The 72,089-nt window shown below is 38.9% G+C and overlaps 2 protein-coding genes across 5 annotated transcripts; one reads left to right on the top strand and one right to left on the bottom strand.

The window, feature by feature from the left end:
* The first annotated feature begins 39,069 nt into the window (after nucleotides 1-39,069).
* Nucleotides 39,070-47,611, top strand: LOC145807913 (tRNA (guanine(37)-N(1))-methyltransferase 1-like). Of its 4 annotated transcripts, XM_082906924.1 has the most exons (12): nucleotides 39,070-39,145; nucleotides 41,020-41,104; nucleotides 41,751-41,877; nucleotides 43,193-43,224; nucleotides 43,325-43,511; nucleotides 43,602-43,648; nucleotides 43,993-44,037; nucleotides 44,850-44,948; nucleotides 45,672-45,791; nucleotides 45,906-46,072; nucleotides 47,251-47,321; nucleotides 47,429-47,611. In XM_082906924.1, the coding sequence occupies exons 7-12, from the start codon at nucleotides 44,014-44,016 to the stop codon at nucleotides 47,575-47,577; spliced, it is 630 nt and encodes a 209-aa protein (XP_082763050.1). In that variant the 5' UTR covers nucleotides 39,070-39,145; nucleotides 41,020-41,104; nucleotides 41,751-41,877; nucleotides 43,193-43,224; nucleotides 43,325-43,511; nucleotides 43,602-43,648; nucleotides 43,993-44,013; the 3' UTR covers nucleotides 47,578-47,611. The 4 variants fall into 4 exon arrangements, with proteins under 4 accessions (XP_082763050.1, XP_082763051.1, XP_082763052.1 ...); XM_082906925.1 differs by lacking the exon at nucleotides 43,193-43,224; XM_082906926.1 differs by lacking the exons at nucleotides 39,070-39,145; nucleotides 41,020-41,104; nucleotides 41,751-41,877; nucleotides 43,193-43,224; nucleotides 43,993-44,037 and having other exon boundaries at nucleotides 47,429-47,606.
* Nucleotides 47,612-63,721: 16,110 nt separating this feature from the next.
* Nucleotides 63,722-64,267, bottom strand: LOC145807222 (uncharacterized). The gene has a single exon (XM_082905167.1). It carries the CDS (start codon nucleotides 64,265-64,267, stop codon nucleotides 63,722-63,724), a length of 546 nt encoding a protein of 181 aa, XP_082761293.1.
* Nucleotides 64,268-72,089: the final 7,822 nt, after the last annotated feature.

The raw sequence follows: 72,089 nt of genomic DNA, 5'->3' as shown, positions 1-72,089 counted from the left end.
GGCCATGTCAGTGTATTTGCAAGATATGTGTGCACAACCACTCTCCCTATCATTTCTTAGGCTCAAAGGAGTGTAGTTCTCGACTCTCAGGCCACCAACTGGGCATCACAATGCACGATGGCCGGGGAGCCAAGATTGCACATTTCAATGTAAATGAATGTACAAATAACACATAAGGCCTTAACCTCTATCATGCATGATCAAGAGGGTCGACGACCGAGAATTGAGGCACATTTCATCACTTCAAGTATGAAACGCCCCTCGTTTCTCGTGTTTGGATCAACGCCCTATCCAAACACAATGCAATGCATGCACATGGAAATACAATGCAATGCAACATGAGCATGGCAAGTATAATGTATAATGTAAACAACATGAGCATGCAACCACATAATGCAATGCAACAAGCATACAACAACATAACGCAATGCAACAAGCATACAACATGCTATTCTACGAATGCTTGGATGGCATGCACAAAATTCCAAACACAATGCAAGGCATGCACACACTATGCAATGCATGCACAGGCAAACAACATGGAATGTAACAACATGCGAACAACATGCAAACAAACATGCTCAATGGACTTAAACCAAATATGGACAGACCTTAATCATGCCCAAAACAGTGGCCAAAATACAGAAATGATGGCATGAAATGCAAAACAAAGCATGCACATGCTCTAGCCCACCAACTAAGCATAAAAGCATAACTCTCAAAAGTGCTCAAGGAGTGACAAATGTGGAAGTGTGACAACACTAAATGCACTGAAATCATGTATGAAATGGTGCCAAACCACTCAAACAACACAAGTATGGCATGCAAGAGTCCTTAAGCGTAAAAACTAGTGAATTGGACTACACAAGAGGCATGCAATAGATGGCACAAGTGGATGAACCAGCCATAAACAGAGCTCAAATAGGTCAAAACCAAGACCAAAACATGCTGAGACGGGAGCTCAAAAGGCAAGGCATGCATGCATACAAGCTAGGCCACAAACAGGGCAATAATGCACAACCTTTAAAGGCACTCAAAGAGTGAAAGAAGTGGGAGCATGACAATACAATATGCTCTGAAACAACATGGTAAATATGCCAAATCATGTACATGCCACAAATGAAGCATGCTAGGAGGCTCAAAGCTTGAAACTAACATAGGCACTTGCACTGTAGCTATGCAATACATGAAGCATATGGCCAAGGTAACCCAAAATAGTCCTAGAGCATGCCAAAATGATGCTAAAACATGTATGGACCAGAGTCAAAACAAGCTAGCATGAAGGCATGAAGCATGGATTATGCAAGGCCAGTATGGAGGATTACACTACACCTACCAAAACCAAGCATGAGGTGACTCCACCAACAAAAATTAGAGTTGTATCATGGAAAAATAGGACCAAATACACACTGAAATAGTGGTCCAAAAGGCTAGGCAAGATGGCATGCACAATGGCTCAAGTTTAAAGCATAAAGCATGAACCCTCCAATGCATTGAAAGAGTGACATATGTGAGTGTATGGCCACACTACATGTACTGAAATCACATAACAAATGATGCCAAATCATGCAAATGGCCCAAGCAAAGCATGCTAGTGACTTGGAAGCTCAAAGCTAGTGAGCTAGAATGCACTATGGCTATACAAAGCATGGTATGCATGACCAAAACAACATAAATCAGAGCTTAAGCATGCTAAAACATGGACAAAAGCTTCTTGGAGTTGAGCCAAAAACATTCTAGAATGATGGCCAAAAGTATGATGAATGTTAGGCTAGTGAATGGAAATGCACTACAAGTGCATGGAGCATGCAAGTTGCTACCAAACCAAACCAAACCAAACTAAAACAGAGCTAAGGCATGGCAACAACACCAAAAACATGCTAAGATATGGCCAAAACATGCTAGAAAGACATGCTCAAACATAAGGCATACAAGCCAAGGAACCAAGATACAAGGAGAGGGGATGACCCCCTCCTATTTGGGACTTCAAACACCCTTTCCACAACTGAAATTCCTCTTAGTTTCAGTGGTGAGAAGGCCCAAAAGAGGTGGTCCCAATAGCTTAAAAGGATAGCACAAAAACATGGCCAAACAAGGCACAAAGAGGGGGTAGACCACCCCCAATACCAACAAGGCCTTAACCAAACATACTAAGCACCAAAAATCATAACTTTTTGTAGCAGAAATTCAAGCCAAAATAAGCATGAAAGTAGGTCGAAAAGCTTGATCAAAGTAAAGCTTTAAATGGCTAGTTGACTCACCCTTGAAGAACAACTTCAAAGCTGCAACTCCAACAGCCTTTTTGGATTAAAAGCAGTTCAAAAACTCCAAAAACAACCTCAAGGTGCCTCAGCAACAATAGTATGGTGTTTCACTATGTGTTTGTGCCAAAAAGTGTGAAGAAACTACACTTTTGAGCACAAATATGAAGGGAAAGAGCAATATAGAGATAGATGGTATATGTATTTCTCAAGCAAGTTTTTTTTGACCCTGGAGAAGGGAGAGAGGGCCTCCCTTATATAGAAAAACAACATACAAGCTTGTTAAGGAAGCTAAGAGCTCCAAGTCATCCCTCCATACACGTGTATGGAGGATGGTTTCTGTGCTCACCAGTTGTCACAGCTGGCAAGAAAAGATATTCAGAAAGGTACAGGAAAGCTGCCGACCACTTGAAGTGGTCGGCCAGCAACTTACACTGGTCGGTCAACCAATGAAAGTGGTCTCCCAGAAAGAAAAGTGGTCGGCCAGGGGGGAGAGGTGGTCTACACACAAAAAGCAAGGTGGTGGCATGGTGGCCTACCACTTTTGGTGGTCCAAAGACCACCAAGACCAGTTGGCCGACCAGAAAATTGGTTGACGGGGAAGAAAAGTGGTTTTCAGGGAGAGAAACTGATCTCCCACCCTTATTCCACCCTCTAAGCAAGGAAAACAAGGTTTGTGCCAAAAAAAAACCAAAAAAGGATGCAAGACAAGAGTCCAGGGGTCAAGGCGCACAGCTGGAAGACTCGAAAACTTGTCTACGGGCACCAAAAGTGGTCTACGACCACGAAAAGTGGTCTATGAGACCTTTGTATCCCTCTAGACCAAGGCAACAAGGCATGGTCCGAAAACCAGGCCAAAAGGAGAACATTAAGCGGTCTCGAGACAAGGAGCGCGACCGAAGGCTCTGGAAATCGGAAACTAGTCTCAAAGAGAGAAAAGTGGTCTACGACCATAAAAAGTGGTGTACAACCACAAAAAGTGGTCTACGGACCTCTCTCTCCCTCCAGGGAAGGTCAACAAAGCTTGGTACACAAACCGAGCCAAAACACAAAGAGTTCAGAGGCCCGGAGGCAAGGCACTCAGCCGAAAATCCCCAGAAACTCGAAACGAGCACAAACATGCACAATCATCGAGTGCTCAAACGACCACGTCTGAGTCTTAAGGTCGGTCAAAAATGGGGTGTCTATAGAGCGTAAAATGCAAAGCTTTAGAAATTTCACGGACGCACACGCTCGCTCGAGCACAAAAAGCCTCGCTCGAGCGAAGCACTTTACCTTCCTAGAAATTTTGCATCTGGGAAAAAAACCTGAGGACTCTCAATTCTTGCTCGAGCACAAGAAACCTTGCCCGAGCGAAGAAGAAAATTACACAAGTCTCGCTCGAGCGAAGAAGCCAAAATCTGGGCAACAACAATCTTGTCACGACCCCATTCCGGCCTTAGTAGAATGGTGTCGTGATGGCCAGTAATCCGAGATTACCAAAGGCCAACTTACAAAAATTCACACAATCAGAGTATAAATATGTGGGGCCTACATATGTTGAAGCAAATTCAAATCTAAGTAGTCCATAAGAGCTGTGCATAGATCAAATGAAATGTTATACATCTTACCAGGGTTTTACATCTTGCATACAAATGAATTAAAACTAAGTATTACATCTTGATCAAAAGGCTTCTCAAGTCAAAATATACAAAAGAAATGGGTTACAAACAAAGAAGCATAATCTTCAAGATGATACAAAACATGAGTCAAAACATCTTGCACATGACATCTTAGGCGTCACCGCCTTCTTGCTCGTCACCTACATATATATAAAGGGGAGGGTGAGCTTGGAAAGTCAGTGAATGATATTAGTAATAAAGGCTTGAATGAATGATATCCGAGATCTTTATCAAAATAATACATAGCATAATTTGTACAAAACAAATGATGAATCAAGTTCATCAATTAAGTTCTTTCAAAGCTTCATGGGATGCTTACTAGCACCAAAATAATACAGGGGATGACATTCCTGACAAAACAAGGGAATAATCGACCCAGAATCGATTAGACAAACCCACCCATACAAGACCGTCAGTGGCAAGGGAGATATCTCAAACAAGGGTACTAATTGCATTATAGTCCTCTAGCACTAAGGACTTTCCAAGAATGTCATCAAAACAAGATAATAGTTGATTCAAAACTAGGGATAATCATTCATACATGAACAAATACTTTTCTCAAAACAAAGCAAAGCAAGGCTTTCATCAAAACATTATAACACAGCTTCATTAGAAATACCACTCACATAGCTCGTCGGTTGTAAGGATTAAGGCAAGAGTCCAAAACCTGCAAATACATGGCAAAGTCTGTTGAATGCATTTCAAGAAGACAAGAAGGAATACTCAAAGATGGTCATGAAATGAACTTTTCAAAACAAGCTTTACATGAGGGAAAAGATCCCGACATTTCTTTCCAAAACCAAGTCAAGGCAAAGCAAAACACGTACTGGGAGTTAAAACACTATTTTTCATCTAGGGAAAACATGCTGAATACCAACCGGGTCTTGGCCGAGGTCCCACACCTCTTGGCCGAGGTGTGGTCTCCTAGGCCTACATGTGCATGCAAGATAGACTAAGGTGCAAGTGATCATGCAAGGTAGGCCAAGGTGAGATATGATGCTTGGCCTAGGTGTCAGATTTAGGAAAGAGTGGTCTCGGTGACCACACTTAGGCAAATGAAGCCTGGGAATCTGGGTTTCCTTCTGAAGAACATGGACATGAAGAACATGAATGCTAAAATCATAACTTGTTTTTCAAAATCTGAGATTTCATGAGATGAGTTCAAAAACATGGACCTGGGTACCTATACTTGAAGATTTCATGAAAACAAACACAAAAACATGGAACTTGTTACAAACTTTCGGATCAAAACAAGGCTTTTCATGAAGAACACAAGAACATCATTTTCTCTTTCTAAAACCAAACTTTAAATCAATGCATGGCTCATGAATCGTGCTAGATCGTGCAATGTGATCAGATCAATATAAAGAACAACAAGAGTAGATCAAGATGCTAACCTCAAGACACGAATCTAACGGTTCAAGGTATGAAGATCAAGCTTGGAAATCTAGTTCTCACTCTAAAAACTCCTTCTTCCTCTTTCCTAGAGCTTCTCTCACTTCTAGGGCAAGGATATAGAAAATGATATGTTTTCTCTACTGCTAGCTGATTTAACTCTCTGTTGGGACACGTGGCAACGTCTGGTTGGATCTCCTCAAAAAGGTGCCAGAATGACAAGGCAAGAGTATGACAAAGTGTATACAACAAGTAAGGTGGTATGAGCACTCTGAGAAAGGTAATGATCTCGAGTTAGGACATAGGCTCCGACAAGCAAGGTCTTACTGATCTCGGCCAGGAAGGATGACACTTGGCCTAGCTGATACACATCTCAGCCTAGATGATACACATCTCAGCCTAGGTGATGCACGCCTCGCCTAGATGATGACATCTCGGCCAATATGCCAGGGTGAAGGTGGAGGTCAACCAAAGTGGTTCTGAGATGGTTCTAAGTATAAGAGGTTCAAGGGTGACCTAGGCTTAACACACCAAGCAAGGAACAAAGCATACAAGCGATACTCAGGCAAGTCACATAAGCACAAAACAAGACAGGGACCTTTACGTATGCAAAACAAGTCAAAGTCTACAAATACAAGCTTAACAAGACAAAATCATGCAAATGCACATGAACGTTACTAAGACAAGAACGAGGGTCGTTATAGCCTACCCCCTTAAAGAAGTTTGGTCCCCAAACTTAAGTTACCTTGCCCTAAAAACAACTCCAGATAACGGATTTCCATTTCCTCTTCCATTTCCCATGTGGCATCCTTACCGTAATGCTCTTTCCATTCAATTTTCACCATTAGTATCGACTTATTCCTCAACTGTTTCACTTACCTATCAATAATTCTTATTGGCTTCTCCTCGTAGCCTAAATCTTCATTAACTACCATTCCGGAATAATCAATCACATGCAGTGGGTCCTGAATACACTTCCTCAACATCGAAACATGAAACACATTGTGGACTTGACTTAATTCTAGCGGCAAGACAAGCCTGTAGGCAACGGGGTTAACCCTCTCAAGAATTTTGAATGGCCTAATGTATCGGGGTGCTAGCTTACCTTTCTTTCCAAATCTTGAAACTCCTTTCATCGGCGAAATCTTCAGGAATACATGATCGCCAACTTCAAATTCTAACTCCCTTTTTCTCTAGTCGGCATAACTCTTTTGTCAACTCTGAGCGGTTTTGAATCTTTGCTGAATGAGCTTAATCTTCTCAGTTGTCACTTGAACTAGCTCGGGACCAATCAAAGCTTTGTCTCCTACCTCGGTCCAACATATTGGTGATCTGCACTTCCATCCATACAAAGGTTCATACGGCGCCATGCCAATGCCAGCTTGATAACCGTTGTTGTAAGCAAATTCCACTAATGGAAAATGCACTTCCCAACTTCCCTTGAAGTCCAATACACATAGTCTAAGCATATCTTCAAGTGTTTGAATTGTGCTTTCTGTTTGCCCATCGGTCTGGGGATGAAAAGTTGCGCTAAACCTCAACTCGGCTCCCAAAGCTCTTTGCAAACCTTGCCAAAATCTAGAAACAAATTTCGGATCTCGGTCTGACACAATAGACATCAGTACTCCTTGAAGCCTAACAATCTCATTCATATACAACAAAGCAAGTCGATCGGCATTAAACATAGTCTTAACAGGCAATAAGTGTGCTGACTTAGTTAATCTGTCAACTATAACCCAAATCAAATCCATACCTCTTTGTGTCTGGGGCAAACCAACCACGAAATCCATGGAGATGTGCTCCCATTTCCACTAAGGAATTGGAAAAGGTCGAAGAAGTCCTGCTGGCCTCTGGTGTTCTACTTTCACTTGTTGACAATACAGACACTGGGATACAAACTCGGCTATTTCTCTTTTCATATTTGGCCACCAAAAAGTTTGCTTCACATCTTGGTACATCTTGGTATTTCCTGGATGAACGGCGAATCTGGAACTATGGGCTTCCTGCACAATTCTCCTTTTCAACTCTGGGACGTCGACCACACACAATCTTCCTTCAAACTTAAGTGTCAGACTTTCAAAGGTGTACCTCGGCCTTGGCTTAGTGATAAACTCATCAACTACCTTCTTGAAGAATTCATCTTCCATCTGTCTTGTCTTTACTTCCTCAATAATAGTCGACTCTACTAAAATTATTGCTAAACATGCCAAATTCTCAACTGTTTTCCTGCTCAACGCGTCGGCCACCAAGTTAGCTTTACATGGGTGGTACTGAATCTGCACGTCGTAGTCTTTCAATAACTCCAGCCATCTCCTCTGACTCATATTCAATTCTTTCTGAGTGAATAAGTACTTCAGACTCTTATGGTCCGTGAAAACTTGATAAGAAGTTCCATACAAGTAATGACGCCAAATTTTCAAAGCAAATACCACGACTGCTAATTCTAGATCATGGGTAGGATAATTCTTTTCATGGGGTTTCAATTGGCGAGATGCATATGCTATCACTTTACCCCCTTGCATTAATACACAGCCCAAACCCTTATGCGAAGCATCACTATAAATCTGTAATTCCTCGTTACCTAATGGTAGTACAAGAACTGGTGTTGTGACTAACCTCGTCTTCAGCTCCTGGAAAGCTGACTCTCTATCCTCGGTCCATTCATAGGCCACTCCCTTCTGAGTCAATTGTGTCAATGGTACTGCAATCCTTGAGAAGTCCTTTATAAACCTTTTGTAATAACCTGCCAAACCCAGAAAACAACGAACCTCAGACACATTAGTCGGCCTCGGCCAATTCACATGGCTTCAATTTTGCTAGGATCAACCGAAATACTCCCTTTATCAATCACGTGGCCCAAAAATGAAATGCTAGATAGCCAAAACTTGCACTTGCTGAACTTAGCATACAATTTCTTATCCCTTAAAATTTGTAAGGCAAGTCTCAAATGCCTCTCATGCTCATCACTACTCTTGGAATAGACCAATATGTCATCAATGAAAACAACAACAAACTCATCTAAGTACGGCTTAAAGACTCTGTTCATCAAATCCATAAATGCACCAGGGGCGTTGGTCACTCCAAAAGGCATTACTAAAAAACTCGTAGTGGCCATACCTTGTCTGAAAAGCAGTTTTCTCAATATCCTCGGCTTTGACCTTGAGTTGATGATAGCCCGACTTGAGATCAATTTTAGAAAAGACTCGTGCTCCCTGTAACTGATCAAACAAATCATCGATCCTCGACAACGGGTACTTATTCTTAATAATTACTTTATTCAGTTCTCGGTAATCAATGCAAAGACGAAGTGCACCATCCTTCTTCTTAACAAATAGAACTGGTGCTCCCCAGGGGTGAAGTGCACGGCCTAATAAAGCCCTTATCCAACAACTCTTGTAGTCGCACTTTCAATTCCTTAAGCTCGGCTGGGGCCATCCTATAAGGTGTTTTGGAGATAGGCTTGGTTCCAGGTATAACATCAATCGTGAATTCTATCTCCCTACCGACTAGGTGGCCATGTAAATCATTTGGAAAGACGTCGGGGAATTCATTAACAACTGGGATGTCAGCCAACTCAACGTTTCCATTCAAATTACTTAGTGCACTACACAAATAACCTTGACACCCTTTTTGGATCAACTTATAAGCCTTCATGGATGAGATCAAGTAAGGTGGAGATACTACCCCTTTACCCTGAAATGTAACCTCGGCTTGGTTTGGGGGTTTCAATGTGACACTTTTGGCAACGCAATTAATGGATGTGTGATTTACTACTAACCAATCCATTCCTAATATAACATCAAAATGAGCCATGTTCAACGGCATAAAATCAACTAATAATTCAACATCCTTAATTATAACAACACACGCCCTATAAATGGATGCAACAATCATGGTTCTCCCAGACGGAGTAGACACAGATAACACATAACCAAGGGGTTCTAGTTCCCTATTTAACTTAGATACAAAGGAATGTGTAGAACCCGAATCAATCAGCATGCATGCATCTTGAGAGGAAATTGGAAGGGTACCTGACACTACTGCCTCGGTACTCTGGGTGTCTCATGGCACTAATGCAAAAACTTTGCCCTGTCTCATCTGTCCTTTCCCAACATTGCCTTTCTGTGCAGAACCCGAGGTACTCCCGTTTTTCTTACCATCATTAGCCTTTGTCTTGGGACAGTCTTTAACACGATGACCCATCTCACCGCATTCAAAACAAGCTCTAGACGCCCAACGACAAACTCCAAAATGTGGCTTCCCATAACTTGAACATGTTGGCCTAGTACCGTCTTCCTGATTTGAGTGGCTTGAACGGTCCGTATTTGCCTTCCTCTTGGCACCAAACGATCCTCGGCGATTGTCATAATTTTGCCTCTTCTTTTGGCTCTCTCCTGAACCCTGATATCTGTTCAAGTTAGCTTCTGCCAGGATGGCCTTGTCTAGAACTTCGGCGTAGGTCAGCATATTGAGCATATTAACTCGGTCCTGTATTGGCCCTCGAAGACCACTCTCAAACTTTCTAGCTTTTCTATATTTGTCATTAACCATGTGAGGTGCATATCTTGCCAACTCGGTGAAAGCGCGATCGTATTTAGCCACGGTTCTGTTGCCCTGTGTCAGAGTCTGGAATTCGGAGGTCTTGCGATCTCGGACACTAAGAGGGAAATGCTTGTCATAGAATAACTCCAAAAATTTGTCCCAAGTCAAGTCTGGGTTACCTTCTCGGATCATCATCCACCACCTACGAGCATCGTCGTCCAATGTGAATGCTGCCAATGACACCTTTTGAGCATCGGTGCTGGGAAAGATCTCAAACAATTTCTCCATTTCAAGAACCCATGCTTCTGCCTTCATTGGCTCTAACATCCATAGAATTTCGACGGATTCATCTTCTTGAATTCTTTGATCAAGGTCAACGTTCCATTCCCATACAAAGCTGGTTGTGGAGGCACTTGTGGTGCTGGGGGAGGTGGAGGTGGAACTTCATGTCGGCCATTTGTTTGCTCAACCTGAGTAGATGTACTAGTGTTCTGTCGCCTTGCTTGCCTCAACTCATGGGCCAAACCATCTACCATCGTTTCTAATCTGTCCAATCTGTCCTCAGAATGATCTCGGCTAACTGGAGGTCTCCCCCTTCTCATGATGCTAGGAGTATGCAAAATGTGGCTTTAAAACAAAACGAACAAATAGACATGCATGCAAGTACCAAATAATCATGCCGAGATGATGCATATCTTGTCAAGTAGCAAGAAATATGGTGCAATCCTAACACCATTCCAAGGGAAATCCTACACTCTTTAGGACTCAAAGTGTGTGATTAACGTACTATAAGGAACTCGTGCTCTAATACCAATCTGTCACGACTCCATTCTGGCCCTAGTAGAATGGTGCCGTGATGGCCAGTAATCCGAGATTACCAAAGGCCAACTTACAAAAATTCACACTATCAGAGTATAAATATGTGGGGCCTACATATGGGGAAGCAAATTCAAATCCAAGTAGTCCATAAAAGCTGTGAATAGATCAAATGAAATGTCATACATCTTAACAGGGTTTTACGTCTTGGATACAAATGAATTAAAACTAAGTATTACATATTGATCAAAAGGCTTCTCAAGCCAAAATATACAAAAGAAATGGGTTACAAACTAAGAAGCATAATCTTCAAGATGATACAAAACATGAGTCAAAACATCTTGCACATAACATCTTAGGCGTCACTGCCTTTTTGCTCGACACCTACATATATATAAAGGGGAGGGTGAGCTTGGCTACTCCGTGAATGATATTAGTAATAAAGGTTTGAATGAATGATATCCCACATCTTTATCAAAACAATACATAGCATAATTTGTACAAAACGAATGATGAATCAAGTTCATCAATTAAGTTCTTTCAAAGCTTCAAGGGATGCTTACTAGCACCAAAATAATACAGGGGATGACATTCCTGACAAAACAAGGGAATAATCGACCCAGAATCGATTAGACAAACCCACCCGTACAAAACCGTCGGTGGCAAGGGAGATATCTCAAACAAGGGTACTAGTTGCATTATAGTCCCCTAGCACTAAGGACTTTCCAAGAATGTCATCAAAACAAGATAATACTTGATTCAAAACTAGGGATAATCATTCATACTTGAACAAGTATTTTTCTCAAAACCAAGCAAAGCAAGGCTTTCATCAAAACATTATAACATAGCTTTATTAGAAATACCACTCACATAGCTCTTCGGTTGTAGGGATTAAGGCAAGAGTCCAAAACCTACAAATACGTGGCAAAGTCCATTGAATGCATTTCAAGAAGACAAGAAGGAATGCTCAAAGATGGTCATGAAATGCACTTTTCAAACCAAGCTTTACATGAGGGAAAAGATCCCGACATTTCTTTCTGAAACTATGTCAAGACAAATCAAAACATGTGATGGGAGTTAAAACACTATTTTTCATCTTGGGAAAACATGCTGAATACCAACCGGGTCTTGGCCGAGGTCCCACACCTCTTGGCCGAGGTGTGGTCTCCTAGGTCTACATGTGCATGCAAGATAGACTAAGGTGCAAGTGATCATGCAAGGTAGGCCAAGGTGAGATACGATGCTTGGCCTAGGTGTGAGATTTAGGATAGAGTGGTCTCGGTGACCACACTTAGGCAAATGAAGCCTGGGAATCTGGGTTTCCTCCCGAAGAACATGAAGAATATGGACATGAAGAACATGAATGCTAAAATCATAACTTGTTTTTCAAAATCTGAGATTTCATGAGATGAGTTCAAAAACATGGACCTGGGTACCTATACTTGAAGATTTCATGAAAACAAACACAAAAACATGGAACTTGTTACAAACTTTCGGATCAAAACAAGGCTTTTCTTGAAGAACACAAGAACATCATTTTCTCTTTCTAAAACCAAACTTTAAATCAATGCATGGCTCATGAATCGTGCTAGATCGTGCAATGTGATCAGATCAATATAAAGAACAACAAGAGTAGATCAAGATTCTAACCTCATGACATGAATCTAACGGTTCAAGGTATGAAGATCAAGCTTGGAAATCTAGTTCTCACTCTAGAAACTACTTCTTCCTCCTTCCTAGAGCTTCTCTCTCTTCTAGGGCAAGGATATAGCAAATGATATGTTTTCTCTACTGCCAGCTGATTTAACCCTCTGCTGGGACACGTGGCAACGTCTGGCTGGACATAGGCTCCGGCAAGCAAGGTCTCAATGATCTCGGCCAAAAAAGGTGCCAGAATGACACGACAAGAGTATGACAAAGTGTATGCAACAAGTAAGGTGGTATGTGCACTCTGAGAAAGGTAATGATCTCGGGTTAAGACATAGGCTCCGGCAAGCAAGGTCTCACTGATCTCGGCCAGGAAGGATGAAACTCGGCCTAGTTGTGCCACACCTCGGTCTAGGTCATACCAGTCCAGGAACAGAATCACTGGGTGCAAGGATTAAGGACCTAGGACGCCTAGATGATAACATCTCGACCTAGATGATACACATCTTGGCCTAGGTGATGCATACCTCACCTAGATGATGACATCTCGACCAATATGCCAGGGTGAAGATGGAGGTGAACCAAAGTGGTTCTGAGATGGTCCTAAGTATAAGAGGTTCAAGGGTGACCTAGGCTTAACACACCAAGCAAGGAACAAAGCATACAAGCGATACTCAGGCAAGTCACATAAGCACAAAACAAGGCAGGGACCTTTACTTAGGCAAAACAAGTCAAAGTCTACAAATACATGCTTAACAAGACAAAATCATGCAAATGCACATGAACGTGTCTAAGACAAGAATGAGGGTCGTTATAGCTAGACCAACTAACAACCAACCTATTCCAAAACACGCCCAACAAGTTCCAAAACTCAAATACAAAGAGTTAAAGGGGAAAACAAGACATGGATACAATATTCCACCACGGAACCCGAGTTTGGGACACAATGAAGGTCGGGGTAAAACTGGGATCGCTATAACCTCCCCCTTTAAAGAATTTCATCCCCGAAATTTTAGTACAAGTTTCAAAACCATGATTATCCGATTTTCAAAGTGATTACAATTCTACTCTCATCACCACGATCCACCCACTGGTCATTCCAGCTCCTCACAAGAGAACAAATTGCCAATATATATAGCTCAACGTATTTTACCAATATGCATTTCCCAAAATTTAACTAATTTCAATACATATATTCCATATCTCCAAAACATATTCAATGTTTATGATATATTTGCATTTTCAAACCGAAACAATATATACGATGCCTAAATCAACTTGCATTTCCAAAACATATTCAACATATACAATGCTTTCATAATTCAAAACATATACAATGTTCTCATAGTTCATAAGTAAAACTAAAATCTCAACATACACTCAAACATCAACAAATAAGTCTAGATATTTGTCTCAGACTTCCAAGTCACGCTCCCAAGTTGCTTCCTCAACGCCGTGACGTTTCCACAATACCTTGACCAAGGGAATTATCTTGCCTCGCAAAACTTGGTTCCGTCTATCCAAGACTCTCACTGGTCTCTCCTCATACGAGGCACACTCATCTACCTCTAAGTCAGTCCAATCCAACACATGCAATGGATCCGACTCATACTTCCGAAGCATACTAATACGAAAGACCTCATGCACTTCGAAAAGTTGTGGTGGTAACACTAAACGATAGGCAACCTCCTCAATCCGCTCAAGGATCTCAAAAGTGCCAATAAATCGAGAGGATAGCTTCCCACTCTTCCCAAATCTCATCAAACCCCGTCTAGGTGATATTTTCAAAAAAACATGATCACCCACATTGAATGACAAAGGTCTCCTACAGTCGGCATAACTCTTTTGGCGACTCTAGGCTATAACCAACCTCTTATGGATAAGTGCCACTTTCTCCGTCGTTTCCCGAACCAACTCTGGGCCCAACAAAGGTGCATCACCCACCTTGGCCCAACACACAGGCGATCTACACGGTCAGCCATACAAGGCCTCAAACGGTGCCATGCCAATACTAGATTGGAAACTGTTATTGTAGGCAAACTCCACTAAGAGTAAATATCTCTCTCATGACCTCTTAAAGTCAAGGACACAGCCTCGAAACATATCCTCAAGGATTTGAATAGTACGCTCGGACTGCCAGTCACCCCTTCCTCGGATACCACATGGCCTAAAAACTTAACTTCTCTTAGCCTCAACTCACACTTCCCAAACTTAGCATACAACTTATGGGCTCTAAGCAACTCAAGCACTACTCGCAAGTGTTCCTCATGCTCCTCCTCAGAGGGTGAGTAAATCAAAATGTCATCCACAAAGACGACTACAAAGCGGTTTACGAACTCTAGGAAAATTTGGTTCGTTAGGTCCATAAACACAGCTGGTGCATTGGTTAGCCCAAAAGGCATCACTAGAAACTCATAATGGCCATACTGTGTACGAAAAGCTGTCTTCGGGATATCCTCCTCCTTGACCCTCAAGTAATGGTAGCCCAATCTCAAGTTTACCTTAGAGAAACAATGGGATCCTTTCAACTGATCAAACAGGTCATCTATACATGGCATTGGATACTTGTTCTTAACCGTAACCATGTTCAACTTTCAATAGTCAATACAAAGTCTCAAGGCCCCATCTTTCTTTTTAGCAAAAGGGTCGATGCTCCCCAAGGCGAAGTACTAGAGCAAATAAAACCCTTATCAAGTAATTCTTGGAGTTGGATCTTCAACTCATTGAACTCAGCTGGCGCAAACCGATATAGTGCCATGGAAATCGATGTCGTGCCAGGCACTAGATCAATAGAGAACTTGACCTCTCGGTGAGGTGGTAAACTAATAAGATCCTCGAGAAAGACATCCGAGTACTCACAAACCACTCTTGGCAACTCAACTCGAACTTTATTACACTCACTACTCATACAGCTAGCAAGAAAACAACTAAGCTCGCTCTGCCCACGCGGATCATATACCGGTGATAAAACTCTATCCACCCGGTCTCCCAAGAAATGAAAATAATCACCACTCGAGGTACATATAGTAACCCTCTGACGGTAGCAATCTATAAAAGCTCGGTAGGATGATAACCAGTCCATACCCAAAATAACATCAAAGCTAGTCATATCAAGCAAACACAAATGCAAAGGGTAATCGACGACCTGCAACCTTGATGTCATAATCCCGACATCCCTGTTTCAGAATAACCTCACTACCAATAGGTGACTCTACACAAATAGGAGACGCTAACTGCAGTAACTCCAAACCTAAAACCAATGCAAATGCAAAAGAAATAAAGGAATGGGATGCACTTGTATCAATCAACACATTAGCGATCGAATTGCAAAACAGAAAGGTACCTCTCACTACTAATGGAGCCGTACAAGATCTGGCGTGATAACAACATATACATGTCCTGTAGGTCTTTGATCTACCTGCTCACCCCTTGGAGCATAAGACTACTGCACTGACTGAGCCGAAGAGGCTCCCTGATTAGCCCTCGAGGCCTGTGTTGACTACGCTGGCTGGTGACTCTTTGTCTGCCTCGAACCAGACGCACCTAGTATGCCACTCAATTGTGGACAAAACCTCTTCAAGTGTCCCCACCTGCCTACACTAATAACAAGTGAGCAGCTGGCCTCTGCCCTGACTCTGGCCCTGAGAATGAGCCGAAGATGAAGCTACTCGCTGCCTTCCTCCTCTCTACGGACAAGCTGGAGACTTGTGGCCCAACTAACCGCATTTGAAACAGGTAATGCCTCTCTGACCACCTCTCCCAGAACCCCAACTTGGTACTAGAAAGGTAGACCTCGAGTGCGCTTCCTAGGACTACTGTGGGTTAGAACCCCTTTGCCTCTTACTGTTCCCCTGTCCATCCTGACTCCTCTTGTAGCCCCTCATCCTCTCCTCCTTCGCATGCATGATAGTCTCAAGATGGGCTGCAGCCTCCACAAGGCACCCATAATCCCCAATCATAGATTTGGCCACTCGAAACATGAGCCCGATCTGTAATTTCTTCTCGAACTCCAAACAACGGTGCTCCTCAGTCGCCACTAATTCTGGTGCAAACCTCGACAAACTAGTGAACGTGGCTTCAAGCTCAGCCACTGGCGTGTTCAACTGTTTGAGCTGAGAAAACTAGTCCCTCAACTTCTCCCTCACTGTGGTCGGTAAGTACTTATCCTGGAAGGCATCAACAAAAGCTTCCCAAGTCCCTCCAATGCGCCCCCGCACATACTTCCACCACTGACCCGCGTCTCCCTTCAGCAGGAAGGACGCCAAGGTCATCTACAAGCCCCCGTCCTCGATGCCAAGCATCTTAAACATCTTTACCATCGGTTCTAACCACTCATCAGCCTTCAGTGGCTCCTTAGGATCACCCAAAATCTCGTCCAGATTCGATCAGATGAACTCCCTCTTTAAGAACGATGTCCCTGTTTCAGCTACATGGGCTTGGACTTGATCCTTAGCCCTGAGAATGTCCATGGATTCTCTCAATGCTCCTGCCATTTCGCGGGCCAAGGCACCCATGGCCTGTTGACCAACTGGCTCGACCACATTAGCTTGACCAACTCCCTCCTCCTGCGCCGAAATCTCATCTAGTATAGGCATCTCGTGCCTCCTAGGCCTACCATGCCTACCACCACGACCTTGTCCTGACATCCTAATGAAGATAACAAAGAGATTAGCACATTTACAAATGTGTCGTAACTAGTTCACTCACATCCTAATACGATGGACAACTGTAATTCACTCCATATAAGCACATAATCACTTAAACAAATACGGATTTCATTTCCGGATAGTGATCGTCCCGTGGCGTCGCTAGAGGTCCAATTAGAAATGGTAGTGATCAAGTGCCTTTCCAATAGGACTCCCAGAAACCCATGGACTCGATCAACATCCTAGAAATTAAATCCTATACCCATAAAATCACATAAGCATGTTATAGTATAAGCACATAACATCATACTTAAGTCTCTAACAAGCGAGACAAACCCATTGAGGTACTAATCACTTCCCACGTACCCAAAATATTCAAACTCGATACACTCTGATACCAAGTTGTAATGCCCTCAAAATAGAGAGGATAAACCAACCTAAGAGATTCATAAATATAATAGAAAATGTTATACATTCATTCATCATAGTTTATATTACAAGAGGCATTACACGCATTATACTTTCATAAATGTTCATTCTGAAACTACAGCATGTAACACTAGTTGATTACAACAAAATAAACGCCCTACGAGCTCACACCTTTCCAAGATATCACTTGGTTACAACAAAAGAAAGAGTCCTAGCACTATACATATAAAGCCCTCGGCTTGAATAAACATTTAACACAAAACAAAATAACAAAATAGAGCTTTCAGCCTGAAACCTCCTAAGCTATGTCCTTGGAGGCAGCATGTCACATGTACCTGAAATGGTTTCCCAAGTAGGGTGAGCAAAAGCCTAGTAGAGATATGCTAAAACAGTATATGAGATTTAACTAAGATATAAGCATCAGATAAATGTGTAATATTCATAACCAACACATATTTTTTCCAAGACCATTCAATATAGATAACCACACCTCAATCCATTTCCATTCACCCATTTCAGATCAATCTATTTACCAAATTCATTATCATCTAATCAACCAAAATAAGACTACAACTCAATGGTTTACAATTCAATACATTCATCAATCCAACACTTCTATTTTCTTGCTATTTTACGAAATTCACATCTGATGGAATCGGCACCCATATATATATATATATATAAGATTTTGGGACTTTCACCCTGGACACTCCGGCCAACTTAATTTTCAATGGAGTTCATCCCCTATCTCTTCCCAAACAATGGAGTACATCAATCATTTATCAAATTTCTATAGGTGAGTGACTCAAAAAATCGAACTACACCAATCATTTATACACCCTTCCAATTTCATATTTCCCACATCAATTTCATTATTTATACAAAATAATTTATTTAATACAAATTAGGGTAAGTTTCCCCTTTTTCCAAATATTAACCCCGAGACCCAATTTCACTAATTATGCTCAAGTAACAACATGTTCAAGACCTCACATACATTTATGGAGCCCAAAGTAGAAAACCCTTCTTTCAAAATTCAAACCCAAGCCGTAGTTTCACCCAAATCGTCCCAAATTCCACCATTTACACAAAATGACCAATACCTAGGTTAAAATTCATATTAAAAAGTAGAATATCCCTACCTCAAGTGTAGAAGCTCAAAGGAAGAATAGAAGAAGCTTCAAAGATGTCCAAACTCGATTTTGCTTGGATGAAATGGAAGCCCACAAGATGCTCTATCTTTTTAATAAACAGACAAGGGTTAAGAGATCCCCAAATCAAGGTGTATTTAGGGAGAGAGAGTCGAATTAGGGTTCTTACGGAAAAAGAAGATCAAAAGTGATATAAAATCACCTTACTGCGAACTGATATACGCAACCTTTGCTCGAGCGAAGGAGTTGTCGCTCAAGCGACCAGACACAACGAGTGGCCTCGCTCGAGTGCAAGAATAGTCGCTCGAGTGTAAAATGCAAAGCTTCAGAAATTTCATGAACGCACATGCTCGCTCGAGCATAATAAGCCTCGCTCGAGCGAAGCATTTTACCTTCCCAGAAATTTTGCGTTTGGGAAAAAAACCTGAGGACTCTCAATTCTTCCACGAGCGCAAGAAATTTTGCTCGAGCGAAGAAGCAAATTACACAAGTCTCGCTCGAGCGCAAGAAGTCTCGCTCGAACGAAGAAGCCAAAATCTGAGCAACAACAATCTGAACCAATTAACAACCAACATGTTCCAAAACACGCCCAACAAGCTCCAAAACTCAAATACAAAGAGTCAAAGGGAGAAAACAAGACATGGATATAATATTCCACCATGGAACCCGAGTCCGGGACACAATGAAGGTCGGAACAAAATCGGGATTTCCATATTAAATTTAAGGGGCACTAAATACGGAAAACAATCCATTAATTTAAATTTAAAACTATAATGATCTATCTCATAATTTATAAGTTTTAAATAATGATTTATACCATGATTTACCTATATTTATGTACTATTATAATTACAAAATATTGTCATCTTTATAAGGCTGAAAGTTGCAATTATTTTTTTTATCATTTTTTAATTTTATTTAATTTTTATTAATATGTGTCACAATATGATAGATCTATAAATTAATTTTATATTCTTAAAATAAAATTTTAAATTTGAATTCTTCTTTAAATTATGTTACTATAATTGGAATGAGATTAATATTCATTCCTTAAATTCTGCATCATTTATTGAATTACAAAATAAATTTTTAAATTTAAATTCTTCTTTAAATTATGTTACAATAATTAGAATGAGATTAATATTTACATGTGTCATACCGATGTATCATAATATTATTGGTCTAAATATCATATATTATTAAATACAAGTGTTCAAATTATTATTCGCTATTAAAAGTTTATATTTTTATTTTTGTCTTTTTTGGTTTTAAATTTTATGAAAAAAAAATTATAACCTTCTCAACTACAAGAACTTGAACAATAAATTTTTTTAATAAAAATATATACACTTTTTTAACAAAAGACAAAAAAATATTAAGAAAATGAACAACTTTTTTAACACTTGCCAAAGATGTGGATTCTAAGGTTACACATGATAAATTATTGTTCATCAAGGCTTTTTAACACTTGCCAAATGTGGTGGATCATATTAATGTTGTTTTTAATGTCAATTGTCAATATAGTAAATTAAAATAAAAAAAATAAAATATTTATTAGCTCAAATTGCTAAAAGTGACTTTTGCTAAAATAAAATAGAAATAAATGTTATTTTTCTATTCAAAATTATGGTTCATGAAATTTCTTTCTTTCTTTATTAAAAAAAAAAAACTAAGGGTTATAGGTGATAATTTATTGTTCACCTAAAATTTTCAGACCAAATGAAAATACCATTCTAAGTTTTCTTTTTACCTTTTTTTATTTTATTTTTATTTAGGTACTTTCATTTTGTAAGAAATTTATTTTTATTATATTTAAATATTTTATTGTAATTTTTAAATTACAAATAATTTCTGAAAAATCATATTTAAATTATTTTATGTAATTATAAATTGTAATTTTTTTTAATATCAACTTATTCGATGATAACTTTCTAAAAGGTGTATTTTTAATCATTTTCAAAAAAATAAAAGTTCAATTGAAAAAACTTAAGTATGTTGCTTTTGCTTTTGTTATTTAATATTAAAATTTTAATTAATTTTATTTATTATTTTAAACAATAAAGTAACAATAATTTTATATATTTATATATACATTTTTATTATTGTTTAGGTCATTTGGTGTTTTTGCCCAAGTCCACTCAAATTTAATTTGAATTTTTGAATTTTTACAAAGGTTCTCGTCGAATTAAAAACTATGTTACCAATCTTTATAAAATTTCAGGCTTAACTCGAGTTGTTTGAGTTGAGCTCGCCCAAATTTGTAACTTTAGCAAGGGGGTTGAAAGTTACATAATTCAAATTGTAACAAATTAAAAATTGGTACATAAGTTGTAAAACATAAATTGTATGTTCCAACATCTTCTTATTTTCATAATTGTATACAAAAATCTAACTATTTATATTATTTTATATAAAAATATGTTATTAATTTTTTCCAAAATATTCAAAATTTAAAAATATATGAATTACAATTATTAGTTTTGTTTGGTTTAATTTTTGAAAAGAGTTTGGAGTTGTATTTTGAAAGATAAGCTTTTAAAAGAGTTTTGAAAATTAAAAAATTTGCTTAGTTATGAGTTTTGAAACTAATTTTTAAATTGTGTATTTTGAAAGTAATTTTTAGAAATTTGTAAATTGAAAACTTATTTGGTTAGGAGTTTTTTGGGCCTTGTGTATTTTTTATTTTTATTTTTTTTGTCTTGTAGTCAAAATTTTTTACAATATTGTAGCCAATTTTGTTTACTTCTTTTATATACCTAATCTGAATGTACTTCTTTTTTTTTTCAAATTTTTTATCCTTTTTTTTGACAAATTTTTATTTATTTTTATTTATTTATCTTTTTGAAAAAAATATTTTTTATTTTTTGAAAAAAATATTCTTTTATTTTATTTTTTAGTTTTACAAAAAATACATTTTTTATTTAAATATTTTTAATTTTATTTTTTAAAAAAATATTTAAATTTTTATTTATTTATTTGAAATATTTTATTTTATTTTATTCATATTTTAAATTTTTTAAAATAGTTTCGAATATTAAATTATTTTATTTTTTAAAATAAATTTGTATCACCCATATATATATCTAAATCATAACAAATTATTTGGGTAATACTTAAAAAAAAATTTTGTTTCAAAAATAAAAGTAAAACATATATTTTTTGAAAAAAATAATAATAATTTGAAAGAACAAAATAAAAAAATATTTTTATTTATTTTTGAAAAATAAATAGAATTTTTTTTAAACATGATATCAAATTAAAACTTGTGTTATGAGTTTAAAAAAGATTTTTGAAATGAGTTTTGAAAATCGATAGTCAAATAGATTTTGGATTTTTGACTGTCAAACTGCAATTCAAAAACTAAACGAAACGGTACCATTGTGGGTGAGAACGACACTACATCAATAATAAATTTACGTTATAAATTTAAATTGGATTGGGCTCCTCTCCTGCTCATGATTTGGATTGAAAGGTGTAGTTTTAGTCATAAAGTTCCCTATAGATTCTGTTTCGATAATCCAAACTATTCATTTGTAACATTTTTTATGTATATTATTCACACACAAAAATTAGGTCGATCTAATATTTGTAACTTAATGAATTTATTGTATTTGTCAATAAAATAAAAATGAATTATCTATTTTTAAAATAGACTTGTCTATTTTTTTTTTTTTTTAAAAAAAACAAGTGTAATAAATTAAATAAACATGATTATCAAATCAACTAAAGGTTTTGTATGGATGATATGTATGAATAATCCAACAAAATTAACAATTTAAATGAGGATAATATCTTCCAATTCATATTATAAATTGGGAGGGAGTATAGTGCATTTTAATTAGAGACATATTGCTTGGTATATAATATTTTTGAAAAATACATGTAGAATTTGAATGTGATTCATAACACATTAGAGTTGAAAAATAAATCTGGGATAAGTCCCCACGGGCTCACAGCATGGTGCTGTGCCTTTAAGACACAACTTTAAGATTTATTGGAGAGTTGAATATTTTAATTAATTTTTTAAGTTATTACGAAAAATATGTAAAAAAAATAAAGAAAGTATAATTTGACAAATTATAATATTTTTTTAACTTTTTAATTATTTTAACCACTCTCCAGATAAGGCCTCAGTGTGACATAAAATACATTAAAAAAGAATGTAATTCATACATTTTATATTATAAATGCAACCAAAAAATGTATTCAGAATTTAAATTTTTAAGAAATAAGAGAGTAAAAAAGTTGAGAAGCGTCAGTGGAGTCGTGCAAATGAAACGGAAATACATGTAAGACTATTTAAAATATCAAAGTAAAAATGAGTGTGAAAAAGATTTAAGATGTGAAATTTATTATAAATTAGTAGTTACATATATGGAAAATATTATGTAAAATTAGTTTCTATTATATATAGAAAAAATATTATGCAACTTAATATTATATATTATGTAAATACTTAATAGTTGGTTAGAATATTTTTCAAAAATTTAATCTGTCTAAAATCGCCCAAACCACGATTTACTAATCGCCAATCTACTAATTTTTCATTTAATTTATAATTTTATTTTCAACCACCTAAATTACATCACGCACACCTATACTAACAACTTGGTAACTCAACTCTCCAACTCAATGGATGAGTTTGGTTTGATTTTGGGAGATAAATTTTTAAAAAAAAATATTAAAAAAAGAGTTTAGAAATTTTTTTGGTTTGTTTGGTTGTATATTTTGAAAATAGCTTTGGAGTATGAGAGTTTAGAATGATTTAATATTTTGTTGTAGTTGAGTAGATATATAAGATGTACGGGAAAGAAATACACCTTCTCGTATAATCCTGTTGACCAAGTCTGCGCTCCTCCGTACGACGTCGTTTTATGACCTGAAAACACAAACGTGAGCTAGCCGGCGGGTGTGTGCCGGAAACCTCTCCGATGCCTAAGTCAGTAAGCTTGGCAAATAGACAAAAGCTCTGTGTATTCAGAAAGCAAAGTTGTGTGTTACCTCCTCCAAGGTGATGTTTGTGAGCTTTTATAGGTTTCGTGTGGTACAATCCTAGTAGGACTTCTACTCCTCCATGCAGAGTCCTCCTAGGATTCATACTCCTGAAAGATAATGCTTATCCTTCAACACCCCCCTCACTGCTTAAACCAAGTGAGATGGTTTTTACCATGTCCGAACTACCACATGACCGAAATAATACTGGCTATGCTGAGCCAAAGAGTAAGCAGAACTATCCTTAGTTCGGTTCTTTCTTTCCTACTCCCTATCTCGGTTCTTTCATGTACAAACCATGGTATGTTTAGACCGAGTTACAGAGTAGCAAGGTTTTGACCGTTCTAACCACAATATGCCATGACCGAACTAACTCTGAGACCAGCCTAACTCCAAGTTGCTTCCGGACCGGAGTAACTTTATCTCTCTTGGGCCGGAGTAACTTTATCTCTCTTGGGCCGGAGTAACTTTATCTTTCTTGGGCCGGAGTAACTTTATCTCCCTTGGGCCGGAGTAAATTTTCGGCCTTTTTACCCAGTCCGTACTTTGGGCCATAAAGTCCATCTCATAGCTCGGCCTAATTTTCACCAAAATTCCCCTCTCAATTGCCCCTTAATTCCATCTGCACAGCATGATTGGGATTACATGTCTATCAGCCGAGCTGAAGTTTTTAAGCCTTTCCAGCCGAGCTAAAAAAAACCCTTCAACCTTTCCAGCCGAGCTAATTTCACCTCGCGCTTTGCTTGTCTGGTCAAAATGTCTCTTCAATCATAGCGTCTGTAACGCTTCCCTTTCCAATGACACGTGGCAGGCTCTGATAGGCTGGGGCCAGCTGTCACGCCGCCCTCGTACTACGAAAAATTTGAACAGTTCCCGCTTTTTCTCCTTCGCCCCTTCTTTTACACAAAACACCTTCTATTTTTTGGATTTATCCATTTTACTATTGCATCTCCTTTCTTTCCACCCTGCGTTCTTGCTGTTCTTCCGTTGCACTTGAAGAGACTGTGACTTTGCTGCCATTTTTCCATCTTCAGTGTTTCTACGACTTCGTTTGGTAAGCAAGTGGAATCTATCTATCTTTCTTTGCTTGTATTTACTTCCATGTAGTTTGCTTTTCGTATTTGTTCTATGTGTTTTGTTTTTTGTGTTTTTTGCAAACACGTTTTTCCTCCATTCTGCTTTGCTCTGTACTTTTTATTGGAAAAAACTTGATCATCGAACATATAAGTATATGGAATACCTCGTAGAAAACTGATTTTCGATCTAGAATCTTGTCCCAACCAAACTAGGAGACTGTTTGTGCTATATACGTAGATCAATTAGACAATAACCGAACTAGAACTCGTAGCAATAACAGTAGTTTCAGCAAGTTACCAACTCTTGATTCACTTTAGCCGAGATAATCTCACCGAACGAAGTTTGAACTCATTAAACTTGGAACCTCGGTCTTCAACCGAGCTAAGCCTATGGGGCTAAGCCAGCTTTCTTAGTTTCTGAACCAAACTCAGAAAGCTGCCCCTAGAGGCTCAACCGAAGTAATAAAACTCATAGTTCAACCGATTTAGGCCTTTGGGGCTAAACCAGCTTTCTTAGTTTTTTAGACCGAACTCAGAAAGCTGCCCCTAGACGATGAACCGGTCTAACAAAATTGTTTTGAAAGCCATTATGCCGAAATGCTCGCCAATGTCTGGCTAATAAAAACCCTGCTCGAACCAAGCTATCAAGCATTTTGCTGAACCGAGATAGAACCAGTCCACCAAGCCGAAGTAGGGCTCTTTTACCTTGCTTTTAATTTGTAGCACGGTCCAATGATCTGTGCTTAACCCCTTTGTTTTCTACTTTGCAGACTTAGGTTGCCCAGGCACTCCTCCGTGCGCTCAACCGAGCTACTGAGCACAACTTTTGCACCGATCTAAATTATTCATAATTTATACCATAAATGGGGAAGTATAGGTATCTAGTAGACACTCCGGGCGGCCTAGCCGAATTCAGAAAAGACTACAACATACCCGACGACGTCCACTTGTCGTTAGCCGAAAAAGATGTCATTCCATGGGACAATGAAGGCTTTGTCCCCTTCACCCTCTTATCCATTATTGAAACCGGACTACGGTTTCCAGTCCAACCTTTAATTTGCGAGTTTCTTAGGCAAACTAGACTATGCCCAACCCAACTATCCACCAATTCATACCGCATAATAATGGGAATAGCCGAACTGAACCGCCAAGCCGGACTAAACCTTGGCCTTGCCGAAATCTTCCACCAATATTCCATTGGTTCAAAAGAAGATGGGTGGGTCTACTATTTAAGAATACGACGTCGCCGAGAGAAGATAATAAAACATACACCGGATAAAGACTTAAATGACAACGACTTCTTTTGGGTGTCTGGGAACTTCGAGGATCTCCAAGCCCAGATTCCTGGCCGACGTATAAATTGAAAAAAAGGAGAGCTTGGTAAATGTACTTCGGTTTTCTTCCTTTATATTTCGGTTTGTCAATCTTTCAGCCGAACTAACAGTTGTCTTTTTTCGTAGACTCTGCCCATCTCCATTCTTTATACAGCTACCCCAATCTAGCGACTTTGCGCGCCGCACTACGGTATCCAGAACGTAGTTGGGCTAAGCTGTTGAAGTTCGAGCCGACCTACAGATACAGCAGTCGCCGTAAGGCAAGAGTAACCGACTTTCCTCTTGAGGAGGCCCCAGAACCGGACCCAACCTTGCCGGAGATCAGACTAATCCCGCTAACAGCTGAAGAGGAGATGGCTAAAAAGAACAGAGTAAGGGCGCTTCTAACCGAGACAAACAGGGCCGAAGTACCACCATCAAGTTAAACCCAAGAAGCGGTGGTGGCCCTTCCTACTCAACAACCGTCCTCCTCCCGCCGAACCAAGCGCGCCCGGACTACCGAAACTGAACAAAGCTTGGTTGATGAAGACGAAACTGCTCTTCCACCGAGCCTGCCACCGAGCCCCCAACCGGAGCCTACCAACCAAACTACCACTAGCTGGGCACCAAAGCTTACCTTCAACGACCGAGATATCCAAGATTCTGATTCGGTTGTTGCTGACAAGGATCACCACTTGGCCTTCAACCTGGCCAAGAGTGTGTGCCTCCCCAAAGATATGGAGCACCACCAAAAACAACTAAACACCGAACTGAAGGCCATCCGGTCTTCAACAAAGTCCATGATCCTGGTAAGTAGCTCTGTCCGTTTTTCTGTCTAGTTTTTTTCAACTTTTACTTCGGCTCTTTTTCAACTTTTACTTCGGCTCAAGGGAGGTCTTTGTTTTGTCAGGCCATTCAAAAAAACCAATCACTCACAGGAAAGTGCTAGAGCTCAGGAAAACAACAAGGCAAGCCGTGGCGGAAGCCGAAGTGAAGGCGGCCGAGCTAGAAGAAGCCAGAAAGCAAATGGCCGAGCTACAAGCTGAGAACGGCCGACTGGCCGGACTGGTTAGTTCGGCCGAAGCAGAAAAGCAGAAGGCCGCTATCGCTCTAAAAGATAAGTATCTGCGCGAGTTGGTGAAGCTTGAAAAGAAGAAAGATACCGAAATAACCCAACTGAAGGAGAGCGCAAAGGGAGCCGAAAAGCAAGGCTTCAAGAAGGCAGAGGATGTTTATATCAAGTAGTGCGAAGCCGCCAAGGAGCTATTCTTTAAGTGCGGCTGGAGGGCAGCTGTTGAGAAGCTCGGTCACGATCCACAGACCGACATTTTCAACCCTCCAGCCTACTTCATACCGAACTCCCTTGTGGAGTATGCTAATGCCATGCAACAACAATTTCTTGAAGGCTCGGACTCTGATGAAGACTCCGCTTCTGAGGATACTCCGGCTGTCAGTGCGGACCAGTCAGTTCGGTTGGAACCCATGGTGGAAGACCTGACTATTGAACTACCAGGTGAAACCGTGGTTCCGACCGAAACTGCCCTTGAGAGCGAGCTCCCGCCTGAAACTGGTCTTCATCTTGATGCTGATGCTGCGTTTGATGCCGAAATTGATGATCTTTTCAACTGATTCTTTTTGCTTTTCTTTTTTGTTACTTTTTGCTTTTGTAACCGGGCTATGCCCCCCATTTGCAATTGCCTTTCAATGAATGAAAATTTGCTTGAATTCTTACTTCGGTTGATTTGTATGTTTGTACTTGTAATGATTTTTTCATAATCTTTTCATTCCAACTTTTATCTCGGTTTTTTCTAGTCAAACTAACTGTGCTTACCAGCCAACCACTCCTTAGCCGACATAATTACTTCGGCTGAGGAGTACATAGTTTCTTTAATCCAACCAACCACTCTTCAGCCATGCCCTTTCTTCGGCTGAAGAGTACAAAGAGTTGGTTTAATCTAGCCAACCACTCTTCAGCCATGCCCTTACTTCGGCTGAAGAGTACAAAGAGTTGGTTTATTCCAGCCAATCACTCTTCAGCCATACCCTTACTTCGGCTGAAGAGTACAAAGAGTTGGTTTATTCCAGCCAACCTTTAAGTTAGTTTTTCCAGCCAACTTAGAATAATGTTTGGTTATTCCGACCAAACGTCCTGCAGCCTGGATCCTTATCCTGGGCTTAGGAAGGGTGTTGGTTTAATCCAGCCAACCTCTAAGTTAGTTTTTCCAGCTAACTTAGAATAATGTTTGGTTATTTCGACCAAACATCCTGCAGCCTGGATCCTTATCCTGGGCTTAGGAAAGGTGTTGGTTTAATCCAGCCAACCTCTAAGTTAGTTTTTCCAGCTAACTTAGAATAATGTTGGGTTATTTCGACCAAACGTCCTGCAGCCAGGATCCTTATCCTGGGCTTAGGAAGGGTGTTGGTTTAATCCAGCCAACCTCTAAGTTAGTTTTTTCCAGCTAACTTAGAATAATGTTTAGTTATTTCGACCAAACGTCCTGCAGCCTGGATCCTTATCCTGGGCTTAGGAAGGGTGTTGTTTTAATCCAGTCAACCTCTAAGTTAGTTTTGCCCAGCTAACTTAGAATAATGTTTGGTTATTTCGACCAAACGTCCTGCAGCCTGGATCCTTATCCTGGGCTTAGGAAGGGTGTTAGTTTAATCTAGCCAACCTCTAAGTTAGTTTTTCCAGCTAACTTAGAATAAAATGTTTGCAATGTACCTAATTTTCACTAAAGCTAACTTTTACAGATAACAACTTATGCTGAAAAGAATCGCTTGTTTTATTGAGGAAAGAAAAAATTATATATGTTTGAAAGAGAAAAGCTAAAAGTAAAATAACTTGAGATTGGCCGTGTTCCATGGCCTAGGGATTGCTTTGTCGTCCTTGTCTTCTAGGTGGTATGCCCCTTTGCCTACTAACCCAACCACCTTGTAAGGACCTTCCCAGTTTGGCCCTAACTTGCCATCTCCTGGTATCAAGGTGTTTCCCATCACTTTGCGCAGTACCCAATCCCCAATCTTGAATTGTCTTGGATGCACCATTTTGTTGTATTTTCTGATTAACTCTCGTTGGTATGAGGCAATGTGAACCAGTGCTCTTTCTCGTCTTTCTTCTGCAAGGTCGAGTTCCAATGCTATGGCTTCTCCATTCAAGTCTGGATCAAAATTTTCACTTCGAATTGTGGGGAGGCCAACTTCCAGTGGGATTACTGCTTCCATTCCGTAGGCTAAGGAGAATGGTGTCTCTCCTATTGATCATCGAGGTGTGGTGCGGTAAGCCCATAAAACATGAGGAAGTTCGTCCGCCCACTTCCCTTTTGCCTTCTCTAACCTTTTCTTCAGTCCATCCAAGATGATTTTATTTGATGCTTCTGCTTGGCCGTTTGCTTGAGGATGTGCTGGTGTAGAATTATAGAACTCGATCTTGTACTCTTCACAAAAGCCTCTGAAGATTCTTCCGTCGAATTGAGTGCCATTGTCAGAAATTAGGGCTTTTGGTATGCCAAACCGAGTGATGATATTCTGCCAAACGAACTTCTTCACATTTTTTTCTTTGATCGATGCCAATGCTTCTGCTTCCACCCACTTTGTGAAGTAGTCTGTTGCTGCGAGAAAGAACTTCCTGTTGCCGGGTGCTGTTGGAAGTGGTCCTACTATGTCCAAGCCCCACATTGCGAAAGGCCATGGGCTAGTCAATGGTAGGAGTTCTCTAGCTGGTTGATGTATTTGGTGTGCAAATTTTTGGCATTTCTCACACCTCTTCACATATTTCTCTGAGTCTGCCTGCATGTATGGCCACCAGTATCCTTGTGAAATGGCCCTGTAAGTTAGCGATCTTCCACCTTGATGGCTTCCGCACACCCCTTCGTGTATTTCAAATAAGAATGCTTCCACTTTGCTGGGATGGACACACTTTAGGTAGGGTCCTGAGAATGACTTCTTGTATAATGCCAAGGATGGGGAGAGCCAAAATCCCTGCGACTTCGCTCTTATTCTGTTGGCTTCTTTTTTCTCTTCTGGTAAGACGCCGTCTTTTAAGAACAGGATGATGGGATCCATCCAAGAGGGGCCTAGTTCTGCGCAACATACCTCTTCTGCTTTGGGGTCTTCTATGCTTGGTCTTGGTAAGTAGTCGATGAGCAATGGATGAGGGATGGATGCATCTGCCATTGAGGCAAAGCCTGCTAGTTCGTCTGCTCTGCTGTTTTCCTCCCTGCCGATTTGTTCTATCCTTACTCCATCAAACTTCTTGATCTCTGTTCTGACCAATTCTTGGTACTTGGCCATCCTATCATCCTTTGCTTCATAGTCGCCAGAAATTTGGTTTACCACCAGTTGTGAGTCACTATATACCATTAGTTCGGTGGCCTTCATGTAGTATGCTGATTTGAGTCCTGCGAGAAGCGCTTCATACTCCGCTTCGTTGTTTGATGTTGGGAAGCCAAGGTTGATTGCTTGCTCTACAACCAGGCCGTCTGGTGAGATGAGGACTATGCCAAGTCCTGCACCATGCCGGTTGGATGCTCCATCCACAAAGAGCTTCCACATCTCTCCAACGAACAACTTCCAGCAAGTGGAGGGGTCAGATGATGTCGTGGGGTCAAGAATGGTGTTTTCTTCAAGGTCCATGCTTGCTGTCTGCCCCTCGCCATCTGATTGGACTGTTGGTGAGTCTTGGTCTGTTTCTTCCTTGTTGTTTTTAGTCTGGTCTGCCTTGGAGTCTGACCGAGTGCTGTCTGCTAGGGGTTGCGCTATTCCGGCGTCAACTTCCATCCCTAGTTCGGTTGTGTCAGTTAGGTCGACTGGGCAGATATGATGACTACCAGGAGTAAACTCTGCGATGAAGTCTGCCAAAGATTGGGCCTTTACTGTGGTTCTGGGTTGGAACTTGATGTCGTATTGTCCCAACTCTACTGCCCACTTCAAGATTCGCCCAGAAAAGTTCGCCCTCTCAAACAAAGCTTTTAGTGGAAAAGCTGTGAGGACGACTATGGTGTGGGCATGAAAGTAGTGTGCCAATTTCCTGGAGGCCATCATTAAGGCCAATGCTAATTTTTCCAATGGCAAGTACCTTGTTTCGGCTCCCGGCAATGTCTTGCTGACATAAAAGATGGGCTGGTGTTGGATTCCTTCTGCACGAACCAACACTGCGCTAACTGCGTGCTGAGAGACTGCCAGGCACAAGAAGAGTTCTTCACCAGGTACTGGGGTAACAAGTAGTGGTGGGGAAGACATATATTCCTTCAAGCTTTCCAAAGCTTGGTCGCATTCTTCATCCCACTCAAACTTGGCCTTTAAAGCTTGAAAGAATGGTTGTAGTCTGTCTGATGACCGGCTTACGAACCGATTGAGCGCAGCCGCCATGCCGATGAGGTGCTGCACTTCTTTGACTGAGTTTGGTCTCTCCAAATCCTGGATTGCTTTGATCTGAGAGGGATCTGCTTCTATACCTCGGTTGGTCACAAGGAAGCCCAGGAATTTGCCAGATCCTACTCTGAATGCACACTTGGATGCATTAAGGCGTAACTTGTGCTTCTTTAGGATTTCAAACATCTCGCCTAAGTCCTTGAGATGGTCATTCTCATCCTTGCTCTTGACCACCATGTCGTCGATGTAAGCCTCCATTGTTCTTCCTAACAATGGTTCAAACATCTTGGTGACCATCCGTTGGAATGTTGCCCCTGCGTTCTTTAGGCCAAAGGGAATGACCATGTAACAGTATAGTCCTCTTGGAGTTGTAAAGGATGTGACCTCCTGGTCTGGTTCATGCATGGCGATCTGGTGGTAGCCTCTGTATGCATCCAGAAAGCTAAGTCAATTGTGCCCCGCCGTCAGGTCTACCAGTTGATCTATTCGTGGTAGAGGGAAGCTATCTTTTGGGCACGCCTTGTTGACTGTTTTGTAATCGACGCAGACACGCCATTTGCCATTCTTCTTTGGCACTACGACTATGTTGGAGATCCATTTTGGGTAGTGCACCTCTCTAATTGCTCCCGCCTCCAGCAGGTTACCTACTTCTTCTGCCACTATTTCGGCATGGTGAAGTGCCGATCTGTGAGTGCGCTGAATAACTGGTCTGGCGGATAGGTGGACATTGAGTTGGTGACAGATGAAGTTTGGATCAATTCCTGGCATGTCGTAGGGTGTCCAGGCGAACACTTCGATGTCAGAGGTCAAGAATTCCAAGACCTCTAATCTCTCAGTGCTGGACAACGACGATCCGAGCAAAAAGAACTTATCCGGGTTCTTTTCATCTATTTTTACCTCTACCAAGCCCTCCACTGCTTTCTGATCCGCCGCTTTGCTGACATCTGCGAATAGCTCATTACTTTCTGGTTCTTCCACCGAATGAACATATCCTTTGGCAGCGCGGCTGCCATTCACCGTGGCGAAGCATTGTTTTGACATGATCTGATCTCCATAGACTTCTTCAATTATACCGGTGTCGTTGGGGAACCTCATCACTTGGTGGTAGGATGACGCCACCGATCGCATGGCATGCAGCCATGTTCTGCCCAAGATGATGTTGTAAGTGGATGGGACCTTCAATACCCAGAACTCCACTTGTTTTGTTACGTTTCCTGCTCTAACTGGAAGAATTATTTTGCCGACGGGCCACTCTGGCATGGAGTTGAACCCAATTAGGGGAGATACAGCAGGTGCCAAGTCTTTGTCTTGCAGCTTCAGCTGTTTAAACGTTTCATAGTACATGATTTCACATGAACTACCCTGGTCAATCAGAATCCGCTTGACGTCGAAGTCCTTGACTCGGAGAGTGATGACTAGGGCATCATTGTGAGGACAATATATTCGATCTAAGTCTTTATCTGAAAAAGACATGACGTTTGTTGCCTCTGTTTTCCCCTTCTTGATGGCAGGTTGGGCACTTAGCACTTCTCTAAAGTGCTCAGCCTTTTTGATTGATCCCCTGAGCTCGCATACACGCTCAGGTTCAAAAACTCCATGTATCACATTGATAACGCCTTGAGGCGGGGCGTCGATTGGCATCCCGTTGGGGTGGTTATTACGGTCCTGGGGGGCTGGCTGTGTCCCTCTTTCAATGTATTTATCCAAGTGACCCGCCACCACTAACTCCTCCAGGTGCTGTCTCAATGGTGTGCAATTCTCAGTGCGGTGCCCCTTTTCTTTATGGAAGGTGCACTGCGATCTTTCGTCGTAGTCTTTTTGGGCTTCTCCCAGCTTGGCTGGCCACTTGACGAAAGGCTCATCTCTTATTTCGCTTAGAATTCGATATATCGGTTTTTTGAACACCGTTGTTATGGCAGTGCAGATTCTCAACCATCTGGGTCTTCTCCGTTATCTCGTCTGCCTTGTCCGTTTCTGTTCTGACGATCTACTGTATTAACCTTTGCTGAGGTTTTCTTTTCTGGTACTGTGGTCGCACTAGATTTTGCTTTGGCACGTGCGCCATCCTCTTCTACCCTGATGTGCTGATGCACTCTTTCCATCAGGGCTTCCATAGTGAGGGGTGGCGTCATGGTGATCGAGTCCCTTAGTCTGTTCCCGACTGAAAGGCCTCTTTTATACTGTGCAATGGCGAGATTGGTGGGGCAGTCCCCAATCTGATTGAATGTCTCCCAGTAACGACTATTGTAGGATCTAAGGGTCTCTTTATCCCCTATGTCGATGGAGAGTAGCTGGTCGATCTCCACCGGTGTTTTAGTGTTTGTTCGGAACCTTGTTACGAACGCTTCTGCCAATTGAGCCCAGGAGGCTATGCTGCCCTCTGGAAGTTTCTCGAACAAAGTCAAGCCTAGGTCGCCAAGGCTTGATGGGAAGAGTATGCACATTAAGGCCTCGTTTCGCCTGTATACAGCCATGACCTGGCGAAAGTGGCTCAAGTGTGAGTAGGGATCCGTCTTCCCTTCATATGTAGTGAATTTGGGCTGAAGGAAGCCTAATGGTAGGGGCACGTTTTCAATCACCGGAACAAATGGCGAAGTCTGCAGCTTGGCCAATGCTTTGTCCGTTGGTTCATAGGCAGGGCGCGGTATTGGCATTCCAACCTCGACGCTTCCATGCGTCCGAGGAGCCAACCGCTGTAAGGCGGAAACTCTGTGTGGATCCCTTGCCCTGGCATCCTCCTTGCATCGTGCCTTTTCTTCGAGCATGGTTCGTAAGTCGGATGTTCTGGGTAGCTCCGTCTGTCTAGATCTGGTTTGGTGCAAGTGCGAGGGCCAATACGTGCTTCCTTCAGTGTATGATCTCTCAGATCTCGTCTTCTCAGACCTGGAGTGACGAGTTCTGGAAGACCAGGATTGAGTGTCGCCTGTCCTGAGGCTTCTGCTCTCTCCTTGCGATGGTGTGGTATTCCTACCATGACTTTCTGAGTGGCGAGGGGGCGTCTTGTTTTTGCGCCCCTCTCCTGTCGCCACTTCTTTTTTCTTCATCTGGCGTTTCAAGGCCTCCATGTCCGCCACCATCTTCCTTATCAATTCATCTTGCTCCTTCACGCGGTCTTCCAGGGCTTGAGGATCAATCCTCCTCCTTTGCCTGTCAGGACTTTGCAAACGAGAGTGACGGGGGCTGTTAGTCCACCTCCCCCTAGCATCCCTCCTAGAGTTATGTCGTTGGGGCTCTAAGTCCGCCATGGGAGGGACAGAGGGTAATCCTTCACGCCTTTTGCGCCCCCATCCGGAGTTAGCCCATCGACGGCGGACTGCGGCAATTCTTCAATGTGTGCCATTTGTTTGAAAAGAGGAGAAGCTTAACCAAGAGGTTTAGTTCTGTCTGTTTTTCCCACAGATGGCGCCAATTGTACAGGAAAGAAATACACCTTCTCGTATAATCCTGTTGACCAAGTCTGCGCTCCTCCGTACGACGTCGCTTTATGACTTGAAAACACAAACGTGAGCTAGCCGGCAGGTGTGTGCCGGAAACCTCTCCGATGCCTAAGTCAGTAAGCTTGACAAATAGACAAAAGCTCTGTGTATTCAGAAAGCAAAGTTGTGTGTTACCTCCTCCAAGGTGATGTTTGTGAGCTTTTATAGGTTTCGTGTGGTACAATCCTAATAGGACTTCTACTCCTCCATGCAGAGTCCTCATAGGATTCATACTCCTGAAAGATAATGCTTATCCTTCAACACCCCCTCACTGCTTAAACCAAGTGAGATGGTTTTTACCATGTCCGAACTACCACATGACCGAAATAATACTGGCTATGCTGAGCCAAAGAGTAGGCCGAACTATCCTTAGTTCGGTTCTTTCTTTCCTACTCCCTATCTCGGTTCTTTCATGTACAAACCATGGTATGTTTAGACCGAGCTACAGAGTAGCAAGGTTTTGACCGTTCTAACCACAATATGCCATGACCGAACTAACTCTGAGACCGGCCTAACTCCAAGTTGCTTCCAGACCGGAGTAACTTTATCTCACTTGGGCCGGAGTAACTTTATCTCCCTTGGGCCGGAGTAAATTTTTGGCCTTTTTACCCAGTTCGTACTTTGGGCCATAAAGTCCATCTCATAGCTCGGCCCAATTTTTACCAAAATTCTCCGCTCATAAGAGAAAAAAATAATTAAAAAGGAGAGAGGAGAGAAAAAAAAAATAATTAATTAATGTATAAGAGATAGAGAGTAATTTCAGATTTTTTTTTTAAATTATTAAATCAAACAAAATTTTAAAAAATTTTGTCCAAAATTTATTTGTCAAGAACAAACCAAGGCCATTATCTTTGAGAAAATGATGACCAGTGCCTATGTGGTGTCCCGGAACCTATGATTGGTTGATGACTCCTAAAATTGATTAAACTATTCTCAGACATCTGATTGCCTTCGAAAGTCTTATATTCACGCGAGGAATGTTGTAGATCACTAATTTATCATTACTAATTTTATCATTAGTACGGTTGTAATTGAAAAAAAAAAAAAAAAAAAAAAAAAAAACAAGATATAAAACACATATGGTAGTGGGTGAGATCTACTGTCACATCATTAGAGCCACCACTAATTAGTGGTCTAAAGTATTTTTGTATTCACATTATGCACACACAATCAATCAAATACAACAATCACTACAAGAATTTACACATTTGGCGACCACTTTTGTCGACCAAAAAAATTTTAGTCGCAAAAAAATGACATTTGGTGACCAAATATTAATTAGTCGCGAATGATCATTGTTTTTGGCGACCAAATATTATTGGTCGCAGAAGATTATATTTTGGCGACCAAAAAATGAGTTCGTCGCAGAAAGTGGTATACTTTTCCCGACTAACTACAAATTTGGTCGCGGAAGGTCACATATTTTTTGGCGACCAAATTTTTGGTCGCCAAAAATTTATTTTCAACAACCAAAAAAAATTAGTCGCCAAATTTGTATTTTTAGCGACCAATATTTTAGTCGCCGTTGATTGAGATTTGGCGACTAAAAAAGTTTGTCGGCGAAGGTACTTTTTCTGCGACTAATTTGGTCTTTTGGTCGCCAAAAGTTTGGGAGGGAAATTTGAACAACTAGGAGGGGGGAAATGAAATTTTTTGGCGACCAAAAAAATTTGGTCGCCAATCAGAAAACGACGTCGTTTTGTACCTGCAAAACAGAAGAAAAAAAAAATAAAATAAAGGCAAATCCAGTGAGTAGCCTTTGTGTATGTGAGGCCGATTTGAACCCTTCTTCCTTTGTTGAATCTATGGAAGGGTTGACGAGTGATATTATCGCGACGAATGAAAGAGAGAAAGGGGTTGCATCGTTGGGGTTAGCTTCGGTGGAGGTTGCACAGGGGGATCCGTTTCGGCGAGTTACTCAGTCGAAGCCCTTTGAGGATTGAAGAGAGGAGCTTAATCGTATGAAGGCTTCCATGTCTAGTGTGGATCGGGAGTTTCTGATCCCTGTGATCTTACCCAAGAGGAAACTTCAACCCTAACAGCTTCTGCCCTAAATCTTCTCTGTTATACTCTAACAGCTTCTACCCTAACAACTTAATCATATGGAGTTGGTGGTGGTATGGCTGATTCGAAGGTTTACACACCTATTGGAGGTCGATCTGGGTCAGGTGGTCGTGGAGGAAGGGGAGGCAGAGGCCAAAATCCTGTGGCCCTGAATCCTGAGTTGGGAGAGAGAGAGAGAGAGAGAGAGAGGGTTACAGAGAAGATGGGAGGAGAAGGGGATTGGGAGTGCGGTGGATGCAGGAACCGCAACTATGCCTTCAGGTCCTTCTGCAACAGATGTAAGCAGTCCCGCCTTCTCGTCGACACCAGAACCCCCACCGATTCTAAATGGCTCCCCCGTATCGGCGACTGGATCTGCACTTGGATCTGCACTGGTATACTCTCCTCCTCCTTTCTTATCACTTTGATTATGTGTATATATATATGTATGTATATATCCTCGTAGTGGTGACTGGAATTGGTTATGGGGATCTAGTGACTAGGGTTGAAAATTTTGAGTCTTTTTGGGTATACAAATTTAAACTGACCGCATTGCCAATTGGGTTTTTCGGGTTTGCAAGTTTGTTTGCTAGTGTTTGTTTGGGGTTATAGGACTACATAATTGATACCCGACAATGGTAAAAAACTAATAATATGCTTGTGCGTTTGTCAAAAATTAAGTCTTATCCCTATTCCCGGGTGTTTGGCTTTAAACACTGTTGGATTAGCTAATTTGGTTGCGGGTAATTCTTAACCCCTTTTTCACATTCTCTCTCTCTCTCTCTTTGTTGATTACATGGTCACTGTTATATTATATCAAAATTATACACTGGTGCCTGGGTATGGTGAGCAAGTTTTCATTCACTTCAATGGACAAGTGCAACTAAAGTGCTAGTTCAAAAGAGTAGGATACATTGACAAGTGCGGAATATATGTAAATGGATGGAATTAGTAGATGCCATGATTAGATGGGGAATTGCTTTTATTTGTTTATGAGAAACTAAATGGGTGGTGAAAAAATTTAGGAAAAATGAAAAAATAGTGGAAAAGAGAATTGCGGAAATGGAGTGTAGACAATTGTAGATAAAAAGTAAAAAATCTAAAAGAAGAAATGTTTGGTTAAAAAGAAAAGGAGAGAATATGAGTGAAATTAGTGTTAGGAGAAGAGACACTAAATATAATTAATGCCTATGCAGTTATGTTCCCCAAATAGGATTAGATGAATCTATGGAACGATAATTTTGGGAGGATTTGAATTGGTTAGTCCATAGGATACCTAGCAAAGAGGGATTTTTTTTATAGCCGTTGATCTTAATTGCCACATAGGGAAAGGTAATAGGGGATGTGAGTCAGTGCATGTGGGTTATGGATTTGAAGAGAGCAATGATGAATCTATTGCTTTTAGGATTTGCAATGATATACTTCTTTCTTTACAAACATATACTTTTAAGAAGAGGGATAAACATTTAATAATTAATTGCATTTGAAAGTGGAGTGAAAATTAGTCAAATAGATTTCTTTTCTTACTAGGATACTTGATAAAAGAACATTTAATAATTAAAACTTATTAATTATTGAAGTTTATGAACTTATTAGGTAATTATTAAAGGGTTGACCGTGCTTTTAAAATATATAATTTGTCTTCATGCTGGACTCAATTTCTTTTGGTTGATTGTTCCTTTTAGTAGTCTACCACTCAAATGTACTTATATTCTGTAGACCAAAGGCTAAATCTCCACCTCAGGATGCTTTACTAAAACTGGAAACAGAGCAAACTTTCACTGAACTATCTCAAGAGAGCTCCATGTTTGTTTTTAAGCTGGGTTTAGTTAAGCTCCAATGCTGCCTCTTGATGAATGGGACCTCTAGTGATGTTTAGAATGTCTCATGTCATTTCTTTATGTCAGTAGCTTTAGGGGAATTGAGTTCTATCCTTTTTTGTATTTTTCTTTCATGATCTTGTCAATTGACCTTGCTTCGGGTCTTTGTCATTTTTGTAAAGCTATGGTTACAATGTTTGCATCATATTTGTTTTAGTATGATCTACCGTTTTTGATTGTGTTATCCTTTGCACTTGTACTAATGTAAGATGGTTTCTCCTAATGCTAATTGCCTGTACGTGGTTGAAGCATCTATGGCACATAGATCATCAGATGAATCCTTAGTCTATGCTATATGATTTTTTTTCACTAGCACTTTATTTACCTTCAATGGCATCTGTTACAGCTGAAAATATTTGCAGGATTGGCCTTTCCTTCCCTTTACTTCTACAATGGAGGAGTTAGAGAGTTCCTTGCTACAATAAAGCAACAAGTTTTTATTGCGAGGTAGGTTGTTTTTAATTTTAATTGTTCTTTTCAACTTGAAATCCTTTGATTGTGAGTAATGAGCATAGTTGGAGATAGAATAAATATGTTTTTTGGACTAGAATATTTTTTTTATTATTATTGCAATATGAATGCCGAATTCCCTAGTTTGTTTTTCTGACAAATTTTTGTTCATTTGAACCACATAAAATTGTTATTAAGGCAACAAACATAAAATTGCCCATTCAATACAAAATTGTTATTTTTTACGGTGACATCAAATCTGTAAGTATCTCTTCTGTTTTTCTCCTCTTCAATTCACTCTAATTTAGGTGTTTTTTTATATTTTATTTTATTTTATTTTAATTTGCTTGCTTAATTTCGTCATAACTTCGCTTCGCGTGTACTATAGAGCGATTTGTTTAGTAATTAGGGTTTAGTTTTGACTGTTTCTCTTTGATTTTACTGTTTCATGCTTTATTTATTTTTTTATTTTTTTAAAGTATCAACGGCTCCAAGTATTGTTTTGTTTGACTAGTTGTTTAATAAGACTTTGATTTCTTATTGTCATAACTTAAAGCATAGAAATTTCTTTATTTATCTGGAGTTGGGAGATATAAAATATGTTTTGTTGAGTACATAAAACAAATCTGTTTTGTTTTGTTGAAAAAGTCTAGGTTCTTGTGGATTTTTTGGCCTTAAGAATATGTATTTGTGTTGATGCATGTGACTTTGTTTGCATATATTTGATTTTTTTAGGGGGGCTGGATTTAGCTTGGTGATAAAATCATTCATTTTGATCTATGTGATCCTCAAGTGAAACGAGCCCTTTATACTGTATGAAGATTATTGATCCACTATTATACATGTAGAAATGTAAATACTCTCTTGAGAAGTTCAACCAATAAGTTTCTTTTCTTCTAATATGATTTTTGCATGTGGGGGTCTAGGAGGATGGGATAGGTATAGGCCTAACTTTTTAACATTATTTGCACAAAGTGGCTACATAAATTATATTAAGCTGGGTATATTGTATGATGAAATTATTATAGTTAACTACTAATGTAAAGATGATCAACAGTTTTACAGGGAGGATGTTATAAATATCATATAATTAGATAAAGTGGTATAATTCTGATAACCAAGTTCATGCTTAAATTTCATGGTTCTTTGTTGTTCTATCCTTTTTGTTTTGGACATTGTATGTTGTTTATTTGTTTAGTTGTCTATGTTCCATGCAATCTATTTTTGTTTAAATACTTGGGTCGGAGGTTCCATAGATTGTTTATTCTTAATTTTTATATTGGCTCACTTATTTGAAAGACATCCTTGTACCTGCTGCTTATGCATTAGGGACTGGTAACTCTTGCTTCGTTTGGGATAAATCTGCCTCATTCCCCTGTTTTCTTTTATAAATAATGGATGTTTTAAGAGTGAACATCTTTCTTAGTAGAGCAATCTGGAAAAAGAATAAGTATGGTGATTTCTCCACATTTTTGACTAGGAATAGTGACCATCACAAGAACTTTTAATTGTACATATATATACCCACCACAAACAGACGGATATTTTGTTGTGCCAATATATCTGAAACGACAGATAGCTGACACATGAGCACTGTTTAACTCTCTATCTCTTTGTTCTATCCTCCCATTATATGTGTAAGAGTTCCTGATGCATTGTTTGGCTTATGTTCACAACTGAAAATATGGCCCCACTGTTCATTGCCTTTTGTATTAAACCTAAATTTGTTGCTTGCTTTTGAGAATCCTTGTCCACGTTGCTGTAATTGTAGACCCAAAACATATTACTTAAAGGAGATGATAATGGTTGGATTATACAATTTCAAAATGTGTAATATATGACCTGACTGATTCATTGGTTACTGCTTTTAGCCTTCCATGGCAGGGTCTAAGAGCTGCAACAAAGAAGCAAAAATATGACAAAATATGTGAGAAGAAGTTATCAACTCCCATTGAGGTATGTTCGTGATGTGAGTGATATGTTTTGTGCCCTTTGTGATTTGAATAGGGAGAATAAATTTTGGCCCTGGAAATCTGATAAATTGGAAAATTTTCTTGGAATATATCTTTTTTCAACTCAGTTACATCTCCAGTGCTATTCTTGAGTATTATATAACAATTTAATGGCGTACATGAGGTCAAAAAAGTATGATAGAGCCTTAAAAATTCTATTAGACGAAGAAAAACATTAAATATTATTTTGGAAACAATAATGAGGAGCTTAATGAAGAAGCCCTTTTGAAAGAAGCTTTTCATGAACAAATAGAACTTTTATACTAAAGGAACAAGCATAAAAAAATAATCACTTTTATATTTTAAAAAATAAAAGAAGCGGACTAATCAAGCTTCTCTACTTTAAATCATTCAAAATGTCTTTATCGACATAGAAATCCAAAAAAACCATGTAAATGAATTGCATTTACATCCAATAGGGGAGTTGAGCCTATGCCAAATGATTAGAAGGCCTCTGTCCTATTCGTTAGACCATGAACGCCTTTCATTTGAACAAAAACACTCACGTATTCCTTTCAGGGGTGGCTTTCTTTTTTAATTTTGAACCGTTTGCAGAAGAGTTATATCTGACACAGCATTTGTTTTGAAAGGTTTTACGCAAGTCGCATCCAGTGGATTTTGCATCTTACTTCCATTATTGCCACTCTTTAACATTTGATCAACGACCGGATTATGGATTCTTAAAGCGCCTGTTTCATGACTTGTTTACTCGTGAAGGTATCAACAAACTCAAATTCATCAGATAGTTAAATGCATATACATTTCATTACTTGCAGAGCTGCAACCCACGTAGTTCGATAGCTTAAATGTGAAATGTGTAGTGGATTTTTTTAATAGTTGGTCTACATAACATATAAATTTGTGATCAGTTCATTGAAGTTTGCTGTATGTGTTTATATATATGGGGTTTTTATTAATTGAAGTTTGTTACATTCTTGATCTACAATCATTTATGCTCAGTTTGTTTGCATGGAAAATGTTTTGTACGAAAAACTTTTTCCTATGTTTGTTGGTGGTGGTGGGATGAAGATATAAATGCTTAAGTATGAGAAAATTTTCTCATCTTTCTTTTTCTTTTGAACTATGACTGGGTGTAGATATTATGCTGTTTATGCACTTCAGCTGCATAATCTACTGGCTGGTGCTTTTGGTTTACATTTGTCCCAAATATTATTTGCAATAGGGTACAAACTATAGCATAGCCTTTTGCTGTTTGGACCATTAAAGTATATGTAGAGTATTTTTCTGCCTGCTAGTTTAGTTGCTCTTTGGAGTGACAGTCTATCAGATTGGATTATTCTTCAAAAGAAATGTAGAGTGTCCCCAAAATATTGCCATATTATATATTGGATTCTGAAATTTGGTCTCAAGTAAAGTGGGACAAGAATATGAACTTTATTCTCTTGGTTCAACACTCAAATTTCATTATTTCAGTTTAAAAAATCTAAATTTCTATTCTAGGATTGTCTGATACAGACATCTATCCTTGTTAAACAGAAAACACTGTATTGGAAAAGAAATGATGAAGCAGAAGCTGCCACCAATGTGGGAACTTTTGAGCTAATCAATTTTAAGGAGATACCAAAAGGAGCCTTTAGGTGTTGTTTATCTTTCTGGGTTTGTTCCCATTCAAATTTTTTTACCTTCTTCAAGTATGAGCATAAGCTAACAGTGTCTAGTTAGTTTCCTGCCATTGCTTTTCATAATCCTTCAACAAATATGCAGTCACTCGAATTTGGCCTTTGTTATTTAAGCAGGCAAATGATGGTAGTAATTCATTCTTTTCTCTGCTTAGAAGTGATGTGTTACACATGAGAATGTGTCTTATTATCATTCTGATTTCTTCATATATATCAAGTTTGATGAGCAACAAAAGGATTTGGAAAGAGTAGGGATGTCTGTCTGGTTATGAAATGTTTTTGATATACCAGAAAATGCTAATTCGTTAGTGATTTATGTTTTGATACACATGAGCTGCCTATACGACAATGGACTCAAGATTATAAAGAATTTCTTGAATCAATTATGACAGGAAATGATAAAATCAAGGACCCATTTATCAAGGTATAATTAAGTTTGATTTCTTGAACTGATTTCTTAGTACATTATTAAGTTGTAGTATGTGAGGTGTTTGGAGTCTCACGATAGATTTTAATGGTTGCAGGATTACAAAGAGCACAACGATGACACCACCGTACACTTTGAAGTTATTATGTCCGAGGAGAACTTGATCATGGCAAAGCAAGAGGGCTTGCTAAAGAAATTTAAACTCACCACAACTATCAGCACAAGCAACATGCATCTGTTCGACCCAAAAGGCGTGATTAAGAAATATGAAACCCCTGAACAGAGTATGATTGTACTATACACCAATTCAGATTAACCTCTAATCATGTATCAAATTTTCAGGTTATTTACAATTTAATTCTTTTGATTTGTAGTTCTTGAAGAATTCTTCCACGAATCAGAGGTCATCTGTCAAACTTAGGTATTTCCCCCATTCTTCTTCTGATTCTACCATTGTGGTTGACCTCCCTAGGAGGGAAAGTGTAGAAAGGTGGGAGGCTTGTTTAGTGGGGCATTTTTTGGGTAGGAATTTGAATTTTAATTATGTCAAAAATTTTGCTTTCAATCTGTGGTAAAATAAGGGGTTAAGGCCGGTGCTATCTACCTCAAATGGGTTCATCTTTTTCATGTTTGATGTCATGGTGTTCTTATTCTCTCTCTCTCTCTCTCTCTCTCTCTCTCTCTCTCATTTTAACTTTCTAATTATGTTTTCTTGAATACTATTTGGATATTGGAAGCTAAATTTTATTTTGTTGTTATTGTTAGGTGTGAGGTTCACATCTTATCATGGGATCTTCCTATCAACATTTGGTATTATATTCCCGTTTGGCATCTTCCTCTTTGTTTGGTTGTTTGCTTCTCATTCTGTTTGGTTCTTTGTTTGTCTCTCCACGTGCAAGACGGGATTGTATGTGAAGGGGGGTGTTAGATAGCTTGATATACATTGTTAGGCCCATTTTGTAATAGTTTAGGCTTTTGGGAAAATTGGTAACTTAACAGCAACCTTTCTATGTGACTGTGCCTCTTCTCCTCGTACATGGTCCATTATTAGATTAATTTATTGTCTGTTTATGGTAGTTATGTCGCAATTCATTTGTCTGGACTGGACCATAGAAAGCTTGTCCATTGATAGCCATTGATATGGATCTCTTTTACAAAAAAGAAAAACCATGTATTATGGATTTAGTATGTAGTGGTCTTGTGATCACGAAAGTATCCACACGCATGGGCTATATGGCTGCAAATTTTTTTAACTCTGTCAGATACTATGTGATGCAGACTGTAATTAAATCCTAGTTACTTGCGAATGAAGAATTTTGTCTGGCTGTGAGTTCACTACTGCTGGTTAGTCCTTGACATGTATGCTTTGACATCCTAAATTAAATCCTTCCATTGCTTCATTCATGTAGAGAGAGAGAGAGGTCATTACAGGGTTGGTCTTCCCAATGTGGGTTTCTGGGAGGGGTGGACTGGATACCTTTCAATTTATCCGATACTCGCATACTTGTTCTATGTTTTATAGTGTGGTAGAATGCACATGTTTCGATTCAATTCCAAATGATTGATTTTCAGTTTTCTTGTTTTGGTGACAATATATCAACTATTCAAAACATACTCTGCAGGTGGTGTTAAATGAGAATGGGAGGGAGGATACGACATCAACTTTTGAGCTTGTGAGATGCAAGCTGACTTTGTTTTATAATTACTGGCAGATGAATGAGGTAATAAACCTGAACAATATCATTTCTAAGCATGTTTCTTTAATCTTCTTGTGTCTGCATGCCTTCTTCTTGTGTCATTCTTTTTTGTTGCTTTATGCTTCTCTGAATCTGTTTGCCTGCTATTCTTCTTCACAATTTTAACCTTGTTGCTTTTTTCATATTTAAAATTATGAATGTGTTCATCTCAATTTGAAATTTAGTTGGGCTGTTGCTTTTTTGCTTGAATACTTTTGGCATGTTTGCGATTCAGAATTGTTTAGAGCAGAGTAGGTAATATAAAGACAACTGATTAAGTAAGGATTAAACCGTACTCTCCTTGCTAGCTTAACACAACCCTTATAAATGGAGGAACAAATAAAATCATTGTTTGCACTCCTGTACATATGATAGGTTGTTGAAACAGTTGATGGAATCTTTTGGAAATAGGGATGTAAAAAGAATTATTATAAATTTGTAAGTATGTTGTTGAAGAGGTTACCATCAATCACAAAATTTACATTGGCAAGTCTTGGCATTTTTGGTGATACAAGATTTTAAACTGATAGATCGTAATCAATTTTGATATTTGTGACATGAACTTGTGATAATGGAGGCCTCCTGTCTAGTGCACACTTGGACTTGCAGTTATCCCTTTCATTCCTCCTCCCCCTTCTTGTTCCCCTTGGGGTTCGTATATCCTCCATTTTCATACTTTCTTTTTCATCCTTGATGTGTTCCTTGCAGATTTTGGAGGCCTTGCTACCTAACAGTATGATTGTTCCTTCAGCTTTTGAAACAGTTGGGCACATTACTCATCTGAACCTGAGGGATGAACATCTTCCATACAAGAAGCTTATTGCAAAGGTACATTGTTTTTAGAAATATTATCACTGCTTTTGCAATGTCATGAAATTAAGTAGGCATTATATGTGTTCTCATAAACTGTCTCTAACGGCCAGAGGTGGTTTTTGTTATCAGGTAGTCTTGGATAAGAACAAGCCAAAGATACAAACAGTTGTCAATAAGATTGATGCCATTCATAATGATTATAGGACGATGCAGCTTGAAGTTTTAGCTGGAAATCGTTCCCTTGTGACTATAGTTGTTGAGAATGGACTGCGTTTTCATGTTGATTTGGCAACAGTGTAGGTTCTTTTTTCTTGCAATCTGGTGTAGTATAACCAGAATTTAATTGCACAATTATCATATCATCACCCAACACTCATAAGTCCACAATCTTTCCAAGTATTACATGTTTGCTCGTTTGCATTGCAACAACTTAACTAAGTTTTCTGAGGTCCCTGCATCTATGTTCTCTGTAAATATGAATTGTAGCACCCACATTTGTCTCACTGTTTACATAGAAGTCAAGATGATCCTGTCATTTAAGGTGTGTTTTTTTGATGTACTAATTTGAAATTGTTGATCAATCAACTTCAGGGCTTAACACACCAGAAGTTTTGACTGCCCAACATTCATTTCTACAGATTAGAATTCACATTATTTCCACTTGATCACTTATTTGAGTTTTTAATTCTTAATGCGTGGTAAAATATCTGTTGGATCCTTATCCGTCACGGTTGAAGAATGCAAACTAGGTGAAACTTGAAAGAAAACAGGAATTTCCTGATGCAATAATGTGAGCATATTTTTGGAGACCGTGCACATAATTTTATGCTCTCAATACTGTCAGAGACATCTGGACTATTGTTCATCGACACGAGATTGAGTCATGATACAATCGCTAGTGAATTGTGCGGAATAGCATACATGGGTAGTAGCTTTGTCTTTAGATCCTATATCATATAGGCAAAACGAAATTGGAGGTTCAAAGGTTTAAATTATGAGGAGCTGGTGCACCACATTTTGCAGTGTTGAAGTAGGCTACCATAACTCTTGATGATTAACGTTTGTTGATTTTGACTGACAGCCAACTGCTGGTTAATGTTTAGGCATTTTGAATTAAGACGTGATTTACTCTCAGTAAAAATATTATGCAATTAGGTGTCTAATACTAAACTTATTCACACTTGAAGATGAATTTGTGGATTTTTAGGTTGTTTTGCTTTGAAGACTCAATTTAGGCACATCCAGAATACGTTCCTCCATGTATGTTTTAACCAGAAGCCAAAATTTTATTGAAGGCTATAACTATTGGTGCACGAGTTCTCTCAATATATTTTGAACTCTACTGTTCATCATGTAGAACGTTAATTGTCTTTCTAAGAAGTCTAGAAACAAGGATCTAAAACAAAAGAATAATGATTTTTATTTTTTATTTTTAATATGAATTGGATTTAATTTTTCCTATTGTTTTATGCAGGTATTGGAATTCAAGGCTAGCAACTGAAAGGCAGAGGCTTCTGAATTGCTTCACATGTTATGATGTTATTTGTATGTTTATGTTCGCTCAGTTGCATCATATTTTCTGCTGTTTTCCACTAGCATACTGCAGTCTCTGACTCCGTAGTATATACTTTTTTCCTCTTCACTATTAACAGGTGATGTTTTTGCTGGGGTTGGTCCTATAGCTATATCTGCAGGAAGAAAAGTGAAACATGTATTTGCTAATGATTTAAACCCCTTTGCAGTTGAATATCTGGAAAGGAATTGTGTCCTCAACGAACTTGAGAGGAAGATAGAAGTATGAATTTAGCTTGTCATGCAATTATTGTTTAATGGTTTTCATAGCTTCATTTTTCAATTTAGAAAGTGTCTATATTTATATATCTGCAACTTGCATTCGACGAAGTTGTATCATGTGGGCTTAATTATTTTGTTTTTGTTTAACATGGATGGAAGGAGGTTCATTGATGCTATGTTTGCAAGTCAAATCCATCACACAAGTGGTTATGAATTTGCCAAATGATGCTGTAGAGTATCTAGGTATGTAAATTATTCTGATAGAGCATAAATTCTCTTTTTCTTTCAGCAGTGAAGTTTGTATTCTGAAATTAAATATTGAGAGTTGCTCGTATAGCTTTTCCATTTTTACTGCTCTACCATTTTAAATGCTACTTAGTGGGTGATATATTGTGAAGGATTTAGATGGTAATAATTACTTATTGAGTTCTATCCTTGGACTTAGGAATTGATGTATTAAATTTTAAATAGGACATATGATGTGATATAGTTTCAAGGTGGCTAACGTTTCTTGTGAATTTATCATGGGACAGAAGCCCTGGGAATAGCATTACAACATTAGGTATAGGATTCTTATTCTGGCTAGCTGAGTAAGGTACTTTGCTATGGCCTACTTTGGCTCTGGTTAACTCCTTCATAATCACTTTGAAAAAAGGATTTTTGAGATGTGTTTATTGGAGACCTCTTATGAGGAAGTAAGATTATATTCAGTGAACAGTCTTCATTATGCATTTCTCTTAGGATTGTAAAAAGTTAAGTTCCATCAGCATGTGGCACTTGGATGGCAACAGTTTAAAGATTCAAAGAAATCGCTATGATCAGTAATTTAGTCATTCAAAATTATTACCTGAATGTCATATAGAAAAGAGTGGAGAAGGTGTTGGAGTTATACAAGGAATGGAGTAGATAATGGAAACCACAGAATATGTTGCGATTTTCAAAATTGCAGACACTAGCATTCAATTGTTCTCTCTCTCAATATTTTGCCCAATTATTGCAGATGTATTCAGGGGAATATTTAGAACAAAGCCCAAGTAGAGAGAAATTACCTTGCCAAAGATCCATGTTTATGGATTCTCAAAAGCAACGTCAAATATGTAAGTTACTTGGATTTGAAAGATGGAAGTGATCCTGAATTTTGTTATATAACATTCCTTTGAAGTAACTACATAAGGAGAAACAAATAAACCATAAACAAAGGAAAAGAAAAGAAAAGAAACGAAAAAATAGAGAAAACCATAAATAAGAGGAAGATTGTTTTCAACATTGTAGTAGTCTTCTATGTCTGTATATGCTTGTCAAGCTTGATTGTCAAGCTTGATTGTGTTTGCCATGACCATATATGAACCTTGCACTTTTCTCTGTGTAAAAAAAGGTCTCATTGTCCAATCTGTTAATACCCATTTCAAATTTGTAATTAGCAGTTTATATTCTGAAATTGACAATTTAATTACCTGCAAATGAGTTAGAAATTTTGATTTGAACTTACGATTCTCTGAAATTTCTAATTTAATTACCCATTTCAAATATTTTCATTAAAAACAAGCCTAACATTATTTCTCATTTTCTTTGGTATAGATGGATGATGGATGATGGATGATGGATGATCTCGTGCACGAAGCTAAATTGTACAAGACTACTTGGCAGTATAAGCATTTTTGGGAGGATTAAATATTATTGGATGGATGTGTATGGATAACAAATATTAGTAGTTTTATTTGTTGATAGCTGCGCATGAATAACAAATAGTTATGTTTCAATTTGTTATGCTAGATGGATGTGACTTGTGAATGAAAACTTGAATAGTTGTATTGTGTCGAATGTTAATGATTCAGTTAATTTGAATGATGCTTTAAAATTATAGGTTTATTATGGATTGAATGAATATTTAGGAATTACAGGTGTATTGTTTTCCTGCTTTGGCGACCAATTTATTAGTCGCGACAAATAAATAATTTTTTTCGCAAAAAATGACAATTGCCGACCAAGAGTTTTGGTCGCAAAAAATACATCTATTGCCGACCAAAAAAGCTCTTGGTCGTGGAAACTCACTTTTGCCGACCAAAAGTTTTAGTCGCGAAAAGTAACAAATGGCGACCAAAACCTTTTTTGGTCGTGGAATGTCACAATTGGCAACCAAACTTTTTGGTCGCGGAATGTCACGATTGGCGACCAAAATTTTTTGTCGTTGAATGTGATAATTGGCGACCAAACTTTTTGGTCGGGAAAATTTCACTTTTCGCGACCAAAGTGTTTTAGCGACTAAATGAATTAGTCGCGGTAATGATATATTTCGCGACCAAAAATTTGGTCGGCAAATCCGACTTTTTCCGACCAACAAGAATTTTGGTCGCGAATTACTTTTGCCGACCCTCAATTGGCGACCAAAGTAGCGACCAAAAAAATTGGTCGCGGATAACTTTTACCGACCAAAAATGGGCTTTTAGCGACCAATTTTTTGGTCGGCAAAAGTGTTAATTCTTGTAGTGAATGATTCGTGATATTAAAAAAATCACCGCTAACAATATTGATGTATTAAAAATATTATAAAAAAAAAAAAAAGTATATTAGTGCTTTTATTTTAGTACTCCCAACTATTTTTTAATCAAATATAAGTGAAAAATAAATAAATAAATAAATAAATAAAGTTGTTGTTTTTTTTTATTTTATTTTATAGTGAACCCTGCCATAAAATATATACAATCATAATCATTTTATGTAACTAATTTTTGCATTCGTATACTTATTGACATTTTGTACCCATGCATTATGACTGTGACTTGTAGCTTCAACCATGATATGAATTCAGAACATGAGATTTTGACCATTTTAATTACTACGACTTATCTGGAAACATATACTCTTTTTGATATTTTAGATATGGTAAAATTCATATACATTCATGAGTCATTTAATTCAAATGTTTTTACTTCAGAATTCAACTCTTGTAGTGCTATATTCACATTATGGACACACAATCAATCAAATATAAGTGAAAAAAATAAATAAATAAAGCTGTATTTTTTTATTTTATTTTATAGTGAACCCTATCATAAAATATATACAATCATAATTATTTTATGTAATTAATTTTTGCATCCGTAGACTTATTGATAGTTTGTACCCATGCATTATGACCATGACTTGTAGCTTCAACCAAGATATGAATTCAGAACATGAGATTTTGACCATTTTAATTATTAGGACTTATCTAGAGACATACTCTTTTTGATATTTTAGATATTGTAAAATTCATATACATTCATGACTCATTTAATTCAAGTACTTTTACTTCAGAATTCAAAATAAGATTTTGACCATTTTCATCACTCTAAGACTATTCTGGAGACATAACCAAATATTTTAGTAAAATTCGCATATGATGATTAATTTAATATTTAACTTTCACCAAAAATATTTTTTTCACATTAGAACTAAGGCTAAGTTTGGGTACTCCCAAAAGAGTCAAAAAGCGAAAAAATTACTCAAAAAGTTAAAAAGTTAACACTATTCACCAAAAGTCAACAATTACGGCTGCACAACTCCCAATTCAAATTTTCCCTACAAATCAATTTTTACAATTTTTTATTACACATTTTTCAATAAAAAGTCAAAAAGTTAACCCAAACATCCATATTTTCAACTTTAATTTTTTAGTCCAAAAAGACAAAAAGTACACTTATTTAGTCTTCCCAAACTTGGCCTAAATCCAGCAAACTTGAAAATTATCTTAGCATACCATAATCTCCTGAACACTACTATGATCAAATGTTTTTTTTTGTTTCTGTTTTGTTTTTGTTATTACTGTTTTTAGCATTAGTATTATTATTGTTGACCAAAAAGACTTTGAGGATAGCGGAATTCATAATAGTCTTCAATTTTAGATTCGAAAGTCGTATTTATATTTAAAAAAAAATAGAAAAAGTATTTGTATTTTATTTGGCAGTGCCATGGATATGATATGACATCACACTTGCCAGACAATGGTGCCGCACTGAGAAAGTTGAATCAAAATGCACAAACTAGCATAAAAGGGATGGCAGTTTGATAAAAACAAAGGATACTCTGGTCATAGGTCAAACTTCAACTTTTTTTTTTTTTTTTTTTTTTTTTTTTTTTTTTGAAACAATAGACTCAAAACTCTATTATTTTGGAATTAAAAGGACAATAATAATTTGAATGAATTTTATTTATTTATTTTTATTTTTTATCAACAAAAAAGAACTTTATTGATAAAAATCAACCATACAAACGTAAGGAAATATATCAATAAAGAGGGTGAGTGCGTAGAGTATGAAGCAAAACTTAACAATCTAAATTAGGTTGGCACCGAAAAACTAGCCCATTCATTTGCTAACACACCACCAAAAGTTGGTAAGGCACCAACTAGAAGGGCAATAAATCAAGACCACAACAACAACACGATTAGCCACACAAAATAAACCAAATAAATATGGTTAAATCAGTTGCCAACTCAATCAAGCTCGCCAAAGTTGCAGCCATAAACACTGATCATCACACCAATCTCACTGTAGGGGTTCAAAATGAACCGTGATTATTAGAGTAATTGGATGGGCAAAACTATGTTAATGAGTCAACAAATCTCTGGGAAGGTTTGAGAATGAGTAGTTGGATGAGAGTGGAGCAAGTGACTCAAGAAGAAAGAAATGGCAGCGCACAAATGGGGCAGCATATCTCCCAAATCCCAAGAAGTTCCTTCTTTAGCCTTGGGAAATGGGTCATATTTACAGGCTTTTCCCTAGTACCAAAGGGTACCAAGTGGCCAAATAAGGTAAGGGCATGTGTCCCTAAAGATCACATGGAATATTCTACCTTGGACCACCAAGTTGAGGTTGCTACGTGTCCTTCTGCATGTACTATGTACTTTCTATTTGGCACAAGTGCCTCAGCATATGCACTGTATTATTTGTTTGGTACATACCGCAACAACTCCTTTTTCGAACCTTAGCAAGTGCAGTTGCAGCGGTAATACCTGCTGTTGCACTTGCCTTCGCAGTTCAATTTAGTCAAGACATGCATTGTCAAGACTTTATAGCCTACCATCAACCATGTTCGTGTTTACTTTAGCGACACCTCCCCCGAAATAATAATGACAACCCATCTCATGATATTCAATAGCAACACAATAATGTGAAATAATGACTTTTCATTTAATTTCCTTTACCGTACAACCCTCTGCATGGACTATGTGCTATCTGTTTGGCACAGGTGCCTCTGCATATGCACTATATTATCTGTTTGGCACATACCTCAGCAACTCCCTTTTTTAAACCTCAGCAAGTGCACTTGTAGCGGTAATACCTGTGGTAGCACTTGCCTTCTTAGTTCAGTTAGGCCAAGACATGCATTCTTAAGACTTGATAGCCCACTATCAACCATGTTCGTGTTTACCTCAGTGACTTCTCCACCTGTAACGCCTCGAAATAATAATGACAACCCATCTCATGATATTTAATAGATACACAACAATGCGAAATAATGACCTTTCATTTAATTCCCTTTACTGTATAACCCTCTGCATATACTATGTACTATCTGTTTGGCACAGGTGTCTTAGGATTTGCATTGTATTATCTGTTTGGCACATACCTCAGCAACTCCTTTTTCAAAGTTCAGTAAGTGCACTTGCAGTGGTAATACCTGCTGTTGTACTTGCCTTCTCAATTCAATTTGGCCAAGACATGCAGTCTCATGACTTTAAAGCCTACTATCAACCATGTTCGTGTTTACCTTAGCAATTCCTCCACCTGTAACGCCCCGAAATAATAACAACAAACCATCTCATGATATTTAACAGATACACAACAATGCAAAATAATGACCTTTCATTTAATTTCCTTTATCGTACAACCCTCTACATGTACTACGTACTATTTGTTTGGCACAGGTGTCTCACGATGTGCATTGTATTATCTGTTTTGCACATACCTCAATAACTCCCTTTTTAAACCTCAGCAAGTGCACTTGCAACAATAATACCTGCTGTTGCACTTGCTTTCTTACTTCAGTTTGGCCAAGACATGCATTCTCAAGACTTTATAGCCTACTATCAACCATGCTCGTGGTTACATCAGTGACTCCTCCACCTGTAACGCCCCGAAATAATAACAACAACCTATCTCATGATATTCAATAGAAACACAACAACGCGAAATAATGACCTTTCATGTAATTTCCTTTACCGTACAAAAGATGACATATGCGAATATACATTCATAAATCCTAGATCTTGAATCTATAGCATATGCCACATATGAGTGAATTTAAAATTTAAAAAAAAAAGGGTTTTACAGATAAGTTATTGTCCCAATGGCTACATTTTTCCAAGACAATACTTGAGTACAACAAAAGTGTGTTCAATTCAATACAATTAAAGTCCAAGTCTTGTACAAAATAATTAGAATAAGAAACAAAAAGGGTAAACTACCAATATGCCCTAATAGTTAGATTTAATTCCCATCAAGTCCTATTAAAAAATAAGTCTTGGTAAAATTGTCGCTAAAAATAATTTTTTTGTGACAATTTTTTACATATGCCGCTAAAAATTGACAATTAGTGAGTTTTTTTTTTATCATGATTTTTATAAATTGTCGCTAAAACTTACATTAGTGACTTTTTTTTATGACAAATTTTTTTCATAGGACCTATTGGACAATAAGTCCACTTATTGGGATCTACACGTAGGTACCCCAAACAAAAATGAGCCTTTAGCTCAAAAGTCCTCCCAAGCTAAGTCCTTAGTAGAGACATATCATTTGTACCTGAAAGTTGTTTTCCACATAGGGTGAGCTAAAGCTCAGTAGAGATACTTTAACACAATCTGTGGAACTTAATAAGGTCATAAGGTGAATGCTCATGCACACCATTTGTCAAACATTATGCTTTTTCATCTCAAAATAATGCAATGCCTTTATCAATGCATTTCAATTCATGAAAATATCCTTTTATATCAGAAAAATAGGGAAGTGGATACAAAACACTAGAAATGTCTAGATACGTGTCTGCCAGTAGGCTTTACAAGCACCGCGAAAGCAATTTTACTGGTACTACTTGGAAGGATCGGCACCTAACCGCTCGAGTTTCTAGACTTTCACTAAGGACACACAAGCCAACAATATAAACCACAACCGCACCCCCTAACCAGATTCACCAAGATATACACATTTTTTTTCTCTCTTAAAAAACAATATATTTTCAATGTCAAGTATTAAACAATGCTCGATGCACAATGTATGAGAAGTTAGTTTCAATTTAACCAAATCTTTATGCAATTTCTATAATAATCAAGACTATCCTCTACTGATAGCCTAAAACAGATATTTTTACTCAACAAATAATTTTTCAATAACAGATAAAATCTCAACATTTCAAAATGAGAGTGATAATAAATATTGAACTCCGCTCTCATCATCAACAAATACCCTTTTTCCATATCCTTTCAAAATCCAACAGTATTTCCTTTCTCTTTTATAAACCAACATCAATGATTTTTCAATAAAACTTTCTTTATTTTCAAAATCACATTTAAAAGAGAAATTTCCAACACAATCCAACAATATATACACATCCACAGTCCTTCTCAAAGAATTTATTTGAAAAACCTTTATTTGCTTTTCAACCCCAAACCCTAGGTTTAACGCAAAACCCCTAAATCACTAAACATTTTTCAAAGAGCAAATAACTAAGTTAAACATCATACAAGATGTTGAAGGAATCTCTACCTTAATAGTAGAAGGGGAAGAGAGCAAGAGTGAAACTTTGGCGGAGCCAAAAATGATATATTCTCTGATTAGATTCAAGCTTTCGATGAGCTCTACCTTTTTCTCCAAAGAGCAACGGTGGACAAATCAATGGATGATGGAGTATTAGAGGTTTTAAGCAAGAACTAGAGAGCGAGAGTGGAGAAATTAGGGTTTTGAAGGTTTTAGAGAGAGAGAGAGAGAGAGGAAATGAAAAAGTGATTGAAAAACCCCTTTTCCCGAATTGATATATGTGTAGACTGCTCGAGTGACCTAAACACCGCTTGAGCGTCAGAGACAATAAGTGACACCGCTCGAGCGACCAAAATATTGCTCAAGCGCATAATAACCCCTTCCCAGAAGACCGCTCGAGCGCAAGAAAGACCGCTCGAGCAAACAATGAGTAACAGACTTGCAAAAATACTAAGAGATCTCAAAGACCGTTTAAGCAAACAAGAAGAAAATTGGACATCAAGTCCTTCAAAAAAATTAATTCCTAACCTGTTTAAAAAAAAAAACTAATAACTCAACTCAACTACCAATGGGACGATAAAGAACATAAAAAACAATTAAAGACACGGACTCCCAGATCTGAAAGCATGAAATGGGTGGTCTAAACTGGAGCTGTTATAATCCTCCCCCCTTAAGAAATTTCGTCCCTGAAATTTAAATCAAACCAATAACCATCAGGTTTCAATTCTATCCACCATCTACATTAGTAATGATGATAAAACAAAGTCATCCAGTACAAAACACTACAATTTAAATTCCCAAAACATTTACAATATTCACATATTACAACATGAATAAGATTTTTCAATACAAGTATCAAATATTAACAAATAGGTTCGGATACTTTTCACAGACTTCTACCTCATGTTCCTAAGTCATCTCCTCAACTCCATGGTGTCGCCACAACACTTTAACAAATGGGATGGTCTTGCCTCTCAAGACTTGATCCCTAGTATCTAACACTCTAACTGGTCTCTCCTTATAAAAGGCATCCTTATCTACCTCTAACTCGGTCCAATCTAGCACGTGTGAAGGATCAAGCTCGTATTTCCATAACATACAAATGTGAAACACGTTGTGAATCCCAAAAAGCTGGGGCGACAAGGCCAAACGATAAGCTACCTTTCTAATGCGCTCTAAAATCTCAAAAGGGCCAATGAATCTGGGGGATAACTTCTCGCTCTTCCCGAATCTGATCGAACCCCATCTCGGTGATATTTTTAGAGATACATAATCACCGACCTCAAAAGATAGAGGTTTCATCCTACGGTCGACATAGCTCTTCTGACAACTTTGAGTTGAAGCCAACCTCTTACGAATAAGCACAATCTTCACGGCCGGCCGGCCATACTAACTTTGTACCTAACATAGGTGCATCACCCACCTCAGCCCAACACACAGGAGATCTACACGGCCGGCCATACAAGGCCTCAAAAGGTTCCATACCAATACTCGAATAAAAACTATTATTATAGGCAAATTCCACCAAGGGCAAGTGCCTCTCTTACGAGCCCTTAAAATTGAGAACGCAAGCCCGAAGCATGTCCTCTAAAATCTAAATGGTGTGCTCGGACTACCCATCAGTCTAAGGATGATAGGTGTTACTAAAGTCCAACTTTGTGCCAAAGGCACCTTGTAGGCCTTGCCATAACAGAGCCATAAAACGTGGATCCCTATCAGAAATAATAGTCACTAGGACCTCATGAAGTCGTACTATATCTCTAACGTATAGATTGGGAAGGTAGTCTACCGAGTGACTCATGCGCATAGGTATAAAATGTGCAAATTTAGTTAATTGATTGACCACTACCCATATAGCGTCATTAGCCCTTTGAGTCCTCAAAAGACCCACAACAAAATCATTCGTGACATGCTCCAACTTTCAGTCGGCTATAGGTAAAGATTGCAACAAACTCACTGGTCGCTGATGCTCGGCCTTTACTTGTTGACAAGTAAGGCACCTTGAAACAAACGAGGCTATATTTTGTAGGCCACCCGAACTCTCTCTGCGCGCCCCCCCTTTCGGGGAGGGCGCGAATTGGGTTTTAGCTACTACAGTTCAGACTCCTGTCACGGTTCTGAATCTAATCTTACAAAGTGCAATGTAAGACTGATAAATCACCAAAGAGTCCAAATCCGGAAAATTGTTTTGGAAAATCAATTTTAATAAAAAAGCGCCAAACATGGACTGCTTTGCCAGATTTCAGAGTCACAACCTAAATATTTATTTTTGGAAAATTTAGAAAACCCTGACTCATGCCAAAGGCCACGTGTCCGTCATCACCAGAGTTGCCTCGTCTCGGGAACTTGGGTACGAGGGGGGAAGGTCATGAAATGAGCACCCCCCTCTCGCCCGTTCAAAGGATCGGCCTCTACTAAACATGATATGTTGTTTTTGAAAACACATGTGTTCTTGTTTGATTATTAGCTAACTTACTATGTGATGCGCACAACACATAAGTTTAGACTAAATCGCTCGATTCGGAACCAAACATCTCATGTTTGTTTTTCAAAAATGGTTTGAAGATGCTACTCGCAAGTAGGCTAAAGCGCAGATTTGCTACCCTCAAGTGGGCTTTAAAATGCACATTTGATGAATTGTTCCAATTCAAGCAATGAAGCCTTCATCCACAGGCATTCATGCAGTTAATCATTTAAGCACATAGCCTCATGACAAGCATGCCATCATAGCAGTCACTTACACACATGTAAGGATGCTAAAGCGTAAACACTTACAATGTACTCCCAGCCAAAACAGAAGCTAATTAGAAATCAATGTATGATCCTAACTATGTTAAGTGCCTAATGTAACACATGCAAAAATGCAACTAAAATAGGCTCGGCTATCTAAGATGGCATATGAATGCAACACTTGATAACATGCTTTGAAGCACGTATTCAAGTAAATGTATTGAAATACAATGCGGTTTGAATAATGCGCCGAGCCCGATGCATTCAAGACAAATGAATGATGCAAACATGCAAAGCATAAGGTATGCTAATTCAAATAATGCCCTAAAACTAACCATCGAAAGCGGTTAAGTAAAAGAGAGAAAGAAGTGGGGTTGGAAGACATGCACACACGCACGCACCCTTATTACAACATTGTGCCCTCGCGACAGAGGGTCCGAATGAATAATATCTAAGCTAATCTAAGCTAAGCTAACTAACTAATCTAATTAAGCTAATCAGACTAATTATTACACAACTAAATTGAATAACTAGCAAACTAATTACTAATTATTACAACACTTTAATTAATTAACAAATTAACTAATCATGAAAACTAACTAAGCATGTAAGATGTGTAAGCTAGGCTGCCTCAGCTCTGCCTTGAACAATGAAGGATGCATGCTCTCGGTTGCCGCCCCGAAACGCCTTCCGGTTTGCTCTTTAGAGGCTTTGTTTGTCTCTTAGAACTTCTGCTGAACCTTGCCAAAACAATGCTGGGGAGTGCACCAGTGGCCTGCCGGCCATGAGGCGTTGCTGCTGGCCACCTGCCGGCCAAGGATGAAACAATATCGGCCATCTGTGAAGCACTGTTGGCCACTGGTGTGCTGTGACACCATTCTGCAACAGAGCACAAAACAAAGAAAATGGAGGGTCTCCCAACGGTATATATGTACTGTGCCATTCCTTATCATCTCAAAACATCAAAGGAAGGGGCACCATTGGATCCAAAACCATCAATCAAGTATCTCAATGCATGATGACCAAAGATCCAACTTGTACAAATTCAATGAATGCACAACAAACAAGACACTAAGACCTCTACCTTATCAAGGGTGAACAAAGGCAATGGAGACAAAGGGGATTAGCTCATTTTCATCACTTTGAGTATGAAATGGACTAATCCACCTTATGTTCAATATAATGTCCAGTTAAACACAATGCAATGCAACACCACACATGCTTATCGTGGCATATTTTACTTAGCTCAATTCTTGTTTACACATTTTAAATTACCAAACCATTCTTTAATTGGTAAGTCTAATGTGCAAGTCCTCTAATGGGAAGGATGGCCTCAACCACAAGCACCTTGAGTATGAAAGAAGCCTCATGCTTTTGGTTAGTAGAAACCCTCAAGAGAGCGTTAAAACCATTAGGCATGAGAGCCTCAATTCCATGTTCAATCCAGCAAGGGGCTTAAGACCACTTTCAAAGCAAATGAAAAAGTGAAACCATGGAGTGCAATGGCATATATTTCAGCACTGAAATGACATGCTAAATGACTTAAAACCATGCAAACAAGTCATATACAACATGCTAAGAGTCAAAAGCATTAAGGCTAGTGAAGGACACAACACTAGGACCATGCAATACAATGCTCAAATGGCCAAACCAGCCCCAAATAGACCTCAAACATGCCAAAACAGTGGCCTAAACATGCTGGAATTGAAGCACAAAAGGCAAGAAAAGCATGCTCACTTATTGGCTCACAAATAAGGCATTAAAGCACAACTCTCAAACACAATGAAAGAGTGGAATATGTGAGAATATGACTATGCTATATGCACTGAAATCATGTGAGAAACAATATCAAATCATGCAAACAACACAAGCATAGCATGTTAAAGACCTCAAAACACAAGGCTAGCAAAGGCTTTTTACACTATAGCCGTATAAGGCAAGGCATGCATGACCAAAGCTATTCAAAATAGAGCTAGAGCATGTTAAATAAAGCCCAAAAGCATGCTAGATTCAAGCTAACACATGCTAGAATGATGAGCTAAAACATCAATCATACAAGACTAATGAGCAAGATTACACTGCAAGTGTAAGAAGCATGCAAGAAGTGGCCAAGCTAGCCCAAAACAGAGTTTAAGGATGCTGAAATAAGACCAAAAAAATGTTGAGATCAAGCCAAAAGATGGTAGAAACACATGCTCAACTACTAAGCCATCTATTCAAGCAAATAAGACACAAGGAGAGGGGATCACCCCCTCCTATTTTGAGCATCAAAACTAACTTTCTACCACTAAAATTCCTCTAAGTTTCAGTGTTATAAGGCCAAACTTAGGCTACTACAAAACTTAGAAGGTGGCTCTAGAGGCTTTACAAGCCAAGGAGCAAACGAGGAGTACCACCTCCTAACCACAAAGGCTCAAACAACCATGTTAAGACCTTTAAAATAGAAATTTTGTCACGCCCCTAACTTGCCCCTAGTAGTTCGGGCATGACCTATTCAAAAACAGACATATAACCTGGTCTTCCAACTTCAGCCCAACATACGGGAGAACGACATGGTCTTCCATACAAAGCTTCATAGGGTGCCATTGCAATACTTGAGTGGTAACTATTGTTGTATGCGAACTCTACCAGCGGTAAATGGGTTTCCCAACTTTCTTGAAACTCTAGCACACACATTCGGAGCATATCTTCCATAGTTTGTATCGTTCTCTCGGATTGACCGTCAGTCTGAGGACGGAAGGCTGTGCTGAACTTTAATTCTGTACCCATGGCTTCTTGTAAACTTTGCCAGAATCTGGAAACGAACTTCGGATCCCTATCCGATATAATCGAGACCGGTACACCATGCAGTCTTACAATTTCATTCACATAAATGACCGCCAGTTTATCTGCATTGTACTGAGTCTTCACTGGTAGAAAGTGGGCGGACTTAGTCAATCGGTCGACAATGACCCATATAGAATTCATACCCCGAGGTGTCCGTGGCAATCCCACAACAAAATCCATGGTTAGATGTTCCCACTTCCATTCCGGGATTGGGAGGGGTTGTAATAATCCTGCTGGTTTTTGATGCTCCGCTTTCACTTGCTGACATTGCAAACACTTAGAGACGAAGTCTGCAATCTCTTTTTTCATGCTTGGCCACCAAAAGTTTTGTTTCAAATCCCGGTACATTTTAGTACTTCCCGGATGCATGGAAAATCTTGAGGCTTGTGCTTCTTCCATCAATTTCCGTTTAAGTTCCAACACATTGGGGACACATATTCGATTTTGAAATTTGAGTACCGAATCCACTAAACTGAACCCCGATTGTGGTTTTGTCTCTAACTCATCACATACCTTCTTTAGGATGTCATCCTCCATTTGATGTGACTTGATCTCTTCAAGTAAAGTCGGTTGAGCCATTACTGCTGCTAGTACTGTTTCCTGTCCATGTATCTTAAACTCCACACTCATTTTATCCAATTCACTTACCAATTCCTTTTGTTCCGTAAACAGGTTGGCCAAATTTCCCATATTTTTCCGACTAAGAGCATCTACAACCTTGTTGGCCTTACCAGGATGATAATGGATCTGTAAATCGTAGTCTTTAATTAACTCTAACCACCGACGTTGCCGCATGTTCAATTCCTTCTGGGTAAAAAGGTACTTGAGACTTTTGTGGTCGGTGTAAACTTCACAGGTAGTACCATACAAATAGTGCCGCCATATCTTTAAAGCAAAAACTACCGCCGCGAGCTCAAGATCATGCGTGGGATAATTCTTTTCATGGGGTTTAAGCTGTCGTGAAGCATAGGCGATAACCCTTCCACCTTGCATAAGCACACACCCTAATCCTTTATGGGACGCATCACTGTAAATTACAAACCCTTCAGTGCCAGACGGTAAAGCCAGAACTGGAGCTGTGGTTAGCTTCATCTTCAATTCCCGAAAAGCAGACTCCCGCTCTTTTGACCATTCAAATGCAACCCCCTTTCGAGTCAATTGTGTAAGTGGCACAGCAAGTTTGGAAAAATCTTGAACAAATCTCCTGTAATAGCCAGCTAACCCCATAAAACTACGCACTTCAGTCACATTGGTAGGAGTCGGCCATTTCACAATCGCCTCAATTTTGTGTGGATCAACAAAAACTCCTTCCTTTGTGATAATATGCCCCAGAAATGCCACCTCGAGTAGCCAGAATTCACATTTCTTTAGCTTTGCATACAATTTCTTTTCCCGGAGGGTTTGAAGAATTAAGCGAAGATGGGTCTCATGAGCTTCCGCATTCTTTGAATAAATGAGGATGTCGTCAATAAAGACCACCACAAATTCATCCAAATAGGACTTAAAGACGCGGTTCATCAAATCCATAAAGGCTGCTGGGGCGTTAGTAACTCCAAAGGGCATGACCAAAAATTCATAATGACCGTACCGAGTTCGAAAAGCTGTCTTCTCAAAATTATCAGCCTTGACTTTTAATTGATGGTATCCGGACCGTAGATCAATCTTAGAAAAGACCTGTGCCCCTTGAAGCTGATCGAATAGATCATCGATTCTTGGCAATGGATACTTATTCTTGATTGTGACTTTGTTAAGTTCTCTGTAATCGATACAAAGCCGGAGTGTTCCATCCTTCTTCTTTACAAACAAAACTGGTGCACCCCACGGAGATACACTCGGATGGATAAATCCTTTGTCCAGTAAATCTTGCAACTGCATTTTCAATTCTTTCATCTCGGCTGGCGACATTCTATACGGAGTCTTAGAAATGGAATGAGTTCCCAGTGCTACTTCAATTGTAAACTCAATTTCACGGTCTAGTAATTGCCCTGGTAATTCTTCTGGAAAGACGTCCGAAAATTCACAGACAACTGCGATCGTGTCGGTATTCCCATTGGCCACTTGCCCCTCTAGAACACTGCATAAGTACCCCTGACACCCTTTCTGAATTAATTTACAAGCCCTTGCTGCGGAAATTAAATAAGGTGGAGAAGTCACTCCATGTCCCTGAAAGGTAGACCCTGACTGTCCCGGAGGGTGGAAACTGATTTGTTTAGTCAAACAATCGATAGTTGCACCATATTCACCCAACCAGTCCATTCCCAGAATAATATCAAAATAGGCCATATCAAGAGGTAATAGATTGGCATATACCCGGATATCCCCAAGTTGGAGTTCACAAGCAGCATATACAGAAGTACAAATCATAGGACCTCCCAAATGTGAAGACACACACAACATATAAGACAGTTTTTCTTCAGTTTTATCTAAATTAGGAGCAAATAGTTTCGACACAAAAGAGTGGGTGGAGCCAGAATCAAATAATACATGAGCGAAATGACCGTGAACAATAAATGTACCTGACACCACTGTTGCCGCATTTTGCACATCTCCCGGAACCAATGCGAACACCCTGCCTTGTCTCGCAGTGTCTTTATTATTAGTAGGTTTAACAGTTGTCTTGGTGTTGGAAGTTGGTGCAGACCCCGCTGAACTTGTAGTGGTTCTATTATTACTTTGTTGATTTCTTTGAGGGCAATCCTTGATCAAATGACCCGTCTTACCACACTGAAAACAGGCTCCAGACTTCCGATAGCACGTTCCACGATGCTTCCTCCCACACTCTGGACAAGTCGACATTGAATCCTGACTAGGGGTAGAAGTATTTGAACTCCCTAAAGTCTACTTCTTGTTTGGTGGAGTAGGTTATCCCTTCGACCATTGAGTATTTTGCCTCTTCCCTTTCCATTCCGAAATTCGACTCTGAGTAGCGAGATTCCCTTCCGCTATAACAGCCCTCTCCAACACATCAACGTATGTGGGTAACTTCAACATGTTGACCTTCTCCAGGATAGCGCTCCGCAATCCCCCTTCAAATTTACGCGCCTTCTTATAATCCGTGTCCACCATATGAGGTGCAAACTGAGCTAATTTCACAAATTGGGCTTCGTATTCGGCGACGGTTTTGTTCCCTTGCCTGAGAGTTTCGAATTCTGTTACCTTCTTATCCCACATGCTTTGAGGGAAGTACTTGTCATAAAACAATTCTAAGAATCTGTCCCATGTCAATCCTTGGTGTACAGTCTTCGTAAGCATCCACCATCTGCGTGCCTCATCCTCAAGAGTAAAGGCAGCCAGTTGCACCTTTTGGGCTTCTGTGCAGGGAAAGACTTCGAATAACTTCTCTATTCCCAACACCCACGCCTCAGCTTTCATTGGTTCGATTCCTCCTTTGAAGGATGGCGGTTTCATCTTTTTAAACTCCTTAGTAAGGGTGATAGCCCGGTCTTCAGCATGGAAATCTTGTACTGCCGCTGGAGGTACCGGTGGTGGTGGTGGTTGTTGTGGCTGTTGCTGTTGTTGCCGTAGGGTCTCCGCCATTTCCATAATCATTCTCTCCATTCTATCCAGCCGGGCAGAAGTAGCATCTTCTGTATCTTCTGTCCTTGTTCTTACCATTGCCTACACAATAATCATTTATACACAATAGACATATTTCAAAAGTGTTAGCATTATCAGAGTAGACTTAACGTTGCCATCGTTCTTTCATATACTTTCAGGATGTCATGCAAGATGCCTAAAGCTTTTCTAGACACCCTAAAGCTCAATGGATCCGTGTGTGAGATAGCAACTCGTGCTCTGATACCACTTGTCACGCCCCTAACTTGCCCCTAGTAGTTCGGGCATGACCCATTCAAAAACAGACATATAACCTGGTATATATAGCATATGGGGCCTTATCGGAAGCGTAAAATATTAAGAGAATAATAAGCTAAACAAACTCCATTGAGCTATTTCTAATATGCCAGGATCTTATACATCACATGCACCATAATAGACCGATAAAGTCCAAAAATATTCCTTAGCAGTACTTATACACAAACACATGTACAGACCCAGCCCTATATTCGGGCATGTAACAAAAAACTGTTGAAGTTATATACATTCAACCTTGGAAGGATAGCCAAAAAGTAAGCCAATTATCTTAATCAACTTCACAAAATAAGTGGCCTCGTAAGTGCTTGGATACACGAAGGTTGACAAAAGAAACCGGGCGTCATGGGTTAGGATTGGCCACCTGGTTGGTTGCCTACAGAAACAGACATAACAGAGAGTGAGCCGGGCTCAGTGAATAGTAATACATAAATGAAACAATGCTCAACTTGAAACATGACATATATCAATATATATGGAAATGCAGAGGTCACATAATTATCCTGATTCTGTGTTCATCTTTCGCATTTCTTTCTTTACATACTTGGAACATACTTGAACATGTTTCTTTACATACTTGGAACATACTTGAACATTAACATACATACTTGAAACATTAACATAGTTGCATACTTGAAACATTAACATAGTTGCATACTTGAAACATTAACATAGTTGCGTAAACGAGATACTAATGGAAATCCTTAGCCATATGTAAAGTGGATAATGATAATACTACTCACAGTGTTGTGATGATGTGCTTGTTCCTCCCGGAGTGTGCCCTGCACACATTCAACCTTTACAATTTAGTTTCCTTTTTATATCAGATTACTTTTTGTTTCGTTTTACTTCGAAGGAATTTATACATATTAAAAGGCATCAAATACATATTCCGACAACATTAGAGGGTTCTACACGCAAAACGGAGCAATCCACGTTTTTCAGCATGGGCCGCACGTGTGGCTGTGAGCCCCGCACGTGCGGCAAGCTCTCCCGCACGTGCGGCAAAATGTCCCGCACGTGCCTTTTAGACAGTGGCCAAGCCCCTGTTTTTCACCATTTCCCGCACGTGCGGCCATGACTCCCGCACGTGCGGTAGCACCTCCCGCACGTGCGGCCATGACCCCCGCACGTGCGGCGATTCTGCCCAAAATTGTCCGAAAATTCTTTCAAAATCCCATCTTTTGGAAAACATAAACAAGGCTCAAAATAACTTTCTTAATTGGTAAAACATGACCCAAATTCATATGAATACAATGACAATTATATAGATCAAACTAATATACTTTAGTTCAACATACACAAGTCCATAAGAGTTCTTAAACTCTCACCCACAATCCAATTTCCTTTTTTTTTTGCATCAACATCACACATACCATCACATATATATATAAGGTAAGTTCTTCATGATCTTTCATGAGAAACTAAGAAATCAAAACTAATTTCTCCACATACATACATAAACAACTTAGTTCAAACTCATCCAATGGATAAAACATGATCCAATTACACCTTGAGTTCAATTATCATGGTTGTATCACCCTCAAATTCAAAAGAGGAATTATAAAAGATAGACAAACTTACCTTGAGTTGAGATCTCCCAAAGTCTCTCTAGGTTATTCAATCCCTAGCCTTTATTGAAACTCCCTTCTCATTTCTCTCTACTCTTACTATCCTTTTCCAGGAAATATGTTGAACTAAGTCCAAAGCTTAAAGAACACGTACATATTTATAAGAGCTAATAAGACAAAAGTCAATCGTTTAAACATCCGAAATTGAAATTTCCCAAAAATGCTTAATATTACCTAAAAATTATGCTGATCACATCTATAAAATCAATTTCAGATAATTAAGCCCTTAAGGCCTCCAATTTCGATTCAACCCTTCTAATGTAACAGATACTTTTCTTGTTGAACAGATAGACATCCTTAATCATATGGTTCACTTACTTAATTTAAAGTTCCCATAGGATTTCACAATAAGCATTCAAAAACTTAAAACAAGAATTGAGAATATATTAGAAAACTTATACGAGGGTCGGGTTATTACAAATTTTTTGAGACTAAAACCAGCTTCAAAGTTGCATACAAAGATGGCAAAACAATGAACTATAACAAAGCTTAAAAGGGGTAGATTCTCACCCTTGAAGATAGCAACAAAAGAGCAAGCAAATGATCAAACTTCTGAGCCAAAACCACTCCAAAGAGCTCAAACAAAGCCTCCAAGACCCTAACACTCAAATGATGGTGTTTAACTAGGTGTTTTGGTGCAAATATATGAAGAAAACACACTTTTAAGCACAAAATATAGAGAGAGAAGATTCTAAAGAGAGTGAAGGAGGAAAATATCTCAGCTCAAATGTTGTAACCCCTTGCATGCATATAGATGGCTTGTATATATAGGAGATACAAGGAGCCTTCAAAGCAATCCAGCCCTTCACGTGCAAGCAGATGGGCTCAGCTGTGCAAACAACTGTCAAAAATATCTACAAAATATCTACTGAACAGTTGGTGGTCGGCCGGTCATCAGTGGTGGCCGGCAGTGCCTCATTGATGGCCGGTAGGCCTCATCAATGGCCGGCAGGCATAAATTGATGGTCGGTAGTAGCATTCCATGGCCGATAGTGCTCCAAAAGCAACATGAGGAAATGACCAACACATGGTCCAAGTATGAGACATGATGGACAAAAGGTCTAGAAGGATCAAACCTGCAGCATTCCGTCGCGAAAGTCGAGTATTCGACGAGCAATCAAACTTGTTGCTGGATGTACCTACAAGAACATCCAAGTCTTGAGGACGGTAAAAAATGGGGTGTCTATACATCTCTCTTCATTTCCCTCCACCAAAACTAGCGACTAAGGTCGTGATACATCTTAGTACCTCCCGGATGTATTATAAGGCATGAATGAAGGAACTCTCGGAGTACCTCATCTCTATAGGATTCTAGTACATAAAGGCAGTTTAGATACCTCACATTCGAGTCAAAATAAACGTGCAGACCCTTCTCTACCTTCTCACTAAATATCTTTTCCTGGATAGATTTCACTTCGTTATCATCTCGTTGTGCTTCTAAAACTCAGCTCACTAGAATAAGTTGTGCAACTACAATGAACAAAATGGCCGACTCGACGGAATTGCCAAGATGCAAGTCAAACTCACTGACTGCACCCAACTATAGCATTCTTTTCGTGCTCCTTTTGGATACAAGTAGCCCTACAGTTCGGACTCCCATGGTTCTAAATCTGATTTCACAAGTGCAATGTGAAACGGATAAACACAAAAGAGTCCAAATGCGGCAAACTTTTTAGAAAATCAAGTTTGAATTAAATATGCCAAAAAAAAAATGGACTGTAATGCCAGATTTCAGAGACGGCACCTAAATATTTTTTAAAAATTTAGGAAACCGTGACTTGTGCCAAAAGGCTATTAGTCCGTCATCACCAAAGTGTCTCGGCTCGGGAACTTAGGTATGAGATGGGAAGGTCATGAATTGAGCACCCCACTCACCCGATCCAAGGTCGGCCTCTACTAATCATGATGTGATTTTTATTTACATTATATGCTCTTGTTTCGATTATTAGGCTAATTTACTATGTGATACACACAAGTATAGACCAATTCACAAAATTTGGAATGCATTGATTTTATGTTTGTTTTGAAAAAGTGTTTTGAATACGGGTCAGTTGAAAAAGAAACCTTGTATTGACATTAATCAAATTATTCTAACTTAAGTAAAAAGGCCTTCATCCACTAAAATTCAAACAGGTATATCACTTAAGCACTTAGTCTCATGGAAAACATGTTGGATATGGTAACACAAACATACAATGCAACATGCTAAAGCAAGAAATGCTCTCCTAGCACTCCAAGGCAGGCCAAATAAAACAAAATAATTAGAAGAAATGCATGCTCCTAGACAATGCAATATGACTAATGCAACACACACGTTATGTAAATAACAAGTTTGGCTACTAGCATGGCATTTGATTCAATTCAAGACATAGGATAAATCACGTATTTGTTTAAAGAAGTTGAATTTTGACATCAGTTAATATGATGAGCTGAACCTTTATGCTTGTAAGACGAATGGATACAAGTCATGGAAAATGCTAAGTAATTATGATGCTACCATTATAAGTGGGTAAATAAGAGGGAGAAAGAAATGGGGGTTGGAAGACATAAACAATTGTTACATATTTTGCCCTCGTGCAAAGAGGGTCTAAATGAGTGTCCGAATTAAAACTACTTATTACAAGTCTAAATGAATACTAAACAAATAACTAACTATTTAATTTATTACAACAAGACATTATGACAATAATAATTACAATAATACAATAAACAGCAATAATTACACTAATAATAATTACAAAATTAACATGAAAAGTAATTACAACATTATTATGAACAATAATAATAAAACAAAAGAAGATGCACAAAGATCATATGCGCTTCAATGAAGGCCATTTGCAGAAACGGCTTTGTCTGCCCTTTGTGCAATAGCTCTGTTTTACCCTCAGCCACTGCCCTTTGTTTCTATCAAAAGAATTCTGTTTACCAAACCTTGGAGCCCAGTTGGCTCCCAATGAGGCCCGGCCGGGTCCAATAAAATCTGGTCGTGCCCTATTTTCATGTAGAAAAATATTTTTGTGCTTTGTGGTGACAACAGTGCAGACAGAGCCTTTTCAAGCCCTATTTGTCCCTTCTGCTCTTCTCTGTCATGGGGAAACTCAAGAGAAAAATGAATTCGATTCCAAAACCATCAATGGTAGCAAGTTGATTGCTTGATGATTTCGAGAACGTTTGGACAAAAAGTTAATAAATGTAATGAAAGACAACCACCCCTCCCTCCTATCATGAAGTTAGCTCAAAGTAGGATGTAGACACACCTCAAAATTCATCAAAATATCATGAATTAATATTTGATGACTCTTGACGAGATGGACTCGGCATAACATCCGGCCGAATTTAACCAATTTTATTCATCTTCTTTATGTCAGTTTCATTGATTTTAAACCAATTTTTTTAGTCCTTTTTTATTTCTCTTTCCATTCTTTAATCATTTTGTCCAAAAGTGATATTTAAGTCCCCTAAATGAAGAGAAATGTCAAACAAGAAGTGATCCTTAGCATGAAAGAGAGACTATGCCTTGACAATGAACCTCCGAAGAGATTAAGCCATTGAGCATAGGAGGTCTCTTTCTCATGCCTTGAATAACAATCAATCGCTTGAAACAACTCTCAAACAAAGAAAACCAAGAAAGGAGGGAGAGTGCAGAAATGATTATGCGAAGTTGGTTATTACCAAAAATGTAACTCTTTACATAGAAACTAAGCAAAGAAAGCTATCAACTCGAATGACTCGATGTCTAAGGCCTAAACAACTAAAGCCATGAGGACGTACAACACAACAAGCAAAGTATTCAAAGCATAAACTAATTAAATGAATTAAAATAACCCTAAATAGCCCCTAAAACATAAAAAATAGTAGCTAAAAGTATGTTTAAAAGAGTACAAAACATAGCCAAAAACAAAGAGATACAAAACTAGTAAACAAGGCCAAGGAAGGGTGGCTAACCCCTCTACTGCTTGGACTTCTAAACCATTTTTTTTAGCCATTTTAAACTCTGAAAATCAGTTTGTAAGCCAAGAAAAATAGTGGTAAAACAAAGGGAATGAGTTATGAAATGAGGTGCAAGAAAGGGTGTTAAGCCTCTCTACCTTTGGTAGCTTTTCAACCACAAGTTCTAACACTTGGAATGGAAACAAAACAGCACAAAAACACAAGAAATAGATAGAGAGAGATTGTAATGAAAGCAAGGAAAAAGGTGACAAGCTAATACCACTTGAAGAGAGCAAGCTTTGGTTGTAAACCAAACCTGATCCTAGCACACTCTTAAGGTTGAATTATGATTCTCAAGGCTTAACCAAGGCTCCAAGGTCCAACTCTAAGGGTGTATATGATGTATAGATATGGTTCAAGGATGATACAATATCACAAAACTAGCTTGCAAAGGAAGAAGGAAAGCTGTGTTTGAGTCTTTGAAATTTTTCTAACCCTCAAAATAGAGATATTAGCTCGTATTTATAGAATTTGAGCCAAATAGGTCACAAATATCTTCAAAAATAGACAGCTGGCAGATTCCCGCCCAATATAGTGTTTCTCGCCTAAAAAGCACGACCAGGCCCCAATGTGGCTCCCCTGTTCCTCTGTTTCAGGCTCAGTGTAGGTTGGCACAGTGCTAAATAAAATGGATTTTTATGGTATAGAGGTGTAGAAACAGCTTGGGTATGAAAGGTTGAGATTTTTTAGAGCTAAAAATCGGATTCCTTTATTGAGAATTCGAAACATTGACAACGTAACTACGTAACTTCATTATCGAGTGCTCAGGACAAAGCGCCTAAGTCTTGCGGGTGGTCAAAACTGGGGTGTCTGCAGTTGCCCCTCTTTGACAGAGCTCAACATCATAAAATGACATGAGTGAATGTCAAAGTCCAAAGACGACGCATTTGATGAGTCCGTAAGACTTGGGCAAGGAAATAAATACAAAAGCAAATGGTTGAACCCGAGGGTTGCCTACGTATCTCTTTACAAGGAATCAAACCTGCGTAGTTCAGGGGCAAAAATACACCAAGACATATAAAATGCAATGCATTTGAAAGCTGGACTTACACACTGCACGAAGCCGGTTACTTTTGAAAACTCATGAGCATACAAAACAATGCAATAAGCAATAACAAAGTAACAGCACAAATGAAAAGCTCTAAAAAAAATCCAATTGTGCCTCACACGGAAAGGAGTAAGCAATTAACATGATCGTGCAAGCGATAGACACGTCTCTCTGCATTGCCTATGGAGAGAAAGGGAAAATCGTAAACAAGAGAAATCAACAACCTAACACGTCTCACGTGAAAGGAGATAAGGTGGTATGAACTACAGGCACACCTGATGTTTTTAACCGAGTGAAAAGAACTGCCTAACGCGTCTCGCGCAAAAGGAGGAAAGATGATGTGAACACAAGGCACACCTGATGTTTTTAACCGGAGGAAATGACAATCCCAACGTGCCTCACGCGAAAGGAGGAAAGGTGGTGTGAACCCCAGGCACACCTGATGTTTTTAATCGAGGAAAACAACAATCCTAACGTGTCTAATGCAAAAGGAGGGAAGGTACCAGACGTATCTGATGTTTTTAACCAAGGAAAACAACGATCCTAACGCATCTCACACGAAAGGAGGGAAGGTGGTGTGAACACCAGGCACACCTGATGTTTTTAACTGAGAAAGACAACAATCCTAATGCGTCCCACGCAAAAGGAGGGAAGGTGGTGTGAACACCAAGCGCACTTAATGTTTTTAACC

The sequence above is a fragment of the Camellia sinensis genome, chromosome 14 (assembly GCF_055761805.1).
Source record: "Camellia sinensis isolate YWXY chromosome 14, ASM5576180v1, whole genome shotgun sequence".
Classification (NCBI taxonomy): Eukaryota; Viridiplantae; Streptophyta; class Magnoliopsida; order Ericales; family Theaceae; genus Camellia; species Camellia sinensis.
Note: the sequence above shows the minus strand (reverse complement) of the source record. Positions and strands in the feature narration are given on the sequence as shown.

Bases quoted from the DNA above. Each gene is read 5' to 3' on its own strand.
- LOC145807913 (XM_082906925.1), top strand. From the start codon at position 44,014: ATGGGATCTTCCTATCAACATTTG. The intron at 45,792-45,905 runs GTACATTGTTTT...TTTTGTTATCAG, and splicing joins ACAAGAAGCTTATTGCAAAG to GTAGTCTTGGATAAGAACAA. The intron at 47,322-47,428 runs GTATGTTTATGT...CACTATTAACAG, and splicing joins CACATGTTATGATGTTATTT to GTGATGTTTTTGCTGGGGTT.
- LOC145807222 (XM_082905167.1), bottom strand. From the start codon at position 64,267: ATGAAACCGCCATCCTTCAAAGGAGGAATCGAACCAATGAAAGCTGAG.